Consider the following 60948-nt stretch of genomic DNA (forward strand, 5'->3'; position numbering starts at 1 on the left):
TCTTGCTTCGTCTAATGACCTGCATGGAGTCATAACGAGATCATCATAGAAAGATGAGCCCTTTTCTAACTCCAACTTGATAGCTTCCACTGCTGAAGCTGGGTTTAGATTCGGAATTTCCAGCGACTCCTTACTAAACCTGGTAATAAAATCTCTCAAGGATTCCCCAGGATTCTTGGTAACCCTATAAAGATCACCTGTCATTTTCTCAAAAGTTCTACTGCAAGAAAACTGGTTATTAAACATGTTAACTAAATGAGAAAAAGAAGCGATAGTGTTAGGAGGAATACTCAGTAGCCATTTCATGGCTGCTCCGGTCAAGGAAGACCCAAACCCTTTGCAAACACATGCTTCCTTGATTTCCATAGGGATTGGATTGATCTCCATACGTTCTCTATATTGTGCGACGTGTTCCTCAGGATCCGTTGATCCATCATATAGTTTCATATGGGGTTTGAAACCGTTTTGGGATCTGTATGTCGCTAATTGATGGCACAAACCGGGATATCCTGTGACTATCAGTGGGAACTTCAGCTATGGGACGAATTATGTCGGGGACATTCGATATCATGTCCTTAAGCTTCTGCAATTCTCGTGCTATACTCGAACTTATGCCTGCATCCTGCAAAATTCCTTGATTAGCATTAAATGGAATCGTATTGAAAGAGTTACCCTGATTAACATTCTGTGGAACGGTCTAGGCGTTGTAGCTCGTATTCCCAAACATAGTATTTCCAGTGTTTGTAAACGGAGCAGTTGGAGCATTTGCCTGCATCGGGATAAAGTCTCCTTGGTGCACATCAAATGATCCTGAGGGCTGCTGAGCTTGAGCTAATCCTGAAGATACCGCCTACTGATAGGGACCAGCCTGATGGAACAATCCTGAGGATCCAGACTGTTGGAACGATCCTGAGGATCCAGACTGTTGGAACAATCCGGAGGGTCCTCCCGGCTGTGACAATTCTGAGGATCCTGCATGTTGAAAAGGCCCAGCAGATAACGCATACGGGTATCCTTGAGATCCAGATAAATGCAATCCCGCAGACCCCAAATGCTGGAAAGATGGGGATCCAGAGTTGTACGCCGTGGTCGGCTCTGTATGCGCCAATCTTGAAGATCCTGGAGGAGTGAAATCTAGAGATCCCGGGACTAGTGGTGTGAAGTCTTCCGTCGGCTTCTTGGCTTTCTTGAAATCTTCTAGTTCTCTCACGAGCATCTGGTTGGTCTTGTTCTGGCGATCCATCTGTTCCTTTAGCCGTCTATACAGAGACAGAAGGTCGTTGTTGGACACCATGACGGGATCCTGGGGAGATGGCCTCGAACCTGAGAATACAGGAGTAGCAGGTTTCTTCGGGATACCACCAGCAGGAGGGAGAGGCATAGGCGGCCTCGCTGAGGAATCTGAGGCTGCGGCAGAGGAAGAAACAATCTTTGGTTTGGAAGACATGTTGTGGATATTGAGAGTAGGGTTTAGTTTGAGAGTGAATAATGATCAAAGCACCGTTTGCCCCACGGTAGGCGCCAAATTGTTTCGGTCAAAAATTGGCAAAGCAACTTTTGATCAAATTAGTGCGTTAGGTGGAGTGCTTGATGATAATAAGATTGAACACAACGATATGATTACGAGGGAAAAAACCCTTAATTATAATAATCTTAATTCGGTAAAAAATTAGCAACGTAATCTTTGGTCGAATTGCTTCGGTCAAAGATTAAGAGCGTAATCTTTGGTCGGATTCGTATGTGATTATGATAATCTCCGGCACAAAAAACCCCCGGACGGTAAAAACTATCACCGTCAACTTTATTAATAACGAAGAAAGGTGATTACAAGTGGCGGAGCTGATAAGTGATCGTAAACTAAGTGTTACAGTGTATGCTAGTAGCTAGGTAAGTGAAGGTGTGTGTTCTAATGATATTATCAGCTCGTTTATATAAGAAAAGATTACAACTGTTATCCCAAAATAACCGGAAACCCTAGACTAATTCTTTCATAATCCGTTAGTTGCCCACGTTCGAATTGACGAAGTCCAGATAATATCCGTTGCAATCCACGTTCTTATAATCACATTTACCACGTGTTCTTATCTGCAAAACAAACAAGAATAATATAGGACAATTGAATTAGTCAACGTACCTTCTTCAGAATAGCAGCTTAAGTCGTTATCTTTAAATGAGGCTCAATTCCGAGGATAAAAATCCACACCCAACAGTACCGGTACCGATTGCTATAGATTCGGTACCAATTTGGCACCGTCGGTACCGAATCGGTAACAAGTTTTTATTTTCGGAATCGGTACGGTTCGGTAAGGTACCAGTATTTCCCGAATTTTTACACGAAATACCAGTACCGTACCGGTACCAAATATTTTGAATTTTCGAGAATCGAGATTGGGATTTTCGGGATCTGTATCAGTATCATCCCTAGTTGCTACTCTTTATGTTGTTACATGTTTATAGGTTTAATATTATGTTCATGTTTTCAATTACTTTCACAAAGAACTAATCAACATTGTGTTTAACACTGTGTTGCTATAAGTGTCTTCTATCGAGTCAATCCACTTGATCGATGTTTGCCTCTAGCTATCTTACACCTCACTAACTAACAGCTGCCACCATAAATAGTAGAAAAAGTTATAGAGTAACTACCACATGATAAGTTTGTCAAAAAGGGACGACGATGCATTGAAATGTTGTCTAGAAAAGATGTTTGTCGGGATACAACGTTTCGTTAAAACAAATGGTAATGGTAAATTAAAATGTTAAACTCGACAATAATAAGATTAAATGTGCTCTCATAATAAAATAAAATAAACTTGAAACCTCATCACATTTTCATATACTTGAGGACGAATACCATTAAAAATCAAATACTTGAATTTGACTCAGAGAAAAAGCGATAGTGATAAAATTATATAAATTTGTTTTCATAAAAAGAATAAACTTGCCTCATGACATTCAAATAAAAATAATTTTTTTTATTTTTTATTCAACATTTTTTGCACATTGATCTAAAAAAGGGAGGGGGGGGGGGGGGGGGGGGGGGGTTAAGCAACTTGGGAACCTTTTCTTCGTTTTCCTAGCGTGTCCTTTTTTCTTTACGTGGCTTATACTTTCTTCATTTCGATTGTTATTTTTTAAAACAAATTGTTTAAAACAAAACGTAACAGCATAGTTCAAATTTAACATGAGAGGGATTTGAATTATTAAAGCGAAAAAATTGTTAAAAAGACTTTTTGTGATAAAATTATTATAAGTATCTTGATTTTTTTATGATATTTGTCATATACTTTTTGTCACGTTGTTAAGATCAAATAACTTTTCTAAAATTTGTAAATTATACTGCTAGTTCTGTTTGCAGAGAAAATTTACCTATGGGCGATACATAATTTTACTCACATTATCTCTAAATCACTAAAACTTAACACAAAATAGAAGATACAACTAATTTGTAATGGGTCCTTAGACCATGTATAGTGGGACGCTACTTCACACCATGAAGCCCTCATAACCCAGAACACCGCCCCCGGGGCGCTATTGGAAGGGGGGGCTTTTAAAACGCCAGAAGGGGGAATGGTGAAAGTTGATTGGTTATTGGTTTATTTGTTTTTTACTTTTTTGATAAAATATAATATAAACTTAACGTAATGATTTGAAGGGCTTCATCCACTACACTCATTTTAGCCATAAAGGCCCGTATACATGCTCAGTGGTGGATCCAGGATTTTTTTCCAATGGGTTCACTGTTTTTAAATGCTCTAATTTTATACGACCGGCCATAAAAATTTCGGGTCAATTCGAAGGTTTAGGTCGGTTCAACGGTTCGGGTCGGGTAAGGCCGTAAGGTTCATTACATTTTTTTTGAACGGCGTAAGGTTCATTAGTCATTACATAACATAAATACGATAAATTAACAAAAAAACAAATATCGTCATAGAAAGGATAACATACATAAGAAAGATACGATTGTCTTTTAAAACAAATAAAAAAACTTATAGTTGTTCTCTACGAGTTTTCATCTTTTGGAAACGTTGCATTACATCTTCAAATCTATTCTTGAGGGTTGTTTACTACTTGAAGATGATGATTGAATGTTTGATGATTCACTTGAGAAATATCTTTTAATATTCATAATGCCTACAAATCAAATTTAAACATCATTAATTTTCTAATTCAATTAACAAACTTTAACATAATCATACTTTCTAATTGTTAATTTCAGTAAATAAACAATAATAATTGAAGCAAAACATCAAAGCATACCTTACTGAGTCTGTGAAGATTGGAGTTAAGGAAAGACGGAGACTAGGGATGGAGAGGAAGACAGAGGAGGCGAGGACGTTGTGGCGGAAAGAGAGACGGACGCCGGCGGCCGGTGGTGGTGGGGGATTAGGGTTTGAACTGCAGGTCTGATGTCTGATGTTGTGTGTTAGCGATGGGTAGAAGTAAAAATAAAGATAACCCTAACTTACTTTGCTGGATAAAAAATAAAAAAAAGGAAAAAATCGGGAAATAAAAAAAATTAAGCTGTGGTTGAGACTCGAACCAGGGTCAACTAGAGGGATGGCAGGATTAAAGGGAGGAACATTACCACCAGACCAGAGTTATATATTGCTTATGGTTTCACTCTTAAAATATATATGAGTTCAATCTCACAAACTATACCTATATTCTATATAAATTTTGGAACTCAGTGAGTTCCTGTAAACCCGTATGACACTATATAGATCCGCCCCAGTACATGCTCTATTCATTACGCATGGTCTTATAATAAGTAATCAAAATGATACATTTTTGTCGTACTTTTGGGACCAATCATGCCAATTGACAAAACCATATAAGTAATTTAAATTATATCTTCTCCCATGCTTATGCGGTCCCTTTGTGGTCCAAATCAGCATGGGCTGCCACGTGTCGAAGAGAATTATATACTACCATTTTGCAACGAGAGTGTGACACCTCACTCCTCTTTAGTCTTTATATCTTCACAAGTAAATTATATTGATTCTTCATTCTTCAATTTAAGTCATGAAGATCGTGGTTATATTTATGACTATGTAATTGTGCTCTTGTTTTTATTATAAGTGACAATTTCTTACATAACTTAAAACACAACTTATGATAATAAAAATTCCTAGTTTTTAAATGATTTGGATAACTGTTTAATGAACATGTTATGTTTTTTAAATGACAAAGCGAACCTCAACAAGGAAGATGAGTTATCTACAGAGTCTATTAAAATTTAGAACATCTTAGGCAAATCCTATATCTTTGGATTTGGATATTAAGGCTTGGGAACGTAAAACGGATCCGTGTGTTCCTCGATGACAATCGCTATTACAATTTACTAAATGGATTATAAAAAGATATAATCATTTTATACCCATTCAAAATGAAACTACTTAACTACGGTCAAAGAAATTAAACTTTTACTTATTTTAATTAGCAATTAGTCCACTAATTTAAAGGCAACAAATAATCAAACTGCTTCCTTTAAGAAATCAATTAAAACTTGTAATTAGTTGGTTAAATCGTAGTTTAGAAGCTAAAAAACCTCTTGGCGCTTCTAAAGCCCGATGACTTAGCTTAAGAAGCCTTTGGATTCAATTTCAACATTTGAAGCCCTTAGATTCGACTTTTCATGATCATGGACATAGTTTCTGAAGCGGAAACCTTTAATCTTAGACTTAATCTATAAAGACGTCTTCCCAACTTTGTCTTCGTGACTTAGAGATTTACTTTAGAAGTTTTATTTTTATTAGGTTTTGAAGAGGTAGGTCCCAGCAGAGCCCAGTTGGACCCGCAAGACTCACCTTAAACAGGGACGTCTGCGCAGAGACCAACTGGATCCGCAGGACCAACCATGCTCAGAGACGTGACGTCCTTACGCGCAGTATGCAAGCTGGTCCCGCAGGAAATGCCTCCCATGGTGAAGGACTCCGCCTGTTCCCGCAGCCTCGGATACAAGCCATGAGGGAAGGCCACCCGCGCAGCATGGCTACACGCACTAGGTACTTAGCTCTCGATCATTCAGTGTCACCTGAAGGAATGAGCAAAGCCGGGAGCAATCCCGCACAGAGGCGGGAGGGGGAATACTCCCGCCCAAATAAGCCAGTCTGTATACTGAAGGACCTTTTACTGTACCTGACGAGGTATGGGCGAAAGATCTGATCAGGGATACGACAGCTCACTGATACAGTATGGCGAGCAGCATGCTCCTGTACTGTATCACTATTAAGCCGCTGCCTACTCACCAACTACTGTCATACCACGTGCGTAGCCGGCAGTTGGTGGAAAGGGAATAGTATACAGCAGGCCTGGTCACTATCAGCCGCTGCCTACCCACCAACTACCAGCAGGGCACGTGCGTAGGCTACTGTTGATGAACAGGAACACTGTTGCAGCCGGCCATACCTCCTTGGAAACCTACCTTCGGCTATAAATACCCCAAATGGTATGATCATCTAAACACAACATATCTTACTACATTATCATCATATTATACCTGATATCTGCTCTAGCAATCTCTTAATATACTTTTATATTTAAAGAGCAATCTAGTCTGATTCTCACGCCGGAGGGTGGTCACAAGGAGGAACCCCCCCTTCTCAGTGACGAGCTCACGGTGTCTGTTTTGTAGGTTATCAGAAGAACCATCTTCCAAGGGTCTAACCCCTCGTGGGAAACAGCTATCCAACCCCCAGGTTACCAGTAATCTGTCCGGGGTCCGGTTAGTGTTTCTTCATTGGCGCCATCCGTGCATAAAGCTAGAACTTTATTTTTCTCCAGTTTTTTCAAACTTCTACAAAGATGGTTAGAGAAATTCCGGTAACCATAACCCCTGCTACTAGGGGGAATACCGGCAACACAGTTTTTACGAACACTACCCCGGCTACCGAAGCCGGGGCAAGCGAAGTAAATTTTACGAACACTACCCCACTTACCAAAGCTGGGGCAAGTGCAGTAAATGAGCGCCTACTGGGATCCACTGATACCCAGGTTGAGAAACGAAGACTCCCCCGCCAAACTCTCGATGAAGTCAAGGCATGGGCGGAGGCACGACAAAAGGAATTCCAGGCTGAATTGGACGAACGCTTGCGTTCCGTACAACAGGCCGACGAATTCGAATACTGGGAGGATGACTCGGAGGAATCCGACTCCGACGCGAGCCCTCGCCATAGGGCAAAAGGGAAGCGTAAGGAAACGGAATCCCAACCGAAAAGGCATTTTGGACAAGCCTTCAAACCAAAAAGCACAGGTGGAAGTCCACGAGACTTCTCTAAAACGTTCAGACCAAACGTTGCAAATGCAGGAACGTCCAAATTTGCAAGGGACATTGCTGAAGCAATCGCCCCAAAGTGTGCCAAACAAATGCCCAACATAGGCACATATGACGGTATATCTGATCCAGACGATCATTTGAACAGGTTCATAGCAGGGGCAACCGTCAGCAATTGGACGGAACCCACGTGGTGTTACATGTTCCAAATGACGCTGGTTGGGGCTGCTAGAGCATGGTTCGATCGTCTACCGGTCAACCACATCTACGACTGGGCAGACTTCCAACAGAAGTTTAGCCAACACTTCAGCCAGCAACGGAAGTATACCGAGGAGCAATGGACAATCCTCAAATGCATACGAGAGGAAGACGAATCTCTGCCAAACTTCATCACTCGCTTCAACTCAAAGAAGCTAAGTTTGGGCAATATCAGCGAAGATCTTGTTCGCGCTGCCTTCATCCAGGGCGCACATGACCCAGAGCTCATCCGCACCCTAACGGGTAAAGATGGCATGCCATCCACATGGGATGGCATCATGACAGCAGCAAAACGCTATGCTGAAACAGAGAAGCAACTGGGTAGAGATCTCCCACAGAGCACAAACCTCTACACCCAGAGGACGAGAGATGACAACGTCCTCACCGCCCGACTAAATAAAAAACGAAAGCTAGGCATTTGGCAGTCAAGGGTAAACTTTGACACCTCATCCGGCTTGCAAAATCGGTTGGGCGGAAGGGATAATGTACAGTCGCACCGGAACTCCAGATGGACGCCACTCACCAAAAGCGTCACTGAGATATTCGCCACTGAAGAGCTCCCATGGCCAAAACCTCCAATAATCCGACATCGTCACGATGCAGATCGGAGCAAATACTGTGACTTTCACAAGACAAAGGGCCACAACACTGAAGAATGCATAGATGTAAAAGATATGGTCGAAGCATTTGTCAGAGATGGGACGCTCGCGCACCTCGTGGCGTAATAAAGGCTGAGCAGGCGGGTGCGTATAGAACCCCAGCTGGGGAAAACACGAATCAATTCCAGCTTCAAAATCGAGACTACATGCTGCGTAAAGAACGAGATCCCGAACCAGGTGCGTATCGGCTCGATGGCACTCCCATCCCAACAAGGAAGGGAGCTCATTTACACAGTTTGCATGTAAATCAATTCCAATTTGTAAAGAAAAGGCCAAGAGCCACTTCTAATGGAAATGATTCTCTTTTAAGAATATCGAAGCTGATGATTTTACATTTATACTTTTCTGGACATTAATATGCCGGTTTTCACCGCATAATTACGTGAAGTCATTGCATGGGAAGGCGGTCCTACCCGCACGAACCCAATAACGTGACAAACCTTCACGCAGGTCAGTTGAAGGGGAAAAAGTTCAGCACCCAAAAATGAAAGTGCCGGTCTATCCGCATGAATCATTAAGGAAACTGAATAATAACCTATCAACAACCGCGCGTCGAACGGTTAAAACTATCCAACACTGGTGACGGCATTCACATTACGTGAAGTCGTTGCGTGAGAAGGCGGTCTTAGCCGCACGAACCCAATAACGTGGCAAACCTTCACGCATGTCAGTTGAAGGAGGAGTTCAATTATCCCATTAAATGAAAGTGCCGGTCTATCCGCATGAATCATGAAAGGAAAATGAACACTAACCTATCGACAACCGCGCGTCGAACGGTTCAAAACAAAATTCTTAAAAAGGATAAGGAAAACCTACACGCAGGTCAGATAAGGGTAAAGTTTTGCCATCCTACTAAGTGCAAGTGACGGTTCTACCCGCACAATCACGAAAGAGGAAGCAAAACTTCACACCTATTTTCAACCACGTTCAAAGGTTAACTTATCCTCAAAAGGTAAGAAAAACCTACACGCAGGTCAGATAAGGGTAAAGTTTTGCCATCCTACTAAGTGCAAGTGACGGTTCTACCCGCACAATCACGAAAGAGGAAGCAAAACTTCACACCTATTATCAACCACGTTCAAAGGTTAACTTATCCTCAAAAGGTAAGAAAAACCTACACGCAGGTCAGATAAGGGTAAAGTTTTGCCATCCTACTAAGTGCAAGTGACGGTTCTACCCGCACAATCACGAAAGAGGAAGCAAAACTTCACACCTATTATCAACCACGTTCAAAGGTTAACTTATCCTCAAAAGGTAAGAAAAACCTACACGCAGGTCAGATAAGGGTAAAGTTTTGCCATCCTACTAAGTGCAAGTGACGGTTCTACCCGCACAATCACGAAAGAGGAAGCAAAACTTCACACCTATTATCAACCACGTTCAAAGGTTAACGTATCCTCAAAAGGTAAGAAAAACCTACACGCAGGTCAGATAAGGGTAAAGTTTTGCCATCCTACTAAGTGCAAGTGACGGTTCTACCCGCACAATCACGAAAGAGGAAGCAAAACTTCACACCTATTATCAACCACGTTCAAAGGTTAACTTATCCTCAAAAGGTAAGAAAAACCTACACGCAGGTCAGGTATGGGTAAAGTTTTGCCATCCTACTAAGTGCAAGTGACGGTTCTACCCGCACAATCACGAAAGAGGAAGCAAAACTTCACACCTATTATCAACCACGTTCAAAGGTTAACTTATCCTCAAAAAGTAAGAAAAACCTACACGCAGGTTAGATAAAAGTTAAAGTTTAGCCATCTCACCAAGTGCAAGTGACGGTTCTACCCGCACAATCACGAAGGAAGAAGCGAAACTTTAACCCACTATCAACCACGTTCAAAGGTTCTTATTCTAAACACTTGGAAAATTGCTAATTTAAACTAAGTATGCAAGTCATAAGTTTATAAAGCAAGGAACCCAAAGAAGGAAATAACAATCTTATACGCAAGAAGATTAATATTTCAAGAATATATTACAAGAATGGCCGGGTAACTACCCGCCTAAAAGAAAAAAAAAACTATACAAGTCTTAGCAATGGGAAGGGATCTTCAGGATCAAGCTTCAGGGCCGCTTCCACTTGGACCCGCTCCGTCAGAAGAACGGGGTGGTTCGAGGAACGCTTTGAGGACAGCTAACCCATCATCAGCAGCAGCTACTTCGTCCACCTTCTCCACCACTGGATGCGGGAAGGCGGCGTATTGGTTCAATGCTTGGTCATAAATGGCTTCGGTATCCACATTGAACAAAGGGAAGTTGGAAGGCGGGACGCCTTTCTCAACAAACCCTAGACCAAGCAAGAAGCCGGCCTTTTCCCCATCCTCATGAGAAGCGTTGAGGGCTGCGGTCATAGCATCATCGTAAGAGGTCTCTGAAAAGACCCGACGCACAACCTACAAAGAAAACACAAGTATTAGAACCTTTTCTTAAAAAAAAGTAAGCGGGAAAATACCCCTTACCCCTTGGCAAACAAGTAACCGTTAGACGGATGCGGGTACAGTGTAAAGGCAAAACCCTTCACATACCTAGCACCCGCAGGGAATTGAAGCCAAGTAAACCTTGGCGAACAAGTAACCGTTAGACGGATGCGGGTACAGTGTAAAGGCAAAACCCTTCACATACCTAGCACCCGCAGGGAATTGAAGCCAAATATTCCTCGGCAACCAAGTAACTATAAGACAGGTGCGGGTACAGTGTAAAGGCAAAACCCTTCACATACCTAGCACCTGCAGGGAATTGACGCTAGGAATACCTTGGAAGTAAAGTAACCGTAAGACGAGCGCTGGTACAGTGTTAAGGCAAAACCCTTCACATACCTAGCGCTCCGCTGGGAATTGAAACCAGGAAGGATCTTCTGGGCAATGCTTGCGGAAACGGAAATAACATCCCCGCATAGCGGGAACGTTGAGAACTACGTTGTTTGAAGCTCCAGGATGGAATTGGTGGTTTTAACATAATTGATCACTATGTTCAAAACTACCAAAACCTCATGGAGAATCCACACAACTGGGACTCAATGCTCCTGACTTGCGAGGAGGTTACAGACCTACCCGCATCATACCCAAAGACCAAGCAGGAAACTCGGGCATTTCTGCAAGTGACAAGGACTTCCCATGGAAAACCTTACAAAACCCTTTTCAAAACCCTTTGCTTAAGTCCAAAAGTTCACCTCACTTTATTAAACACGCATGAGAAGAACATTGGACTGGGGGGACTTGAAGAGGTAGGTCCCAGCAGAGCCCAGTTGGACCCGCAAGACTCACCTTAAACAGGGACGTCTGCGCAGAGACCAACTGGATCCGCAGGACCAACCATGCTCAGAGACGTGACGTCCTTACGCGCAGTATGCAAGCTGGTCCCGCAGGAAATGCCTCCCATGGTGAAGGACTCCGCCTGTTCCCGCAGCCTCGGATACAAGCCATGAGGGAAGGCCACCCGCGCAGCATGGCTACACGCACTAGGTACTTAGCTCTCGATCATTCAGTGTCACCTGAAGGAATGAGCAAAGCCGGGAGCAATCCCGCACAGAGGCGGGAGGGGGAATACTCCCGCCCAAATAAGCCAGTCTGTATACTGAAGGACCTTTTACTGTACCTGACGAGGTATGGGCGAAAGATCTGATCAGGGATACGACAGCTCACTGATACAGTATGGCGAGCAGCATGCTCCTGTACTGTATCACTATTAAGCCGCTGCCTACTCACCAACTACTGTCATACCACGTGCGTAGCCGGCAGTTGGTGGAAAGGGAATAGTATACAGCAGGCCTGGTCACTATCAGCCGCTGCCTACCCACCAACTACCAGCATGGCACGTGCGTAGGCTACTGTTGATGAACAGGAACACTGTTGCAGCCGGCCATACCTCCTTGGAAACCTACCTTCGGCTATAAATACCCCAAATGGTATGATCATCTAAACACAACATATCTTACTACATTATCATCATATTATACCTGATATCTGCTCTAGCAATCTCTTAATATACTTTTATATTTAAAGAGCAATCTAGTCTGATTCTCACGCCGGAGGGTGGTCACAAGGAGGAACCCCCCCCTTCTCAGTGACGAGCTCACGGTGTCTGTTTTGTAGGTTATCAGAAGAACCATCTTCCAAGGGTCTAACCCCTCGTGAGAAACAGCTATCCAACCCCCAGGTTACCAGTAATCTGTCCGGGGTCCGGTTAGTGTTTCTTCAGGTTTCATATCAAGTCATTGTTTTGAGTATCGATTTCTCATTAATCTTAGCATCATTTTAGATAAATTTAACTTCGCCGTGAAACTATCAACATGGAGAAGACAAACCCATAAATTATTAATTATATATGTCTCGTATACATATAAATTTGTGTCTAAAGTTAATGAAAACATATTTACATACTAATTTCAAATCGTCTTTCACATGAATGAAGATCAACAAAAAATCATATAAAATCCCCAGTGACAAACTTGATTTAAATCTTGCATAGGATGGGTGGCTGTTAACTTTGAATCTTTCATTGTGAAATTTAGATGCGGCAATCCTTGAAAGTAGGTGAAACACGATACGAAGAAAGCGGATTTTAAGTCAAAAGGCATTATCTGTTTGAAAATCAAGTCATGTTCGGATTGACTCGTTTTAAAAACATGTCTGATTCTAATTGACACATATTGGGTTGAATAATTAACTTGTTTGAGCAGTTAATATATTAAATATACTTGCAATTTCCAATCCAAATCCAAATTTTAATATTCATCTAGTGACGCTACTGTCAAGTTTTTTTTTATCAAAATGGGTGAGGGAGGAAAACTATTTACCAAAATGGATGATTTGAAAAATATTTACCAAAATAGATTTTTCTTCGCAAACTTAAAGTTTTATTATTTGTAACTCATTATTTTAGCTATGTTTTTTTATATGAAAACTTTTAGTATAAATTATTTTAATATAAGTTTATGAAAAAAAATCTATTTTGGTAAATATTTTCAAATCATCAATTTTAGTAAATATTTTTCCCCTTCATCCATTTTGATAAAAAAAAAACTCTGCTACTGTCTAATTCTCAATTATATTCAAATCTTCAATTACTTTATAGTTTAGATTCATACATCATTATGAAATTAATTTCAGTATTATATGATTAGTCATGATAATGTTAGTTCTCTTACACTAGATTATCAACTTGTCATACTTAACCTATGTAACATGTTACCGATAATCCGCTTACAATCAACGCCCCTCTTTATAACTTGTCAACCATGTAAGACTCATTTAAAATAAAGAGTTAAAGAGTCGTGTTCGAGTTTTAATGAATTTATGTGTGTGCATGTTAGGGTTATAATAATAATAATACAACATAAGTCGGGTTCAGTTTTCTTATTTCAACTCGTCACCCGTTAACCTATTAACCCGCCAACCAACACAATTGACATCCTTGGTAAAATGTACGCAGGCTCGAAATTGTTGTTAAACATCAAGTGGTGTTTGGTGTCTACACCAATACAAGTTGACATAAGACTCTTTCCGACATGGCTACCGTCATTGTCGGTTCCTTGTGGTCACACTCGTATGCCCCCTCCCCCTCTTTAACAAAGGCACATTTAGCCGGTCATCTCTTACACCATAGACACCAAGAGTGTACATTGCGCGGGCGCATCTACTCATCAAGAGTTGTTTTTAGTGATTCATTTTTTACTTAAATATAACTGAACTTGAATGAAAATGTGTAATCATTAAAATATACGTTTCTTAGTGTAAAAAGAAAATTTAAAATTTAAGTTCTTTTAGGAGAATATATAAAAGTACATAAAATTTCTTGTTATCATAAAACATGAAATTTATTTATTATTGTAATATTCAAGTTTTTTATTTTTATGTATTTTACACATTATTCAAATAATCAGAAAACCTTTTTTTTAACCAGTTGTGGTCAAGTTCAATTTAAACAACATATATAATAAAAAAATATACTCAAATACTAAATATAAAAAATCAATATATATATATATATTGTCAAATTTATCATGAAAATAAGCATTTTTAATAACCAGTAATCCTATATCCCCACCAATGTAGGGATGAGATTTTTGTCCTGAATACCTAGACCATACGCACACTGTATCCGCATCAATTTAGCTTGTTTTGTACTGGCATCGATACCCCTTTTTATTCATCTCCGATACGGGTATGGTACATGCATGTTCGGTATTTTGTACCCGTTTGCAATATGTAAACGTTTTATTGGGGTTCTCCATATTTAATATCTAAAATAATTCCTCCAACCACGTCATCATTGAATTTATTGTCATTTACGAAGTATTGAACCTATCAATGAACAAAGAAAAGGAAAAAAGAAAGAGAGAATGAAATGATGACTAGCGAAAATTAACGAGTTTTAACTTTCTTTGGTTTGGTTTATATTCATACCGTTTTTTGACATTCAATACGTTTTGTTATTATGTTACATTTTGTACAGATTTAATGTTAATGTTTACTTTGGTTCAATGGTTTATTGTTTTATTTTTGATTTGGCTTTATGTTTTAGTTGTGGTACACTGGTACTAGTAGTAATGCGGCTAGTCGTATCAATATTTTAGCCAATCTAGTACCCGTCATGTACCCATACTGATACCCGGATTGATTAAGCTTATTTGTTATTTCTAACGGTACCGACACCAAAATGGTTAGAGATTTAAGAAAAAAAAACAAAGCGATACAAAATCGGGCACAATACTAAAATGCCCGTACCTACCAATAATTTCGGTATGATTGTCAATAATTATTTTATTAATGTTTGATACTGATACAATTGAGTACATGCACATATACGAATGGTGTATCGTTTCATCTATAGAGCAATATATGTATTTGTATCTTGTTGGTATAAAATATATAGGATAACAATGTTAAATATTGTATTAATTAACTGGTTTTAAATAAAGATTAAAAAAATATCTACAAATTTCGAAAAATGGAAGTTTAGCCTATCAAAGTTGACTTTTAACATTTTAAATTTGTGTGCTTTATTTTGTCTTCGTGTTATAATTCCAAACTTCTATTTTAGCATTTCTACTAACAGGGAACCCCAACCCCCCCCCCCCCCCCCCCTCAAAAGCCCAACATGCATTGACGTGTACTTTTTTTAGTAAAATTGTTTACGATTTGAAAACGCACTTGACATGACATGTAGACATAAAACGGTTTGTGAGTGTCTACGTGCGTCAAATGCTCAAGATTTTCTGCGCTTTATCCCTATAGAAGGTTTAGGCCAACATATTTCTCCTATTGAGTATCGTACTATCCTTAAGTATCGCCTGATGACTCATATATTTATGGTTGATGAAACGTGCCCTGTTTTTAGCAAGGCGTGTTTGGACTCGTATGGAGAACACACGGTACATTGTAGAGAGCTCCCCAGGTTTAAGTACCATCACGGTATGGTTAGAGATGTGTTATTTAACATATTCAAGTGTGCTGGTATCTCTATTAAGAAAGAAGCACATGTGAATTTCTTGACTGAACCGCTAGATGGACGTTCAACTCTTCGTCCGACTGGCATTGTGGTCTTTAGATGGAGTGAAGGGAAACATGCGCATGTGGATCTAACAAGGGGTTCCCCTTTAGTGGGCTTAGGGTGTAGTAGTTTCGTGTCCGGACATACTACTCTAAAAGCTACTTCATGCAAGGTGACTAAACATGACCCATTTTAGTTTTCAATGTGATTTGAAACATTTATAATCAATGAAATGTTGTATACTATAGTTATATCATACTTACTATGCTAACATATTCGTAAATCTTGATGAATCGAAAATCGTTACATCACATCGTTACTTATAATGTGTTACGTACTTAAAACGTTTGGAAACTCGTATAACCTAACTTGATATTTGGAGTCCATAATAAGGTATATATATGTATTTTGACTATACATAATAAGTTATAACCCATAAGTGTGTTTCTTTCATTTTATAAGACAATAAATTGATAAATGAGCATTTATACATGTAACTTGCCTAACTACTATATCAAATTAATTATTATAGAAAATGTTCCTTCTCATATCTTAAAATACAATATAATACAACCCAAAACACCCCCAAAACCGTTCACTCCACCCCCATTCCCCGTCTCCAAGGTGTACAACTTTATACAAAAACAAACCTTCTTAAGTTAGCCCCTCCAAATCTTGTTATTTATATGAGACTATCATCCCCTCCTTTTCTTTTGTACTATTATTATTCTTCTTTGAAATTCAAAGAAGAATTTATCTTCTCCTCTCTCATCTCCATATTCTTCATTTCTTATTGTTACTATTTTGTCAAAAATTAAGTTAATCAAGTGTCACCAGTTGTACTATCTTTAAGGTTTCTTTTATTCATCTTTATCTTCTTCATTTACATGGTTGCAAAGCTATCATATATTCATGTCAAGGATCTCACATAATCTATGCACCGTGGTGTGTGTTGTGGAGGAGACAAAAAACTAAAGGTTGGAAGATGATCTTCAATGGTCACACATTAACAAAGTTCTTGCATTCATTGTAACATTTATGTTTTAATTTGATTTTCTTTTATACAATAACCAAAAGGGTTTGATGATACATATTCTTTATAAGATGTATTCATCAACCATTAGTGACTTATAATTAATTTCCATCAATAACCATTTTAAAATGTAAAAGACGTTACTAATTGTAATGATTCAGAATTGACAGAATTTGTGACATTCGTCAATTTCGGGTCACTTTTGTATTTATTTTATTATGTAAACCGACCCGTTTTGTAAACCGAAGCTTATGATATAATCAAAATGACGGATTTTATGTTACAAAATTGTTTTACACTTGTTGGGTCTTGAAAACATCTTTTTCGGTCATTAAAACACGTAAAAATCACTTAAAACGAACTTCGGGGACCATTTCTGCCACTTTTGAAAAGTTGAAAATCACCAGCAGGCACCCCATCGCGCTGTGGGATGGGGGAAGTAACCTATGGTCGCGTGGCGCGACCTGCATCAAGTCTGCAGCCGTTTTTTGTTGTTTTGTGTTTTCTTTTGATCTATTTTGCATGAAAACTCTTGTGTCTCACACCCATATTTGACCACCAACATTACCCTATATATACACCCCCATTTCCCTTCATTTTCCCCTGCTACAACTCCAAAAACTCTCTCAATCATCAAAGATTCAAGGTTATTTTCTTAAGTGTTCTTGAGTGTTTGACTTCCAAAAGTCAAACTGAGTTTAATCTTTCATTCTAATTAGCTTATGTATTCTTATTAATACTTGATTATGGTGGTACAACATATATATAATATAATACCCCTTGTTACCTTTGGTAGTTACTTCTCCGATTCCGGTCGGTGAGGTTTCGGACCTTGTAAGGCAAGGCTTCATGGAGGACTACGTGTCCTTGATATATATATATATATATATATATATATATATATATATATATATATATATATATATGTAACTTGTTTATACATATTAATCTTGCTTAACTTCTTCTCATTTTAGTTTATTTGTTATATTTACAAGTTCGATTGTTATGAGTTCTAAGAGTCTATGCTTCGGTTTAATCGTAAATAGCTCTAGACTGTAAACCGAACATTTGTTTAAAAACTTTGATGTTAACTTTTTGGTTGTAAAACTTAAGTATGTTCATTTGTAAATTATTATACAAGTTCTTGGTTATTTGGGCATGTGGAAACCATCTATGAAATCGTTGTGAGCTGGAAACCGAACCAATCCGATTTTTACTCGCTTAAGACACACAAGTGTGTTTTTAGCTATCAAGACTTGTATATTTCTTTAAAAATAGTTTACAAACTGATTTTAATTATTTTCTTAAGTACTTGGAAATGCTGGATCCAACTTGATCTCATAACATAGTTTGGACTGATAAAACCGAACACTCGCTTAATGTGCGTTGTTAGTTCTAAAACAATAGAACTACATACTTGGTTAAGTCTTATAAAGTTTTATTAAATTATCTCATAACATTCATTATTTTGGAAAGTTGACTTTGGGTTTGACCAATTATCAAAACCCGAACCAACAACTCGAACACTCGTTAAAAACCCGTTTTAGTATCTTTATTCCAAGGGACTTGCATTCTTGCATTTTTACCCACCTTATTACTTAACATAGGTTGAGTAAATATTAAGGTTAGATACTTTAACCCGGTTTCGAGCAAACTTACATTTTAAAGGGTTATTATTATAAATTCTTAAATAGTTACATTTTAAACCTTGAACTTAAGTTGTTTACACTTCTCAACCATTTATTTTATTTAATGACTTTCAATACAACCTTAAGACTTTCTTTTATTCAGGCTTCGTACGTTAAACTCGTCGTTCCGGCAAATATCCAAATTATCATCTTTCAAGTTTATTACTTGAACGTGAGTTCATACCCCGTTTTCCATCTTTTGTTTTGGGGTGACATTTAATACTTATATAAACTAAATGATTTATACATGAGTCTTAAACCACAAACGTTATTGTATACTTTACTTAAATAATTGCTCGATTTGGTGTTCTATGATTATATGCCTATGTGTTTATCACTTTTGGTTTGTGGAACTATAAAATCCTAGACTATTTGGCATCCCCTTATAGCAAGGTGTCGCTAACGTAATTCTATTAGTGATTTTATCTATTTATCCAAGTTATTGCGTTTATTTATCGTTTCGTATACAAGTTTTGAGGCTTTTCTTACTATATACTTATATGCTCAAACTTATGAACTGCTCACCAACCTTTGTGTTGATAAACTTTATTTTATGAAATGTTACAGGTTTGCATCTAGGTTGATTGTGGAGTTGAAGAAAACTACATCGATACCTTTAGGATATTTAGCAAAAATGAACAATATTTGATTTGCTATATTTTGTTGTATTTTGTTGTGACTATCCTTTAAATATTGTTATGTGACAGTTTCGATGTTGTGAAATGAAATGAGTTTGTTAAATATTGTCGCTTTAAAATAGTGTCATACGCTTATGGACAGTCGTTACACCTCGGCATGTTCCGCCGCCTTTGGTCGGGTTGTGACAGAATTCTTGGCCAACAAAGGTTGAGCCATAAGGCCATATATAGTGGGCGGATTTTTGGGGCGAACTCCGGCGATTTGGGGCACAAACACCCCCCTCCCCAGCGAATTGTGGGGCGATACCGGGGGGGGGGGGGGGTAATTCTCGTCTGTGTTGTGTGTGATATATATATATATATGTATATATATGGGGCTAAAACAAAAACCTACCATTTGCTGACTGGACGAAACATAACGCAAATCACCCAATTTTATAGCCCCTCCACTACACATAGCCTAACTTTATCATAAAATATTTAAATGGTGCAAGACCAAAGTCTATGACTAAACACATTGAGTTGTGGTTCTAATAACGTTTTATTTGCGTTTTAATTCATTTTTATGACTCCATAGCAGTCAAATTAAAAGTAGTGCGCATATCTGTTCATTTTTAAAAGAATGATTGTTTTAGCCAATCTCCGGCCCGAATCTGACCAAACTTTCTAAATAAAAGTTGGTGCTAACACACAGATTTAATTTACTGGATTATTATAATTTTTGGGAATTGTTTCATATATTTTAATAATTTATCTATGTTGTGACAACAAACTGTCCAACTTATGTTTTTATCTTTCTTTTCCTTTTACAAGTACAAGTTATTATATCATCATACCATTATATTATTAGTTAATTATTCATCAAACACAAAATAAAACTAGCCTTATTACTTTTATTTAGGGCTTACACGTAAGGACATTCACACGCTTAACAAATATCTTAATCTTTTAACCCACCAAATTCAATGTGAGTTTATATGCCCCGTTTTCATCTTTATATTTTGGGGTAGCATGTATACCTTTTTACATCCCTTATGTTTTCGACCACATCTATTCAAGCACAATTCAAATTATGTTTATGTGTGATGATTGCATGGTCTATGACTATGCTCTATGTGCTTAATTGTTTATTTTATTTTTGGTGGTTGGTATCTCATCATCTATTCTCATCTAGTATAATCATACATTTACCCAAGTACATTGATTTTCTATCAATGGGAACAGGTCCAAATCTATTTAATTATATACATATTCATAAGAATTATAATGCTCATCATTGACATATGAATGTTGAATTTTATCTATATATATCTCAACTAAACTTATGTATTCTCACCAGTATTCGTGTTGACAAACCATGTTTTTATACATGCTACACGTACAAGTAGTTGATATTGTTCAAGATCTAAGACATTAGTTTTACCTTAGGATATTTACTTTAAAATACAAAACTTATGATGTATTTGTTATGATTATTGAATTTGTGTACTTATTTAATGTTAACAAAATTAAATAATTATTATCGCTTTAATTAGTGTCTTTTGAGCTATTGTCCATCAATACATTACGCTCCGGCGTATTTCGCCGCCTTTGGTCGGAGTGTGACATTGGTAGGCCTAAAGTGTAGAGGTTTCACAACCGGACAGACTGCTCTAAAAGGTGCTTCATGCAAGGTGACTAAACATGAAAAAACTTATCTTGTCAACCATCATGTATTTATACCCGCTTACATTTGAAACTTTTGGTTTCCTCGCACCTGAAGTTGTGGGGCTACTTAACCGAATCCATCGGGTCATGCATAGTAATGTTATAGCTCCAAGATCTATCGATGTAGTGCTTAAAATATTGGGATTTGCTATTCAAAAACGGCTTGTGGCGCAACTTATCCGTTTGCCCTCTGTCTTAATGTAAAAGTTTCATATTTAGATGAATTTTATAAGAAACATTATTAATGTGAAAAAAAATTGTTGTCGTTTATCACAATGTCACTACAAATTTTTAAACAAGTAATATTATTTTTAACTTTTATATAAATGTTTAATTTAATTTATCACTTTTTTCTAATGGTAGGAAGCATAGTTGTCAAAAGTGCTTAAAGCGGGCGCTATAGCGTTTAACGTGGTGAGGCGACAATAAACCACTACAAGGTACTTAACGGCCATATATTGACCAAACAACGACTTCTGATGGAGAATTTCGGCACCGGCGCTGCGATTTCTGCCGGAAACCTATGGGAAACCAGGAGGATGAAAGAACATTTGCGGGAACAAAAAGTGCGGCTGCGTTATATTACTTTGTACCCATTTTAGTTTTAAATAACTAGGTATTTTAGTATTTAACCCTTCTATCTTTCACTTGTTTACATTTACCCCTTAAAAGTTATACATTTTTACATAAAAGGAGTAAAATTAGTTTGTTTATCTTAACATTTTACCCCCTCTACCTTTACTAGTTTACATTTAGTCTTTATACTAATAAATTTTATGCATAAAATTTATAAAATTAACACATTATATATATATAAAAATTATAAAATTAACCTAATCGCTAAACACGAAATTGTGAGCGCTATTTACCACTATTCAGTACGTAGCATATAGGTGGCCCGTCGCTGTTTACCGCTATTTGCTATTGAGGCTTGTGTTCTCCGGTGGAGATCTAATTTCAATCCTCACTTACGTCACACTTTTGGTGGATTATGACAATGAATGATTTGAGCTATTCTTTGCGAGGTTGTTAGTTCGAAAACCAAGTCAATCCGGGTTTCCGTCCCACCTTGTGTTACACTAGAGAGTTCTGCTCTTGAGGCGGCATAACGACTATCAAGTGGCAGTCAGCGGTAGGTTTCACGTGTGGGCCCGATTAAGACAATATAGTCTGGTCAATGTGGGGAAATATGGCTCTCCAATTTGGGGAGTGCGGTGATCTAAACAAAAATAAATTCGCCGTTCTAAAAACATAAATGTTTAAATCACTTATATTACCTGACAGATTAACACGACGGAACAAAACAAAATTTTAGTTTTTCATTTTGTGGGTATGCAAATGATTTCACGATTGTAGCATAATCAAAATAAAAACCATCAGCAAGATAATACACGCAATTTTATTCAACATCACTAATTCACTGGCTATAATTGTAGACCCGAGTGTAACTCCATCTATAACTTCGTCGATAATAGGTGGTTATTCTACAACGTAAATCCCATTTTTTTAATCCTTCAATACCAAAGAACACATGCCATATCAAGAGATCATATGATGTCGACGCCTAAAGCATTAATGTTGGGTGTGGATGGTCACCTCGTTGATGTTGACCTAGCCAAGTTATTTGGAAGTTTAACCACTCTCAATGTGTACAATCGATGCTAACAAGCATCCATATAAAGCTATGTACAACTTCACATACCACGTATATCTGTTGGATGACACCAACACATCGGTTTTATCAAATATCTCTTCCTGTAGATATCAGTCACACATATAAGACCATCCGCTATGCCGCGCGGATGGGGTTTTTTTTGGGAGCGGTGGGTGGAAAACACCATAGAGGGGTGGGCGGCGAGGATCCGGTCGTTTGAACGGTCGGCGCGGTTGAAGCCCACCTCTCAAACATACATACATATGCATATATATATATATAGGGGCGCCTTTGGGGCATTCAACCATAGCGAGGCATTATTGGTTGGGGCTTTGATGCCTCCCGGTGCTTACATGGCGTTGACGTGTCACGGTGGAGGGGCTTTGAAGCCCCTCACCATAGAGAATGGTCTAAGTTTAATAATAATAATGAAAATACAAAATAATCATAGTAATAATCTGCGACACATTCAAAATAGACGTTGAAATTGAACTTTGTTATACATTCAATCTTCATAATCATAATCTTGTACAAGTTATTTGTGATAATTGACACGCTTCATGATTACAAAAAAATGGTGGCTTGTTACGATGGTGTAACCCAATGTGAATTTTAGGCATTTTGACATATAAGACTGTGAACACCCCCCCCCCCCCCCTGAATTTTTTGGGTGGACGGGGCGGGGGGTGGGGGTGTTTGTCGCCGGTGCTTGGTTTGAAAATAATAATATTTTAATAATATAGCCGTTGACAATAGTAAAAAAATTACCCAACACACTATATATATCCCCACTATCTCAAACAAAAAATACCAACTCTTTCAAACAAAAACACCTCTTTCAATATTCCAATTCCCCACACATATACAAAAATGAATCTGATAAACAATCCAAACACTCCATGGCTCGATTTTAGGCAATACGTTGTTCCATTCAACCAACAAACGAACTCCCCCAACATACAAAATCAACCACTCCTAAATTATCTCTTTCTGTTTCCCAACCACCCCCTCAAGGAAATATAAACTTCCAATTTGCTCCCAACCGCCCGTATTGTTTTTCCGACGCACACATTGGCATGTACGCCAATTTGTTGAACCTCCTCCAAAACCAAACACCGGTGCTCGGGTCAAGCCAGACGGATCTGGTGGAGGAGACCGTGCCGGAGACTCAACCGGAACGGGATGCCGGTTCAAGCCGAAAGCCCCATAAACATAAAAAGAAGGCCCTGGGGAGCCGACAGCGAAAAGAAAATACATACCGTGGACTGAGGAGGCGGAAGAATTTAGCGCACACGTTTGGGTGGCCGTTTCAGAGGATCCTGATGCCAGTAAATTATTATTATTATTATTATTATTATTATTATTATTATTTTATTAAGTATTTCTTTAAAAATAATACTAATTGTATAAATAATTTTAATTGTAGACAACTTTCAAAGAAGTAGAATATTTTAAACCCAAATATTTGAAAATTGGGTCAACTTTTGAGCGCGAGACCATATTACATGGGTAAAGAAGAAGTTCAAGCCCATTGAAGGGTTGTAAACACCGGTTGCCAAAAATTCGGTGGGATCCACAACCGATTGAGCAATAGAAAATGGGGTAGAAGCAAAAACAATGCCGACATCCAACGAAAAACGTTAACAAGATATCGACGTTCTGGGAGTGTGGCATTTAAGTTTTTAAGTTATTGGGAGCATATTCAGAAACACCAAATATGGCTCAAATTACCCACCGGTCTGGTCGCTCGGTGATCCAACGCATCATCCCGATCGTCAAAAAGGTCGAAGACCTCGGTTTCCACAAATCCGAGCACACCCGTCTCTTGCTCCAATGCTCGTAACTTTGACCTTGTTGACGAAGACGAGGTTAATTTATGGGACGGTGTCGTACAAGAGTTGCCCCGACCCCGAGAGATGAAATAAAAACAAGGGGGAAATGTGGAGGGTTCGTTGTCGAAACGACCCAAGGAGGGGACCCATAAAGAGGTGGAGTGACTACAATATATGTTCGGCCATTTTGAGACCGAGAGTCTAGACCGTTACGCTACCATTTGTGCTAATACCGAAGCCAGTGGTCGGTTGCTCGCTTCATATGCATTGCATCAAATGGAACGAGACAACCAATTCCTTCGCTCAATCGGTGAAACCGAAGCGGCCGTAGAATTGGAAGAGAAACAAACACAAAAAATACGGGAAGTATACGACCTATGACATTAGTTTTTAGTTTTAGTGTTTTTTTTCTATTTTTTGTTATGTATTTTTCTGTTTTAATATATTTTTTTTAATTTTAATGTATTTTTATTTGTTTAATGAATTTAATGAAGTTTTATTTGTTTATTTTAATTATAAAAATATAAAAAATGGCGTGGCAATGTGATAGGGTAATATCGGGTTACAAATCACTACACTCTAAAATAAATATCGCCATCTTTACTAACGTGCCACCACGTAACAAATTCACTTCCAAGTGTAGCCCTCTGCTACGCATAGCCTAAGTTTAAGCCCCCACCCCGCCTCCCCCCACCCACCACACACACATACACACACACACGAATTACCATGTCATCTTTCTAGGATGAATTTGCCGACATTTATGAATTATTCAGTGGTTTAAATCCCCTTATATAATAAAAGACAATCTCTTATGCCACTTGTCCCCTTCTCCTAAAACATGCTGATGTGTCACTAATACATTCAATTTGCTGATGTGTCACATTTTAAGCAAGGGTCTCAAAAAACCGGTTCATCAATTCATCATCCGGTTCATCAATCCATTCGTTTTTTCAGAAACCCTAAAATATATCACAAACATATCGCCTCTTCTTTTCTCTTCTCTGCCTCTTCTTATTTCTTCTCCATAAACCCTAACTCAAATCGTTGTTCATCGACGCTACTGCTGTATTTCTCTCCATCAAATTAACCTTAGCTTCTTGATTAACCTACGATTCATTTGCTTGACGAATGTCCGCTAATTTCAAGGTACGACTCTTTCATCAAACTTTAGATCTGCTTAATTTGTTAAGTTTTTTTTAAAATTTAATTAGTATCATAATTATTTTGATTTGATTCTGTTATGACTTCCTTGTGTTTCACTTTTTTTTATAGATTTGACAAACAATCAAAACTGAATTCTCATAGAATGATTTCATCATACCTAACTAAGTTGTACTCGACAAACACCTAATTTCATGGTATGTATATTTTGTCAAACTTCAGATATGGTTCAATTGTTAAGTTTTCTTGAAATTAATTAGTATCATTACTTTGATTATGTTATGACTTTCTTTTCTTTCACTTTTTGTATAGGTTTCACAAAAAAAAATGCGATGCTCATCTAATGAATCAATCAAACCCTAACTGAGTTGTGTTACGTTGGAGGCCATTATTTAAACGCGATCACCATCGAACGTTTGATATTGAAGTACCCTTATCATTCAAATATGTAAGTTAAAATTAAATTTTTATTTTTGAGATCTGAATAATTTTCACCAACAGTTAACTTGTAGTTGATGTTTATTAAAACCACATCCTTGATGCATAAACATATATGATAAAACTTTTTGATCTTTTATGGTTAATTGCAAAAATAATTACCAAGTATATTATGACATTTTCATTTATAAAGCTAAAACTTTGATGGTTTTCTGGCCTAAAATAAAATTCATACCAATGTTGCTTACCTTTTATTATTTAGTAAATATTATTAAACTTAAAGCAAATATCAAAACTGATTCATACCCATGATCAAAAACTTAAAGGTTTACACGAGATCTCAAGTCGAAAGCGAACTCGAAGTCACGAAGAAAGATTATTTACAAGCTGCAATCGCGATCTCAACTTCAAACAAAATGGTTGCGGTTCTAAAACTATTGGATTGGTATGCTTGATTTTGCTAAAGATATAGAGTCATCACTAAATTGGGTATGCATTTAATTACCACATAATATTTCTTAATTTTTGTTGAAAAACATTAACTGTGAAGAGTTACTCATCAGTTTAGTCGTTAATTTATTCTTAACTTGTGTGCTTATTTTTTCAAACTTTCATTCTTGATCTTCACATATTATGAAAAAATAAAGCCCATGATTTCAATTTGCAATTATAAAACATAAATTGTTTTTTTTTGTCCGGTTTTTAAAGGTTTTGTTCAGTTTTCCAGTTTTGGGTACATGAAATATCGAAATCGAACCGATAACTCGGTTGTTTAAACGATTTGGTTTAAGTCAATTTTAACAATGACTTTGGTTTGGTTTAAGTTTTTTTTTCAGTCTTTTAATTAATTTAATAAACATAAATCAATAACAAAAACTGGGTTTTTTTCAGTTTGTAAAGGTTTGGTTCGGTTTTCCAGTTTTCGGTACATGAAAATCCGAAACTGAACCGAAAACTCAGTTGTTTGAAAAACCATAAACTATCTGTTAGGGTTTGACTGAACCGAAAACTCGGTTGTTTGAACCGATAACTCGGCTGCTTAAATGATTTGGTTTAAGTCAATTTTCACAATGACTTTGGTTTGGTTTAAGTTTTTTTTTTCAGTCTTTTAATTAATTTAATAAACAAAAATCAATAACAAAAACTTGGTTTTTTTTTTCTGTTTGTAAAGGTTTGGTTCGGTTTTCCAGTTTTCGGTACATGAAAATCCGAAACTGAACCGAAAACTCGGTTGTTTGAAAAACCATAAACTATCTGTTAGGGTTTGACTGAACCGAAAACTCGGTTGTTTGAGCTGATAACTCGGCTGTTTAAACGATTTGGTTTATGTCAATTTTCACAATGACTTTGGTTTGGTTTAAGTTTTTTTTTCAGTCTTTTAACTAATTTAATAAACATAAATCAATAACAAAAACTTGGTTTTTTTCCGTTTGTAAAGGTTTGTTTCGGTTTTTCAGTTTTTGGTACATGAAAATCCGAAACTGAACCAAAAACTCGGTTGTTTGAAAACCATAAACTATTTGTTATTCAATAACAATAAAAAAAAAGATTTATGTTTTTATATATTTTAATATCAGGAACTCTAGTTTTCATCCCGAGACGTTTTGAGTTGACCCATAACGCAATGTTATGTATTTTCATGCCCATATGGCTTCTCCTCATGCTTGGGATGTTGATCGTTGGTTCCCTTGCTCAAGTAATTGTCTTTATATGTTTATACAAATTTTGGTTTTGGGTTACTAAAATGTTCGGTTTTCAATTTTCACAACGAATTTGGCTTGGTTTAAGTTTTTTTCAGTTTCAGTTATTTCGCGTTTTCAGTCTTTTAATAAATTTATAAAATAAAACTCAATGTCAAAAAAATGTTGTTTTTTTGTTTTTAAAGGTTTGGTTCAGTTCAATTTAAAAGTATGACTTTTTTACACACATATCCATGTTTTCAAGACCTTACACAAAAAAAGTATAAAACTTTACCCTAAACACTTCAAACTTTATATATATATACCGGTTTCTTAAATAGCTTTACAATTTATATACGTTTCTCAATCAATCTGCTTTTTTGTTTTGTTACACAATATATAATTAAGAAATTTATATTTAAATTATTATTTGTTTAGACGTCTATTTATATGCTTTCTTTGTTGTAATAGTTTATAAACAACTTTGAATCTTTATTCCATCTCCAGATTTATAAAATAAGTGTTTTTTTAAAAAAAATATATCAATTTTGCTTTCTTTCTTAAAGTTTCTTTTAGACACAAATTTGAAATTCAACATTAACATTCATATCTTTTGTGTTTACATAAATGATAACTCTGAATCTGAGTTTGAATTCACCATACATATAAAACCTCAAATGAGACAACATAAATTATAGTTTTTGAGGTTCTAACTTCAATAAATTTTAATTTTTGGTCAACTATTACATGTCTACTATTCAAACCTTTTATAGACTTTACACTAAATAACTAAAAAAGTTAATACCCTAAAAACTTCACACATTCTTCATGTATGTAGTCATCCTTCAAATAACTTCAATTCATTTTTCAAAATCTGCTTTTCTGTTTTGTTACAATCAATGAGGTTTTAACTTTATATAGGGGGATCTGCTTTTCTCTTTTGTATATCCTGAACTTCAAATATAATTTCCTAATGTTGTGAAAATTCATGAAAGCAGGCGTGTTAGAGGATGATGATGAATGCAACTTTCAATACGACTGCAATGAAGTATCTAGGTTGGTTTCAAAAGTTCTTCATTGAAGGAAATTAGACAACTGATGTATAAATGAATGTGGAAAAGAAAAGTTTGTTTTGCTTATTGTCAAGACAAGTTTGAATGGTTTGTTTTTACGGTTTGATGTATTCAGTTGAAACATCTTTTGACTTTGTTGTGTTGAATGTTTATAATATGGTTTTAACACTTATATGTTAATGTGTTTATTGTTTTAGCTTTTGATTAGAAAATCACTATTTCTTAATGTAGCTCTTATCAATGTTATTTTTGCTTTTCTTAATGAATCTGATTCCAACTTTGATAAATCTTCTTATTAGTGACTTCATTTGTGATTTACTTTTTTATCCTAACATAAATCCTTAATAAAGTATAATATCAAATTTAATGTATTATATTTTATTTTTATTTTTATTTTTTTTACCCGTGTATCACACGGGCATTTAACCTAGTAAGGTATATTAGCCAAACCAGAATCACGTTTCATATAGTCACGTGAAAGATTTATGATATTTTATCAATTTCGATATGAATATAACTAACTATATTATCTATTATCTAATAATAATAAAAGAAAAAAAAACAGTGGACCACCTCAAAACAAATATGATTAGTTTTTTGTGGTTACTTTTATTCCATTCCCCTCCAAATTTTCCAACAATGTCACTTTCTTCTTCCCCTGCAACTGTACCCTCCATTTAACCTATAAAAACCTACTCAATTTCATATTATTCAATCTTCAATGGCGTTTCATCCTAACCATCTCTCACAAGAGATGGCCCTACAACAACATTTCACCGATACCGACAACATTTCCGTCTTTCATACAATATTACCTGACCACAACCACAACCTCGTCATCGGTGGGCAACCCTTCCCCTCTGCCCGCGCTGCCGGAAAAGACCACTGGCTTAACAGCGCCATCCTCCGGCAGCAGGGCCAGTTCGGGGGTGGGCCCACCGATGACAGTAATAGTAATAATAGTAATAATAATAATAACAATTTTCTCAACTTGCAAACGAAAAATAATTCGGAGTCTGCTGTGACAACATCTTCTCACCATCATCATCACACTGGGAATAATAATAATAGTAGTAACAACAACCAGTGGCTATCGAGATCGATGTTGCAGAGGAACGTTAGTGATGTTAGAGGAGACGACATCGTCTCGCAAGTTTCCAGTGATTCGATTATCGCTGCGGCTGCCATGTCGTCACATGATTCGCCGGATTTGAATAATCAGTCAAGAAACATCGTCGCTAGTGGCCAGGTTACATACCCTCAAAAATTTCATTTAATTTTCAACGGATTTAGTTCTTACGCGTACCGACACGGTTTGACATTTAATCTCACACCGTTTCAAACAGCCGTCTAGTCACGGTTATCCACATGTTGTGTAAACGGCTTTTCTAATCATTAATTTTTAAAGTTGTCCGTCTATGGTTAGAATAGTTGTTCGGATATTGTTTAAACAGCCGTTCTGTTCAATAATTTTTGAGATATTTTTTTATCAATACTGGCCTAGCTTTTAATTTTTGGCTTATGCTATATCGTGACACAAATAAGCTTCTTGAAATAAGCTAAAAAATCATCATCAAACAAGCTTCTTCAAATTAGAAATTAGCTATTTAAGCTAATAAGCGTTAAAAAATTAGACCAAACATCAAATTAAGCTTATTTTGTAAAAAGCTAAAAAAGCTTTAAGCTTTGTTAGAAAAAAGCTAGGCCAAACTACTAAGTTTTGATATTGTTCAAACGACCACCCTACTCAATAATTTTCAATTTTTTTTCAAAATTGCCATCCAAGTGTTTTTCTAACCGTGTAAAACGAGAGTAGGTGGTCTAGGTTTTATTTTTTTCTTTTTTTTTGTTATCATTGTTTGGAACTTATACTTAGGGGGTGTTCGGGATTGCTTATTTAGGTAACTTATAACTTATTAACTTTTGGAAAAGTAAGAAATGTTGTATTGTGTGTTATTATGAGAAGATAAGTAAATAAGTTACCATATGTAAAGAAATTATAAGAGCATTCCCAACCCATTCCCTAAACTATTGTGAGGAGAGTTTGTAAATTATAGGGTGAGGTTTGAGTGGTTGTGAGTGTAAATTATATGGTGGAGAGAGAAAATGTAGTGATTTTTTGTAAATTTGGGGAAACTTTGTTTGTCCATATTTATTTTTTAATATTTGTAGAGGAGAGAGAAAACTGTAATGATAAAGGTATAAAGTAATATTATTTAATTGAACAGAAAAGAGAAATATAGTGTTTTGTAGTGTAATTATAAAGATGAGTATGGAGATCCGGATGAGAATGCTCTAAAGATATAAAATAAGGTATCCAAAACACGTCTTTTTTTTAAGACAGGGTATTGTATGTTATTATGAGAAGATAAGTTAATAAGCCGTACCATAATTTTTTATTTTTATTTTGCTCTGTTTTACCGTGGATGCGATTATCGATAATAATTTGTCAACAAACCTAGGGATTTGCAAATCAGAATTACAGTAATTATAAAACCAGTTTGACCTACATCTAGGTACAGTTTTTGACCTGTTACCAGTCATAGGTTTTAGCGTTTAATAACACTTTGAGCAACGTGCCCTACATAGGTTTAGACTTTGATTCTTGTGCTATGTTTACAGGTGGACAATAATAATAATAATAATAATAATAATAATAATAATAATAATGGCGGTGAGCTAGGGGACACTGAGGTAGCCGGTGAAGCCGTAAACTGGCAAAATGCTCGGTACAAAGCGGAGGTGTTGTCACACCCGCTTTACGAGCAGATGTTGTCGGCTCATGTGTCGTGTTTGCGAATTGCGACTCCGGTGGATCAGCTGCCGAGGATTGATGCGCAGCTGGTACAGGCGCAGAATGTGGTAGCGAAGTATTCGGGTCTGGCTGGTCAGGGTAATATTGGTGATGATAAGGAGCTTGATCAGTTCATGGTATGAACATAATATTGCGACTTAATTTAGTGACGTGCGCTGTTCCTTGGGTCGGTTTTGGGCTAAAACTAAAGCAAAAACCGAAATTTAATTTTTTGAGTTTTCAAAAACCGTCCAGTTTCGGTTTTGGCATTTGAGTTTGAAATTTTGGATTGACAAAAAAATTGCCCAAAAATAATGCATTTAGGTCTGAATTCTTTTTGTTAGTTATTAATTTATTTAACTATTATACATTTGGATTAAAATATTTAAGTTAAACTATATGTTAAATTATTATAAATTACTTAAAATTCAAAATAAAAATTGAAAATCTAGAAGTTCGGTTCGGTTTTAATTACATGCAAAACCGAAACTGGACCGAAAGTTTGATCTTTTTTTACTTAAACATGAAGCCAAACAATCGGTTCTTGTTTCAATTTGGTTATATCAGATTGGTGTTTTCGGTTTTGGATTGGTTTTTCCGGTTTCAAGCATACCCCTGTTATTAATATTATTATGATTATTCAAAGAGTTTAGACCTTTTATTTGATTATTTTTGTCCTAATGCAGACTCATTATGTTCTGTTGCTATGTTCTTTCAAAGAACAATTGCAACAACACGTTCGTGTACACGCGATGGAAGCAGTAATGGCATGTTGGGAAATTGAACAGTCATTACAAAGCTTAACAGGTTTTGTAACTTTGTACAAATTTTAATTTAATTTGTTTTTATGTTGGTGTAAAGTATGGAGGTTTTGAGTTTTTTTGGTGCTGGTTGTTGGAACAGGGGTGTCGCCTGGTGAAGGAACGGGTGCAACAATGTCGGATGACGAAGAAGACCAAGTGGACAGTGATGCGAATTTGTTTGATGGGAGTTTTGATGGACATGACAACATGGGATTCGGGCCTCTTGTCCCGACTGAGAGCGAGAGGTCTTTGATGGAGCGGGTGAGGCAAGAGCTAAAACATGAGTTGAAACAGGTCGGTTTATTAATTGTTATAACCATATTTAACACGTTAATTATTTATATAATTTTAAAATGGTTGAGCAAAATGTTTATTATTGGTTTTGTTGTGGTGTTTGGTATCAGGGTTACAAGGAGAAGATTGTGGACATTAGGGAGGAGATATTGCGTAAAAGAAGAGCTGGAAAACTGCCTGGAGATACGACATCGGTTTTGAAATCATGGTGGCAATCACATGCCAAATGGCCATACCCTACCGTGAGTTTTACTTCATCTACATCTTTTAAATATTGCCACCCAAAATCTATGTAATGAGCAAATCTAAGAGTCTTTTTATAAATATAAATTATATTTTAATGAATATTGGCTTTATTTAACCCAATTAACACGTTTACAACTTGATCCTTATCCGCCACCTGTTTGACACATTTATAAATGAGTTAAGTGGGTCGTGTTTAGTTACATGATTTTAAGTATGTGTGGGCTAGGGTTGATGTTTTTGACACAAATAAGAATGGGGAAATTTCTCAAAATAAATATATGAACAATCAGTTTTTCCAAAATAAACGTTTACTTTTCAAATTTCCCAAAGCAAACATGTTCTCTAGCGTTAAAATGTTGGGTAGGTGAAGATCTTTGTGCGAAAACTCATTCCACGTGGACAACGCAGAGACTCGATACATGTAATCTTAGTGGTGATTGTACAAATCTTTGTGTAGGATGCACAAAGTTATACAATCTTAGTGCATCCTGCCAACGACCGTTGATTTCTTTGTGTGGGACGCACTAAGATTTATACAGCCACCGCACTAAGATTTGTATGGTCCGTGTTAAGGTTACACATGCCGGGTCTCTAGTGTCCACATGGAGGAGTTTTTTACCAAAATGGGGATGGTGGAATTTTTTTTTTACCTAAATGGATGATTTGAAAACTATTTACCAAAATAGATATTTTTTAAAGCTTTATCTTTCTCACTCATAACTTATTGAATGAAAACAATTTCTATATTCTATATAAAATACTTTAAATATTTTAAAACATCTTCTTTTAACTTATTTAACCATATTTTTAATTATATATTTATAAAATAAAATGTATTTTAAAGCACAATTTAATTAGGATATTTAAAAAAACACAATCTGAAAATAACAATCGATTTTCTAATTGTATATGATAATATGTACTCACATTTTTTGTCTTCACTAATTAAAAACTATTTTTCTTATATCTTGAAATTTATTTTTTATTTAAAATCATACGTACGTATATTTTGAATCTGTTTAATATTGTTATGTTTTCCAATAAGATAAAGGATGTTTTATTTAAATGATTATATATTTTAATATTCTTAGTTTTACATTTATAATATGTACATTATTTTTTTATGGGTATGTGGTTTCGGGAAGTGAAAAATTAATATATGTTTTTTGGCAGTTGACCATTCTTATGTTTATTTTGGGAAATTTTCCATAAAAATATTGGTCATGTTCGGGTTGAACAGTTTAACTCCCAACCCGTCAATCCAACGCGATTGAAACCCCTTCCTTGACTTTTGCAAAGGTTGGGCTATACACGTTTATGAACTTTACATACATATCAGATTGGTCAACTCATAAAGCATTAAAACTCAGAACTACATGCTTTTACTTTTTAAAAGATGGTTTGCTACCCTTCTTATATATCTTGGGTGACAAGCTAAAGTTAATGAATTACTTTGATTCACAGGAAGAAGATAAGGCAAGACTAGTACAAGAAACAGGCCTGCAATTAAAGCAGATAAACAACTGGTTTATTAATCAACGAAAACGAAATTGGCACAGCAATCCATCTTCTTCTACCGTCTTGAAAACCAAACGCAAAAGGTATTACATTTTCTAGAATTATAGCATGTTTTTATCATAATGTCACGATTCACGAATTACCTGCCAACCCTAATTACAAAAAGAAGCAATGCAGGTGACAAAAGCAGTGACCATAACATGTGAATCAAGAAATTAGAAACGGAACAAAGACCTTATGGGCGGTCACAAGAAAAGTGGAACGGGGCAACAAGATGAAAATGGGACAGGTATACGCTAAGAAGTTAAGACTTTTGAAAGGCATCTATATAGGCCAAATCTGAACTTAGGATACCCGTGTGTTATGGTGTGTATCTTTCAGTTTTGTTAATTAATACGATACGGGTTTATTGGACACATAGAATAAGAAAATATGCATGCATGCTATATGTTCAATAGTGTACACATGGATACAGTAGTTTTGTATCTTTTTCATGCTACTTTTACCTTTTAGTTTTGGATATTGTGATTTGGATTTAAATGCGTAAATGTTACCATGTTGGTATTGGGCTTGGGCTTGGGCTTGGGCTTGGGCTTGGGCTTGGGCTTGGGCTTGGGCTTGGTATCTTTTCAAAGTTTTTATCTATCAGTAATAAATTCAACTTTTTATTTGACATAAATTACAACTTTTAATTGACATATATTGGTAGGTAGGTTTTTTCCCCAACTTTTGATCACTCCTCTATATGCTCTATAATAGTCCGAGTAACCCAACATGCAAGAAAACAAAAGGCAAAACGGGCGTTTAAGCATAAAGTTCAGTGTGCGGGTAAATGATAAAAGTAACTTGTAACTTATAAGCATGTAAATGTGTATCTCATAATATATCAAATTGTAAGTTATACCTTTCGTATAAACTTGCAATAAGAAATATTGAAATAGCAACGAAGAAGAAACACAAAATGAACCCGTCTTTTCAGCAAGTAGATGTCAGCAGAAAAAGTAGAAAGATTACAATAAAAGTAAAGAATTATTTTTTTTCAACCAAATACACATTAGTGTTGATCTCTTCCATTACCCTTGATGTGAGTGCTGATTTACTCTTAAAAATCTTGTTATTTTGTGCCTTCCATATTAACCATAATGTGGGGAGAAATATGCTTTGAATTACCTTATTGTTATTTTCTTTACAATTGAGAATAATATGGGGAATGTTTGGCATAATGGCATGTCATGTACCCAACAATCAATCCAAAGTCCGGTATCAATACCGTTCCTAACCGAGGCTAACTCAAGTGGTTCATCTTTAGATATTGGGCATCAAAAGAATGTAAACCTGGGAAAGAAAAGTTACCTTAGAATTAGCAGCCTCGATTAATAAAAAATAAAAATAGAAGCAACGTTTTCTTTGTTATTATGTTCTTGGAGATCCTCATCCCAAATCCTAGCATTTTCTAACCTTTTCTTTCTTTAAAATGTGTGTGATTCGAATACTTGTCAATTGAACATCAAACTATAAATTGACTGATGTATTATAAGTGCCAAGAGGCAAGAAAGATGGGAATGAAAACCAATCATAACGAGTTTGAAAGCTGCCAAGATAAGAAAGAAAAATATGAACTTAGGACTCAACTTCATTTATGAATATCATCAATCCAGACTAATGTAGTCTGAATTATTTTTGCTGAAAATATTAAGGAATAAGTATGCAACCAGTCTTCCTGTTATAGGTGAGTCCGTCCCGGAATTGTGTTTGGCTTCAGGCAATGATTATATTATCGGTTGAAAGATTTAAAATTTGATGAAAAATATTCAAACTCTAAAGTATATATGAAAATAAGTGGAGATCACAATGATAGAAACCTACATCAGTAAATATTAGTTCTCCTCTCTCTAAACTAATTGTTTAAAATATAAACAATGATAAAAGTAAACGCATAAGCGGGGATAGCTCAGTTGGGAGAGCGTCAGACTGAAGATCTGAAGGTCACGTGTTCGATCCACGTTCACCGCATACATTTTTTACTATTTTAGTGGATATTCTTTTATCGCATTTTCTTTTTTCTTTTCTTTGAAAAATATGAAATTAAAGATGTAGTAACATTTAATTTATCACGCTAAAAAGGGTCGTATATAATATGAGTCTTACGATAACTCTTAACGTCTAGTATAAAAAACAATAAATATGAATGAGTTATCATTATATATTCTTTAGAAGTATGAACGCTATACCCATTCAATCCTGACCTTAGATTACACCATACAATGGACTTACCGCACCTTGTCTAATGACCTTTCGTTACATGCCTTTGATACTAACATTGCCGCAAGTAATGCTTGGCTCAATATCAAAGCGATTTTTCTGAAAAACAAAGGTACCAAGGCTGCTGCAATCAACCTCACCCTTGTCGTCTACCCATCCACGGATGAATACTATCACAAAATCAAGGACCTTGCAGAGCAACTAGGTGATGCATGTTGATAACCTGACAAGTCACTCCCGTATCATTCCCTTGCAAATTTGATATAATCGCTTCATTTATCAATCAAAGCTCTTTCATACGGGGTACGTTTCGAAGCATGCTAGCTTCAACTTGAATGCATTGTCACCTATAGGTTGATCATAAAACACCAGCTCGATGCCAACATTCTTGTATTGCATAATCGTTGCCGCATTTGAACTTTGTTGTTGATCATATATATGAACATATATGGGATTAGTAGAGTATGTAGTGACATGTATGTGGTATATGGTTATAATTTCTTCATACTCATTTTTCTATCTCTTGTAATGAAATTACGGACTCTCTTGATTGTCATTCTCGTCAAATTTCGAAAAACAAATGTTTACCATTTTATGACTATGCTTCAGTTCCTTTTGCATCTCTTGGTATAACACATTGTATTCTTTGAACATCTCACATCTCCAATAAATCCAGGTATAAATATTATAGGTTCTCATAGTCATAGATAATTTTACTCATCACATATGAGATAACCCACTTAAATATAATTTGAGACCTTCACCATGTTTACATAATTTTGCCAATATTTTTCAACCCAATTCAATCATAAAATCAAATAATTTCATACTGATTTAGGTGGCGAGATTGATAATAACAAATTTAAAACCTTTGTCAGTTTCCATGGAACTCTTTTTTTTCATGTCCCCAAACGTACCAACAAAACAAACGAGCTGAACATAAGATTCCACGTCTAAATGACATAATGTGCACCATGCCCACCCATATATGCTCTCCAAATCGCCACCTATCTTCACAAAATTTTACATATGAAACGGCTCAACTTCTCCACTCCCATGTATGCTCTCTTCTTACGCCAACCTAGCTATGTGTGTTGGTTGTGAGTTATCTTTTATTGTACGCTGAAGGCATAGTTATCATCGCATCTATGATCTAACACCGAGTTATTGCAAGTTGCAACATGTTACGTGAATTTTCCATGTCAGACTTGGGAACATTACATCATTTTTTGGTTATTACTAAAACCCGTAAAAAGAACATTCTTTTCTTGTTGCAAACTTAGTACACTTTTGACATTTTAGATCAAGCTTCCCTGACCTCTTGTAAGGCTAGCACTACCTTGGTGGACACATCCTCGAAGCTCAGTGCCAACACTAGGGAGAGGATCTTATACAGATGGAACCTTATACCATAGCCATGTTTGCCTCTTCATGCATACTCCAAGTGACCCACATTTTTTTTAGTTCATGAAACGGATCCTACCTTATCTCAAGGGTACTAGTGATTACGGCTTACGACTGATCAGTACACCTAGCTACAATCTCATCACGTACTTTGATGCCGACTTGGATGGATGTCCGACTCTAGAGGTTCCACTTCAAGATACTGTGTTTTCCTTGGAGATAACTTCATGGTCCAAACGTCCGCATACTATCTCCAGGTCGAGTGCCAAAGCCAGGTACACATTACCAATGCGGTCGCAGAAAGCCTAAAACAAGTTGGTTATGCAAATTGCATGTCCCACTTTGAATGGCCAGTTGATAATGTTTAAACATGTAAGATTAGCATGCTCTTTGTTTGGGAAAATGTTCGCCTTAAATCATATATGAATTCTACATGTCCCCTCATCATCTTTATAGTGTGTAGACATTTTAACCAAAGGTCTACCATGCCATCTTCACCGGGCTTTTCATTCTAGTTTGAGTGTTCATCCTACTACCGCTGGAATTGCGGGGTAATATTAGCTTATAGGGACATGGTTTTTGTAACAGGATTAACATCATAAATCTCAAGATTCATAATGTTCCTGTCTATGACCTTTTGCATCTTAATATCTTTATTCATAGATCTCAAGATTCACTTTATGATCTTTTTATCGGATATATTTAGAGTTCTACATTTACTTGAAATTTTGGTTCTTCAAACGTTGATCAAAAGGTTCTAGATTTGGTCGGTCATGCCAGAAACCGCTCTCTCGTGACCACCATTCGTGTTGTGAATGTCACTGAATGGTGTGGGCCATCTCTTACAATGTCTATTTCACTATGTTATTAGTTCATCACACTTCAACTCTTGTATTAAATATTGTCATGAATATAACCATTGATAAATACAACTATAAGTCTATAACTTAATTTTCTTCATTTGTACTGATTATATTGTTTTTCCTCTTTCACACACTTGTTGTATCTACCTAGAGTCTTCTTTTTCCTAGCTTTAAACATGAAATTATTAGCTAGAAGTATTCAACTATTGTGATAAATATCATTTATTAAACACAATTCAACTCCAACTTTAAATATTGTTATGAATATGATCATTTATGAATGTAATTAATATTATATATCAAGCACCCTTTTCTTTTCATATCATAACCACAATTGTATGAAGATTACTTTTCTTAATATAACTTTGTAGAAAATACTAAGTATTTTATTTAGAATAAGACAGAAGCTAAAAGATAGAGATGACATATCATATTATCATATGAACCTACATTAATAATCGAAGTATAGCAAGTGAAAGTATAAATAACTACTCTAGCACACACCATGCATGTATTACAAGTTACAACCACTTGCACCTTTTGTTCTTGATCTTCTCTCTACTCCCCTCTTCCTGAAAACCATAATATATTCACAAATGTAAAAGCATTAAATCAATTCAAAAAGATTCAATTTTACATCATGGGTTGTGGCAATTACTTTGTCTTTCTAATAATAACATTTTCAGTAGCTCTGATCACATACAACATCATCACTTCCGTCAATGCTTCATTCACGCAAGAACTCCCGGAAGGGGTTCTTGGTTTTGACCCGGTTATCAAGATGCCCGACGATAGACAATCAGCGTTGACTAACAAGAAGAGGTTGTTTCATACGGCAGTTACTGCAGCTGATTCGGTTTATAATACATGGCAGACAAGAGTTATGTACTATTGGTTCAAGAAGATGAAGAAACAATGTGGAGCTGATTGTGAAATGGGTGGATTCACGCGGATCTTGCATTCGGGTAAACCAGATAAGTTTATGGATGAGATTCCTACTTTTGTTGCTCAGCCTCTTCCAGAGGGTACAGATAAGGTATGATTCTCGGAATCGTCATATTGGTGTCCTTAGTACGTAGTGGTCACTAGAATGTTTTTCATGTGTGATCATCTCTTAAGTATTAATTTTTTTGGATTGGTCACTTGGTCGGGTCGAGTCTCATGGTGAAAATAAATTAAATTTATCGGTTCAACTACTATTTTGAGAAATCATTCTATCACATTTATACCTCCTAAACTTACTAGTTTAAATTCAAATCAACCAATAATTTTATAAAACTAACGGGTATAGAGTTTTGGCAAAATTGTCGGGTTTATATTACAAATTTAAATACGCATTTCCAAACTATTTATAAAATTCCAAAACCAAATTTTCAATTTTGGTTTGTTTCGAGTCTAAAATCAACAATGCACACCCCAACAACTAGCCATCTTGACAGAATCATCGATTGTGGTTTTATTTTGAAAAGTCAGCTTCTGGTGAGGTGGTTAATAAAAAATGTGCCTTAAGGTTTTTTATTAGGTAATTATTTTCTTAAGTATTAATTATTTTCATGTATTTTTTAGGGTTACATAGTCCTAAATAGACCTTGGGCATTTGTGCAATGGCTTCAACAAGCAGACATTAAAGAAGAGTATGTCCAAACACTAAAATAGACTCATTTCTACATTCACATATATATACACGAATCCTTAACGCATGCCTTGTTTTTATATTGTATGCAGCTATATATTCATGTCCGAGCCCGATCACATTATTGTAAAACCAATACCAAATTTGTCCCGAGACGGCCTTGGAGCTGCATTCCCATTCTTTTACATCGAACCTAAAGAAAACAAGCAACTTCTAAGAAAGTTTTTCCCGGAAAATAAGGGACCAATTACCAATATTGACCCTATTGGAAATTCGCCCGTTATTATTGGAAAGGTGCATATATAATTATATAGTTATGTACTTGACTACACATATGGCCCATGTGCTTTTGGCAAAATAGCATCATTGGAGTCGAAACGTTTAAAATCAACAAGTTGGATTTGAGGTTTCAATTTTGAAACAAGTTTGGGGTCTAAGGTTTACGAAGGTAACAAAAACGTTAAAAGGTTATTTGTCCATTTTCCCTAAACTTTATAAAAAAGTTGACCAAAGTTAGCATTATAACCTCAAACCTGTTACAAATTGGAACCTCAAACTCCAAACTTGTTACTTTTAGTTTTATAAAGGGGTATGATTTTTTTATATATATTTTTTATTTTTGGATTTAGAAATCTCTTAAAAAAATAGCTCCCACATGGATGAACATGTCGTTGGCAATGAAAACAGACCCGGAAGCTGATAAGGCTTTCGGTTGGGTCCTTGAAATGTAAGATATTCGACTTTTGAAGAATAAATGTTAACTATTATTATTATTGTTTTTTTTAAATTAATTAAGATATATCGGATTTGCATATGTAGGTATGCTTATGCTGTTGCATCTGCTTTGCATGACGTTGGTAACATTTTATACAAGGATTTCATGCTTCAGGTTTGATTATATTTTATTTTGGTTTTAGGAGTAATAACTTTACTAAATAATAATAATATTTGTTGTTATATTTCATAGCCTCCATGGGACACAGAAATTGACGATAAATTCATAATTCACTACACGTATGGATGTGATTATGATATGCAGGTACGTACCTATTAAGCAAGTCTTCATTTTGCAAAAATATATATAAATATAAAATAATAATATTATAAAGAATATGTTGAACTATTACAGGGAAATTTTATGCCTGGAAAAATAGGCGAGTGGAGATTTGACAAAAGATCGTATGGTGACATCTACCCTCCAAGAAACCTTTCACTTCCTCCACCTGGTGTTCCTGAAAGTGTGGTAAGCTTTAGTTTCATCACTTGCACCATTATTTGACTTTGACTTTTGAAGAGGTATGCACCCGCCTTAACATCGAGCGGGACGGGTCAACCCACAAGATATAGACAAGAGGCTTGAAATCAAGATGTCATGAAGGCACAAAGCAAAAACCTATGCGCATGGCGCATATCGCATATGCTCACGCATCACATATGCTCACGCATATCACATATGCTCACGCATCACATATGCTCACGCGTATCACATGCTCACGCACCATATATGCTCACGCATATCACATCTGCGCGTGGCGCATATCACATATGCTCACGCATCATATATGCTCACGCATATCACATCTGCGCGTGGCGCATCTCACTTATGCTCACGCATATTACATATGCTTGCGCATGAAACATCTGCGCATGAAACATCTGCGCGTGAGAATAAAGAGAAGACCTCGCGCATCCTCAGGATAGGCGCATATCACACATGCACATAATCAACCTCGTCCTTATCCAAATCAGGATAAGGACAACCCTGATTGTGCTCATCAGACAACCTTCCAGAAGGTATCCTTTAAGGAATAAAGAATATGCTGATGTTGACAGCTGCCAATGAAAGGTGGACAACTCAGCAAAACCCATGTGCTACCACGTGATTGCACATGGGTCAGGTGAAATACCTTGGTCAGAGAATAATCAATGAAAAAGCACCAGGTGTCCTAAGGACACGTGGCGCGAAGCAATAGGAGGAGGCCAAAAAGGCCTTAATGGGATCTAAGCCCAATCATTGGAAACCCTAACACTATAAATACCACACCACCTCCACAAGGGGAGGTAAGCAAGAAAATACACTCTAAATCCTTACTCAATCTCAGATTATTATTATCTTCTCCTACAATCTCTTATTCTCACACCGGAGGGTTACCCCAAAGAGGACCCCTCTGTCCCTTTCTGAGGGGTAAGTTCACGGTGCTGCTCGTTTTGTAGGTGGAAGAATTAATACTCCGGAGAACCATCGGTGATATAGCATATTCATACACGAGGAAAGTTGATCGTCTACCAGTGAGCCAATCTACGTTTCTTCATTGGCGCCATCACCTGTTACAACCGCAACAAAACCACTATCTCATCAGTTCTCTCTGAAAATCTTCACCATGGTTTCTGGTGTTCGAAACAGCGATCAAGTTCTGGAGGATATTGAGCTTGAGGATGTTAATGAGGGACAGCAGTTTCTGAGGGCGCCGCCTGATATTGCGCGCACCACCAGTAACCATCCCTTCATCACAACACCTCATAGCCAGACTGAAACTCCTCCAGACGATCTCACGTTCCAAAATCTGACTGGTGCAAAACAAAAAGGACCAATGGGTCCAGAAGTTGAAACCAATGACCCTAAAAAATGGCTCATAAACGAACAACGACGTTTAATGGACAAATACAATGAGCTTGTCAAACACAAAAAGTTAGCCAACTTAACACAAAGGCTCGCATTTGATAAGCAAACCATTCAGGGAACAACAAAAAGGGCGCGCGCGCCGGAAGATGGTCACTCTGTTCACACCGAACACGCTGATTTTAGTGATGAAGAAGTGCACAGCATGAGGAAGACGCGAGATACTCATGCAGGAGGCTCACAGCTCCGCGCGCACATGAACATAGCGCCTGGAGCCAAAGCCGATATGGATCTGTACACACCGTACAACCCACCAGCGAGAGGGCAAGTGGACGTAACCACACCCTATAGGCCAGCCATCTTGGTGAAGCATTCAAAATTCACTGAGCGCATCGCGAAGGCTCCCATTCAACACAAAACCAAGATGCCAAGTGGTTTGGGCAAGTACGATGGCACAACAGATCCAGACGATTTCTTACAAGGTTTTTACAACACTGGAAACCTAGAAAGCTGGACGATGCCAACATGGTGTCACATGTTTGCTCGCTGCCTCACAGGCGCAGCGCGTGTCTGGTTCGAAAGCTTGCCGACTGGACAAATCGATGGGTTCGAAGAGCTATTGGAGAAGTTCCAGGCTCACTTCATACAGCAGCGCAGACACACGCGCGACCCCGATGACATCATGCACTGCGTGCGCAGGAATGATGAAACAATTGAAGACTACATAACTCGTTTCAATCAGGAATCTCTTGCAATCGGAGGTATCACTGAACAGCTCTTGCGCGTGGCCTTTATACAAGGTGCGCGCAGTGATCAACTCCGCAGAGCTCTCGTGAGCAGAGATGGCATGCCAACCACTTGGGCTAAGCTTATGGAAGCATCGCGAGTCTTCGCGCGAAATGAAAAACAAATTGCCCAAGATAGAGCAAGAGATTGAGGACATCAAACAGAAGCACCACGCAACAATGAAAGGAGGGGCAAACAAAACTCCGTATGGTCCAGGATGCAACAAACCAGTTTTTCTCCCGCAGAAAAGCAGGCGCAACCAAGTTCACCCCAGCCCCAAAAAGACATTCGTAATCGCGGAGAGGGTGACAAGAGGGAAGACGGCAGAGAGCCTAACAGACCTCTACCAAGAATATGGAATCCCCTCACTAAAACGCCTTCACAAGTGTTAAGCACAGAGAATGTCCAGTTTAAAAGCCCCAAGCCATTACTCCATAAGGGACCACCAAACAGTGGCAAGTATTGTGAGTTTCACAAGTCCACAGGGCACAACACCGATGCATGCCACCATTTGAAGGATGCGATTGAAAGAGATGTGAAATCAGGCAAGTTGGCTCACCTGGTGAAAAACCCAAGACCAGAGAATGAACAACCAGATGGAGCCTCAGCCAGTAAAAAATTCAAAAGAATCTGTGTAGCCGAGGGAGGAAGGCAAGGGCAAAGATCGAGAAACAGAAGCGCGCAAGTCCAAGGAGATTGGCGCGAGCAACAAGTAATCTTCCCAAGAATCAGAGGAGACCCGTCTATCAGCAGTCCTCTAGTCATCACCACACACATTGCTCATTATGAGGTGTCAAAAGTCCTAGTGGACACCGGCAGTGAATCAGACATCATGTATGAGCAATGTTTCAGGAAGTTGGATCCAGCAGACCAAGCAAGGCTCGAAATTGTGAATGCACCAATCTCGGGTGTCTCAAATGAAATTATTCACCCCCTAGGTCAGATACAATTTGAACTAACTATGGGGGATGAGAAACACAAGCGAGCTGAAATTGTCAACTTCTTGGTATTGCCCACCACTTCATGCCATAATATGATCTTGGGGAGAGGAACGATTGCCCAATTCAACGCCATACCGTCACCAGCGCACGGCGATTTGGGGTTCCCAACACCAACAGGTGTAACATTTGTATACCGAGATCATTTGTGCGCAGTGACAAGTATACCGCGGGAAGGGAGAATGAAACTTCCAATGGCAAACAACGCGTCAGAGGAATGGATTCTCAACCCAAAATTCCCAGAGCAAACAATCACAATTGGAGCTACGATATCAGACGACACAAGGTTGAGAATGAAAAGATTGCTCACAACGTATATGTCGGTCTTCGCGTGGCAACATTCTGATATGACTGGGGTTCCGCGAGACCTGGCGCAACATTCTCTCAACACGTTCAAGTCTGTAGAGCCAATTGCTCAAAAGAAGAGAGTCATGGGGGATGAGAAGGCAAAGGCCATGAATGAGCAAGTAGAAGATCTACTGCGCGCAAATATCATCCGCCCAATACGATACCAAACATGGGTAGCCAATCCTGTGATGGTAAAGAAGAGCAACGGGTCATGGAGGATGTGCATTGATTTCAAGGACCTCAACAAAGCATGTCCAAAAGATTGTTACCCCCTCTCAAACATTGACGCGAAGGTGGACTCTGTGGCGCCATTTAAGCTCAAATGTTTCCTGGACGCCTGTAAGGGCTATCACCAAATTCAAATGGCACCACAAGATGAGGACAAGACTGCCTTCAGAACTGACAAGGGTGTTTTCTGTTACACAAAAATGCCCTTTGGTTTGAAGAATGCAGGAGCCACTTACCAAAGACTCATGGATGCGGTTTTCAACGAGCAAATTGAAAGAAACTTAGAAGTCTACATGGATGATTTGGTGATTAAAAGCAGGGAGGAAAAACAAATGCTCAAAGACATCGAAGAAACCCTTTGGCGCCTAAAGGAAGTAAACATGAAGCTCAACCCGAGCAAATGCACATTCGGCGTAGAAGAAGGGAAATTTCTCGGTGTAATGGTCACCAAGGATGGTTTCAAGGTGAACCCAGAGAAGGTGGAGGCTATCCTTGACATGCCCTCACCATCCACCATGAAGGAAGTTCAAAAGTTGAATGGTAGATTGGTATCAATTAACAGGTTCCTAGCGAACCATGCAAGCAAATCTACCCCATTCGTCAACACATTGAGAAATTGCTTAAAGAAAAGCCAATTCAAGTGGACGCCCGAGGCCGAGCAAGCTTTCAGTGAGATAAAAAAATGTCTGATAAATCTGCCCGCGCTCACAGCTCCACTTCCTGGTGAAACTTTAACGCTGTACCTGTCAGCAGGAGAGTGCGCCATTGGCGCAGTGTTGTTGGTGGATCGCAAGGGAATCCAAACACCAATCTATTATGTAAGTCGGGTGCTGACAGATCCTGAGACGCGCTACACCATCATAGAAAAGTTAGTTTTATCACTAACACATGCGTCGCGCAAGTTTCATAGATATTTCAATGGTCATCCCATTGAAGTCCTGACTGATTACAACATCCAGCAAGTCTTGCGACGTCCCGCGCTCTCAGGAAGGCTGACAAAATGGGCGCTGGAATTAGGAGAGCACACGATCGCCTATAAGCCCCGTCCAGCAATAAAGGGACAAGTCTTAGCTGATTTCATCGCAGAAATCCCTGAAGGAAAAATTGAAGAGGCTCAACGCGAGGTAGACCCTCCGCAAGCCAATAATGAAGAAAATGTTTGGAGATTATTCACTGATTGAGCTTCAAACAATGAAGGGTCCGGCGCAGGCCTCAAACTGGTGGATCCAGAAAGTCATGAGTATACTTACGCAATCAGGTTGGATTTCAAGAGCACCAACAATGAAGCTGAGTATGAAGCCTTGCTGGCTGGTCTGCGCATCGCGCACAAGTTCGGAGTTAAAAAGCTAAAGGCTCATGTCGATTCATACTTGGTAGCAGCACAGGTCAATGGCCTTTATGATGCCAAGGAGAACACTATGCCTCTGTATTTAGAGCAGGCAAAGAAACTCACCGAGCAATTTGACTTCTTCAGAATCATACATATTCCGCGCAGTGAAAACAAGTCTGCCGACGCGCTGAGTAAGATGGCATCAACCAGCTTCGATCACTTTGGCAAAGATGTCAGGGTGGAAGTAATGAGCAACCCGTCGGTGGGAGCGAAGTCTGTCCTTGTAATTCATACAACACCTTCATCATGGATAACTCCAATAATGGAATTCTTGAAGGAAGGAAAGGTACCGGATGATCGCGCATAGGCGAGGAAGATAAGACACAAGTCGCAAAACTATGAACTGCTTGATGGTACGTTATATCGGCGCTCTTATCTTGGACCGCTCATGAAATGCCTGGATGCCGAGGAAGCAAGCTATGTGTCAGAGAGATACACGAAGGAATCTGTGGAATACATGCTGGCCCGCGCATGGTGGTTGCCAAAGCAATGAACGCAGGTTACTATTGGCCAGGCATGTACTTGGACGCGTTAAAAGAGATCCAAAAATGCAAAGCGTGTCAGAGCTATGCGCCAAACACCATGCGGCCAAAGAACAACTTGATTCCGGTGACCTCCGCATGGCCTTTCCACAAATGGGCAATCGATATTGTGGGTCCCTTACCACAAGCGCAAGGGCGAGTAAAGTTTTTGGTAGTAGCAGTAGACTATTTCACAAAATGGGTTGAAGCCAAACCACTAGCAAAAATCACAGCCGAGGCAATGAAGCAATTTATTTGGAGCCACATCATATGCCGTTTTGGCCTGCCAATGGAAATTGTGAGCGACAATGGCAAACAATTCACTGACAGGAAGATATCCAGTTGGCTCAAGGAATTGCGCATCAACCAAGTCTTCACTTCAGTATACCACCCTCAAGGGAATGGCCAAGTGGAGCGCGCGAACCAAAGCTTGCTGAATGGGCTGAAGAAAAGGTTGGAGGGAGAATCCCATTCATGGGTCAAGGAGCTACCTAATGTCCTGTGGGCGCACAGGACATTAAGCAAAACCAGCAATGGCGAATCCCCGTTCAGCCTAACCTATGGAACGGAGGCTATGATTCCAGCAGAAATTGGATGCCCATCCCATAGAGTGCTCATGATGAGTAAGATGGATAACGAGCGCGAAAGGAGGTTGGATCTCAACTTACTTGAAGGGCGCAGAGAGGCGGCTATCATCAGTGAAGCCAAATACAAGAAAAAACTAGAAAAATATTACAATCAGCGCGTAAAAGAATGCCACTTCAAGAAGAATGATTTCGTCATTCGGAACAATGAAGCTAGTCGCGCGATACCCCCGGGAAAGATGTCCCCCAACTGGGAGGGACCTTATCAAGTCTAGGAAGAATTGGGAAAAGGTGCATACGCTTTAAAAGATTTGAATGGAAAGAAGATCCCGCGCACATGGAACGCAGCGCAGCTTAGAAAATGTTTCATGTAAAAATTGTCAAGTTTGTAATCAAGGCTTTTTAAGCCATTATGAATAATGATACGCGCTGTCTTTTCTTAATATGTGTTCTATTACCTTTTGCATACATGTTTCACACTTCCCTTTATTAATTTTGAGCAATATGACAACATTGTATTGACATCAAAACTAAAAATAAAACGAAGTAAAACATACATGCGCGAGCTTCAAGCTCAAACGCGTTAACGAGTTTTAACTCTAAAACGTCAGGGCTTTAGCCCAATAATATGAGCCTTAGCTCAGGGCCTTAGCCCAATAATACGAGCCTTAGCTCAAATTACTCACAACATCCATCCTACATGCTGAGCAGCTAGACCATAAAAATACCTAAGCACAGCTAAGGCAAAGCACATGCCAAAACATAGTTGTTAAGGTCTCAGGTCGAGGTCGCGCATGGGATTGTAATGGATACCAGAGTAACACATACTGACACGTAAAGGCTAAAAAACTCATTCATAACTCCTTATAATAAATGCGCGATAATGTCGCGCAAAAGAGGAATAATGAAATGCCAATGCACGTGTCAGCATATTCAGAATATTGCAAAATAACTTGGAATATGACAAGGATTAAGTAAAATAATTTCCTTACAACCTTGTTCAAATTTCAACGTGCAAGCATATCTTATATTCAACAAGCAAACACATGCAATATAAAGAGATGAATTGGGAATGCGCAAGATGCGAATATGGGGAAAACAAAATTTCATTCCAAAACATAGAAGTTTACAAATTTACAAAATGATGAGATAAAAACTACAAACAAAAAAAAAAACATGAAGGGCTTCTCAAGTCTCTATATCAACATCAGCCTCTTCATTGTCCTCATCATTACCCCCTCCCTCAGCATCTGGTACAGCCCGCTCCTCGTCGTCTCCAAACTTACCATAATCAAGCTGTTCGTCTTGAATGGAGTCGTCTTCTATCACTATAGTGTCAGGAGTAGGTCCTTTGGCCACGCCAGAGCCGCTAGCAGAGGCAGCATTGCCCGCGCCATCATCGCTGCCACCAGCCCCTTCACACTCGTCAAGTAATTTCTTTAGCGCGCCGAGATCGGGCTGGTCAGCAAGCGAGGCTATCTGCAAGTCATAAGGAAAAGTATGAGTACAAAAGACTAGGAAAATAAGTCAAGGTAAACTCATTAAGGTTAAAATACCTGCTCAAGGATGGGAATTGGAGTATTCAAATACTTCTCCCCCACCTCGGCCATGTCAGCGCAGACAACGTCGAGCTGATAAGGGTAGTCGGATGGGTTCTTCTTCAGCATGCTATATTCACAGCCATCCTTAAACCCTTCAGCTCGACCCACCAAGCGCGACGCAGCGTTGCAATCCATCACAAGGGTCTGAAACTCATCTGAGTATTTCATCGCATAAGCGCAACGAGTCATACCCTGTGAAACTAGCCATTGGCGATCCTGCGCGAGGGAAGAAACAGACGTCTCAAGAGCAGGAATCTGAGAGTTTAACAACTCAACAGTTTCCTTGGTCTGTTTTAGCTCTTATCTGTCGGACGCTGCTGCCGCCAAGGCCTCATTCCTTTCCGCTCGCGCAGCATCGAGCTCTTCTTGGCCAGACGCTGCTGCCGCCAGGGCTTCATCCTTCTCTGCCCGCGCGGCCTCAAGCTCTTTCTTCAGGCGCGCAACCTCACTCTCTAATAAAGATTTGTCAGTGATAGCCTGCACAAGAGTTTAATCACGCGCCTCTGCCTCTAACTCCAAATCACGCGCTCGCCGCGCGTACCTGGCTGCATCCGCCTCTGCCGCCTGCAGCTTCTCCCGCGCAGCCTGCAGCTCATGCCCGCGCTTCACAAAGGCAGCGTTGGCACGTGCTCGGTTCTCGCTGAGTTCTGCTTGGAGTTTCTCAGCTCTCTCTCGAGCGTCAGAAAGATTCCAAGCAGAAACCTTAGCCTCTTGCTTGGCCTCCACAAGAGCATCACGCACTTTTATATAATCATTGCGAAGCTCTTGGGAGGCAGCAAAGAACGCAGACCCAGCAAGAAGATGGTCGTTGAGCAAGTCCACGCGGGCGCGGTCCTCCTGAACCTCCTTTCAGCCGGAGGCACAGAGTGAGCCCAGAAGTCTTCACACACACCCATGGACTGAAATGGCGCGAAGCAATAGGAGGAGGCCAAAAATGCCCTAATGGGATCTGAGCCCAATCATTGGAAACCCTAACACTATAAATACCACACCACCTCCACAAGGGGAGGTAAGCAAGAAAATACACTCTAAATCCTTACTCAATCTCAGATTATTATTATCTTCTCCTACAATCTCTTATTCTCACACCGGAGGGTTACCCCAAAGAGGACACCTCTGTCCCTTTCTGAGGGGTAAGTTCATGGTGCTGCTCGTTTTCTAGGTGGAAGAATTCATACTCCGGAGAACCATCGGTGATATAGCATATTCATACCCGAGGAAAGTTGATCGTCTACCAGTGAGCCGATCTACGTTTCTTCATTGACTTTCAAGGTCAAACTAATTTACAAAACTTAGCAGGTGACACTTGTGAAAATGGTGAATGAAGCCTCAGAGAACATCCCAAACTGGGGACCTTAAACCCTGTTCAAAATTATGGAAGAAAATATTTGTATTTCATATGTCTCGATACAACGTGTACTGGTTATAGAATACAAAATTCGATTGTTAAGTTATTTGAAATGTACGTGAGTTTTAGAGGGTGGTTCCAAATGCAAATCATTGCAATCTCTTGTCTCATAAACGTATTGATAATCAGAAACACAAAACTAAGACACAATACAAGACAAACTTTTATATTATTATATATTTAATCAATAGACTAACTCAAAACTCGATTACAATAATCCATCATGCTATAACCTTAATCATGGTTATGTGATGGTGATCCACTTGGCCAATAAGTAATACCAAATATAATGAAACCCAAAACCAACACCGCCAGCTAGGCATGTTAATGCCCGACACATGGTCATGCCCCAAGTAAAGGGGCGCCAAAGTGAAAGGCAACGAGTTGTATGATGTTGGAGGTGGGGCCCTTTTTCAATAACTTATCTAATGGACCATTTTCTTTAACCTATTTTATGCACTATGTATAACACGACACTATTTTAACGTACATACACCATACTATTCTATCTCCATCTTCAAATCTCAAATTTCTAGCTTTCACCATGAACCCGAGCATGAATGCGTTGAATTTGAGGCACCCATTGTGTGCTAACCGTCAACCGATCCATCCAACTAACCCCTATTTTTACAGCCAATAAACAAAAAACAAACGATTGGTGTATCAACCAATAATGCCAACGACACAAACCCCACATCCATCACCGACATCCAATTCTCATCCCAAATGTCACAAGTCATCCGCAAAACCCAAACATTACCTGAGATGTTTACTCAAACACAACCAACCACCACCAAACGAAAACACGAAAAAAAAACAAAAAAACAAGTCATCAATGTCGGACCAAAAGAACATCGAGAGGTATGGGACAAGTGAGGAGTTTGTGTTGGCACGTGTGTGGCTTAACGTCTCGGAACACACCATTACCGGTTATTATTTTTCTTACAAATGTAAATTATTAAATTTGGCGCGACTTATGTTACTTTTTATTTTTTTAAAAGGTGATAGTCAATTAAGATAGGATTTTTTTTGGGTGTGTATTTGTGCTATTTTTTTTTCAAGTAATGGGTCGGGGTGAATACCGCAAGCCTAACAACCTAATCGGCAAATGGGTGGCAATGCGAACGAAAATCACCAATTTCAACAACACTTACACACGGCCATGATACCACTTGTTAGGATTAAACGCATATACAAACCGAACAAAAACACCAAAGCAATAAACGAACACGAAGATTTAACGTGGTTCGGTCTAAACTGACCTACGTCCACGAGTGGCAACTAGTAATTCTTTATTGAGTGACAATGATTACAAGTATATAAGAATGATATATATTAAGATTAATCTAGGGTTTGCATCTTATTCAACAAGAAATCCAAACCGGGCCGGGCTTCGGTCTAGCCACCCTACACCCGTCTACCCTTTGGACTTCAAATAATAAACCGGGACACACAAGACCTATGAACCTAACAAGAATCTTAGTCACATTTGAAGCATTAGCTAGGCGCACCGGTTTGCATGGTGATCATTCGAGACACCGATCTTTAGACCATACAACTCTATCTAAAATAAGTTTGGGACACAATGAGTTCGGGTTGAAATGATTCGTTTTAGAACATGAAATGATATGATAAATCCAGCAAGTAAATATTGTTGTTCATTCACAATAAATTCTATGTGAAAATATTTTTACAACCTTCGTGTTTTTTTTTTCTGGTTTTTGAAAGAGTGCAAAAAGCTTAAAACATTAGCCTAAATAACTAATTCAATCCGTGTAATACACGATTTCTAACACTTATATACGTATTATTGATTAATAATGGCATTAGAAAACTACCAAAGTCATTGCATGACTAGGAGTTACTCAGTGCTCACGTGTGTGATGTTCTTGCCTTCTTGGTGACTACATCGGAGTTCTTCTTCGAGAACCAAACCCCAAATGGATGTGCTAATATCAAAGTAGCTCGTTAGAAGGGGGCTCGCGGTTAAAGCTTCTAGTACGGAGTACCACGTACCCTCCGATATTAGGTCACATTCATTATGGATTTCCATGCACATATCCAAGTAAAAAAAGTGTGGGACTAATTATTTATATAAACGTGAAGAAAATATGTTCACAAAGCTGAAAAGATAGAGAGATCATGGAAAATTGTTGAGGAGATAACTTTATATTTATTTATTTATTTATTGTTTTTTTACTATTTTATTTTCAAGTCTTGTTTCTTTAATAAAATCAAGTTAAACATTTACAAACTCATCTCTTAAGATTATTGGGCTTAAACCCTAATTAAAAGTACATTCTTAAATAAACGCATGGCAAGTTGTATTTTTAGTTGAATCAGTCAATATGCATAAGGTACAAATTAACATCTTAAATGTATAAAGTAATTATTGTTAAATAAAACTTTCGGTTGCTTTATGTGTTTTGGATTGTTTTGAGTTAAAACTAATTGTATAGGGAAGAAACTTAGGTTGTACCAAGAATCATCAATTAAGCAAGTACTCACCAAAAACATGTTGGAACGCAATCTTTTCTTTGCGTTTTGCAACATACGCAACATTCACGTGCCTAATTTACTTCCCAGACCATACTTCTTTGCAAAACTGTTACACCGATCTTGAATTCCAAACGATACAACAACCCGATGACAGAATTCTTGAATTCTAAATGATACAACGAATATTTGAATTCTACACAATACCCGATCACATAATTCTTGAAAACTAAACGATTCAACAACTGTTCACATAAATTTTGAATTCTAAATGATACAACCACGAAATATTGACTTCAAAATGATTCAACAACCATCGATCACATAAATTTTGAATTCAGAACGACAAACAAACCGATTACATATCGTTATGTACTAAACAATACAAAGATTCTTAACATGAAAAGATTAATAATTTTCCTTAATTTTTACTCATGTAGGATTTATAACGTAACACGACAAATGAAAGCAACCTATACCCAAATATGAAAACCAACATCACCCCCAAATTTCTCCATTTTTGCACCTCGTTTATATTCTGCCTCTTCAAGAACTCTTCACCATACACCAAACAACCATCTTCAAACCTTTCAAGACACCTCAATCTCCCTTTTGACCCGCCAAACTCGTTTAACAAAAAACACTCGAACGGGTACCGAAACAGGCTCAAGTAATGCATAAAACTCCAATACTTCGGTATATCATTGTTTGATATGAAGTAGCCCGAAAAAAGAAAAAACGAACCCATTAACGCGGCCACCAACGACATCCCAACCATGAAATTTGGCACAAGTGCACTGAAACATGCCACGAATGAATTTGACGTGAGTAAAACCAACCAAACGACTAGTGAAAAATAAGCGAACCCGTCTAGATCTTTGCGTAAACCAACTAGCCAATAAGTTGGGACCGCGTATAGAACAGCAACGGTTAACAAAAACGGAATGAACACGAACGTGTTGGCTAGCGTGTACGATGATATCCGATACGCACCAATCGACGTCTCACGCATAATAATCCGACGTTCTTTTATGAATATCGGTAACGCTTCCGATGATGAGTAGAGTAAAAAGGTTAGATTGAATGCAAAAAAACCTATTTGAGTTTGCATTTGAAACCGGTTAATACTCCTGAATATTGTACCTAATAAAACACCAACAATCATCATTTGAACCATTTTCGCCACGAATAACTGTCTGCACCGGAAAATATTATAGGAAAATCTTTCGCTTAGTATCAAAACTTCGGTTAACATCGAGTTTGCATACATCAAACAAACGTCCTCGTTTACATGACCCGATTGCTTTATAGGTTCTTCAAGACCAAAACCGGACTCAGGTCCAAGTTTAACATCCGGGATTAGGGTTTGGATCACATCAATAGAAAACTCGAGCACGTTGACTTGTCTAGGAACCGTATGATGAGCTAGAATTAGTCGTTCATGTAGACGGTCGAGGGAGCCATGGTGGACCACGGCTCCCTCGGCTAGCAACACAACTTGATCAACAAGGTCCAGTATTCTAAAACCGGGTTGGTGTATGGTTAACACAATGGTTTTACCACTATTATTAGCCATGGCTTTGAGCATGGTCATGACCTGCAAAGCCGAGGCTGAGTCGAGCCCCGAAGTCGGCTCGTCCATTAGCAACACCGCTGGGTCATGAACCAGCTCAACCCCAATCGACACGCGTCGTTTCTCTCCACCTGATATCCCACGGTGGGTCCCACCATCTATTCTTTCACCCGACACGTGGCGTAACCCTAGCTCCACCATCAACTCACTCACTCTACTTTGCGCCGACTCGCCATGGAGCCGCAAACGTGCGCTATATATTAGGGTTTCTTCAATCGTAAGAAGCGGAAATAATAAATCTTCTTGGGTGACAAACCCCGACACTCGCCGGAAAACAGTGGGGTTCAAAGGTCGGTCATTCGCCACCACCTCGCCGGAGACTCTGCATGGAGGGATAACTCCGGCAAGTATCTCCAACAACGTTGTTTTTCCGGCACCACTTGGACCAGCAACAGCTGTTATCTCTCCGGGCTTCACTTCACAACTTACATTCCTTAAAATCTGTTTCTTTAACGTTGGATTAACCTTTTTTTGACAAATCCGAGAAAGTGTACATAACGGAGGAGATATTGCGTACGAAAGATTCTTGGTTTTGATTGTATATTGGGTTTTCCGGGCGCCAAAATCCGATGAACTTGCCGAAATAGTCATTGATGAGTTTTAATGTGATTTGGGGATTACATACTCTTTTTTTTGCATGGATATATATAGAGTTGGTGGAGAAATGAAATGATGAGAATAAGTTGATGATTTTATGTGATTGTGATTATTATTTTTTTTACTATAAATGAAAAAGGAACATGATAACAGATAACATGATATTTGTTGCCAGTTGAGAGTGTTGGGGGAAAACATGGTTTCTGTTAGGAACAATAGAAAGTGGGTTGTAACTTTCGTTTGATAGGTTGTACATTTTTCCTACATTGTGTTTTTGTCATGCTTTTGGTGAATACGTACGTTAAAAATGATTTTGACAGCGTGGAAATGAAGATGCAGTTTGCTGTAATGGTTAGATAATGTGTCGTCGAGATGATTACTTAATCAAAATTGATATCACGTAACGATCACCTTACACAGACAGACAGGTATTCACTAACTAAATCATTAAACCAGTGTAATGTTTAACTAAGTTGGTAATAATTATTTATACTTAATTTTAAAATGTAGTTGTTTTACTAAGTTTATAATTATTTAATCTTTTTTACTAAAATAAGAGTAGAATAGTTTGATTGGTTCAAACTGTATTTAACCCACTTATTTTTTCCTTGTCGTTGTTACCAGACTAGCGCCTAAAGGGGCATTCACAGTTGCGGATTCAAAAACTTTTGCCAGTAGGTTCACTGTTTTTTTAGGTTGGTTCGAAAATTTGGTGCAGTTTGACGGTTCCCGTCGGTTAAGGTTCATCGCATAATTAAAATAAATAAAATAAAAAATACATCGACATGTTTTTAAATTGTGCGACGCTATCCGATGTGTTATATCTAAATTTTCATGCGAGTTCGAGGGTATACGAATGCGATTAGCTCTTTATTATAAAAATTCAAAAATTCAAACACTACTACAGAAACATCTACTAACACCGGTCAAAAAGAAAACTTACAATTGTGTGAAAGCCAACCATTGTTTAAAATGTTAAACACCGTTATAAAATGAAAAATTTTCCAAACCCGTTATAAATATGAAGGAAACAAGCGTTGTTTATTAAACAAAAGTTTATACATCGGTTTTTTAATGCGTATTTAAAACGGGGAGGAGTTCAACTGTTGGAAATATAATGTGAAGAACCGTTTTAAATAAAGAATTCTCTAAACCCGTTTTAAATTAGAAAGCAATAAGCGTTGCTAATGAACAAAAATTTTATACACCAGTTTTTAAGAAGTATTTTAAAGAGGTTAATAGTTCCAGCATAATAAAACGATCTATTTACAAATAAACCGTTACAAATATCCGTACATTGTAGCAAAAATTATAAAATTAAACGGTTAAATATACTAAACATCTTTCATTTCATAGTTAATAAAGTATACAACGAAACATAAATAATGCTAGAGAAAAACAACAAAATCACCAAAAATCCCAAAAACAGAACAAGTTTATCCTAGAAATCGATCTTCATAGTTGTGGCTTTTGGGACAGTCTTGTTAACTTCGTTCATAGCCATTAAATTTTTCATCTTGTTGGATTTGGGTTCTGTAGTAAACAATATTTGTGGGGTCACCAGTGTTGTTAAGTTGTACTATTGACCTATCAAGTTATTCCTTGTATGTTTCGAGGCTAGAACATGCGCTATCATCGGCGAATTTAATAAGAGTTTGCATTGCTAATGTGATCTACGCATCATCGTCAATAGCTCTGATGCTCATCATGTTCTTAATTTTTGCATCAGAACCTTGACAAACCATTTTATATAATATTATGGTTTTGTAGGTAGATACGTGATATATATTTTATATATAGACGTGTTTTTAATTCATGTTAGGCAATCGCTTAGCCTATTACTTGTAATTCTTTTGAGTTTTCAAAATTAATTACAAAAAACTTTGATTTGAAAATTTAGTAGAGACTATAATTGCTTGAATGGATTCTTGACAGTTAACTATTTGCACGAACTAAATGTTAGAAAATGTATTTGATGTGGATTAAAATATATATTATTAAATAAATTTTTTCCATCCTTTTATGTTGTTTTAAGCAAGTTTTTAAAGAATATTGCTCTCGAGTGGTTCATATTTATATTTTAAAGAGTATGGAAACATAACAAGCTAAAATGAATAAATCATAGCTATTTTTCGTTCTCTTTAGAGTATTTATATATCTGTTATAATATATATATTAGTGCAACATATATAATTTAATAATATTAACAACTAGTTCGTTTGTTTTTGTAGTACACAAATGACGCCATAAAAACCATCATTATTTGAATTAATAATATGGACTCTGAAGCCCAATAATAAAAAATATGAAAGAAGTCCATAAGATTAAAGCTATATAATGTAGACATGCAAAAAAAAAAACCGGTAGAACCGACCCGGAACCGGTTCCAGTTCCTACCCGATGGACCAAATACCCGGTTTGGGTATTTTTGTACCCGAAAATCATACCCGGTTCCCCTATTTGTATTTCCCAATCGGTTCCTACCCGGTTCCTAATTGTACCCGGTCTGGTTCTTACCCGAAAAAACCGGTTCCGGCGGGTTTTATTTAAAAGGTCAAACTAGCCGTTGGAACTGGTTCCAACGGTAATATAGCCATTGGAACCGGTTTTTGAGAAACAAAAGAGCCATTGTAACCGGTTCCAACGGTAATATAGCCGTTGGAACCGGTTTTTGAGACACAAAAGAGCCGTTGTAACCGGTTCCAACGGCTGGTAATATAGCCGTTGGAACCGGTTCTTGTAGCCCAAAACCTATATATAAGTTGTTTTCCATTACTTGTTTCACCACCAAACTCAAAAACAAACTAAAATACTTCTTCTTTAGCAAACCCGACCATCCAACTAAATATCACTACTAGAAAAAAGGGCTTCCATGACATGTGCACAATGACACGCGTCAATTTATGACGCACAATTATGTATGTCATTAAAAAAACGTCATAATTTTTGTAAAATAGAAGATTTATGACACTCGTTTTTGTATGTCATTAAACAATGTCATAAATAAAAATAAATATTGCGTGTCATACAAACAAGTAATCGTTCACTCAAAATTAAAAACTCTATGCTTATCAAACCAAGACCAATTTTGACCTATATTCAAATACATCTGTCAACCTTACCAACCACCGTTTCTCTCAAATTACCACCACCGGTCACCACGAACATCACCAGGAACGCCGACCATCACCATGAACGCCATCACCATCATGACCTTTTGCCAGCACCACCAGTCAAGAACGCATCACCACCACGTCATTCCGTCACCACCACCAGACGCCAGACGCCTGATCTGTTATATGATCAATTCGTGCTTAATTTCGGTTGTGTGATTGAATTTCAGCAGTTTCGTTTAGGTAATGATTATTGATTCTTGTCAAAACACTGTCTGAAGCAGGTCAATTTTGTGTTTACTATCTAGCCCTAGAAAATTAGAAATTTAGGGAAGGTGATTTATTTGATTATTTTAATGCGTTATAATGAGATTAGGAATCAAGTGTTATATTTTGGAAATTACTTTTAATGTTTGTGTGACTGTTTGTGATGGTTGCCTACCAACTGCTCGATGAAATTCCTGAATGAAGGTAACAGTTGTTCTTTGTAGTATAAAGATAATTAACTTAAGTTTAGTTGAATATTCATAAATAACAGGTTAAATGTAATAGATAAATAGCTATTTTTTTTATATCTCCACATAATTGTTCGTCTATCCAGTTTTGTTCTAGCACATTGATATATCCACGCTTTTATTTTGGTAAAATGTCTGTAAGGTTTCTAACATTGCTTAGATCAACTAAGTTATTGATTACTAGTAATGAATGCCCTGATTTTGATAATATTTTTAGTTAGGTCTTGAATTAATTATTGACATTGATTACAAGCCGTGCTTTGCTACATTTTCTGTATAGCTAGGTTTGTTTGGTTTAGTGTTTAGGTTAATTACTTGCAATCTATGATGACTCAAATAAACTACTTGCAAATCGGCTAACCAAAAGAAACAACAATGACATCGTATTAACACGTACTGTCTTTGTAGCTTCAATTTAAACTACTTGTATATGTTTCAGCTGAATCAGTTGTTTTATGATGTTCAATTTCCCAAAATTGGTCGGCCTGGATGCCATGAAAACTAATGACCTAAAGGTATGTTTTTACTTTCACTTTATCAAACTTCACACCTATAGAAATGATTCTTTGTTTTATATTCAAAGTACAGTTTTTTTAATGTGTTAATGTTAATTTGCTTTACTTGGAATTTTTGTTTATTCGTGTTATTTTAATTTCAGATGTAGCTTTGTTTCCTAATGCATATCTTCCAATGAAGGGTATTTGCTTGCACCACCATGGGAGTATTTGAAAGGTAATGCAATTGATAGTTGAACACATTTGGATTACTGCCTCAATTGCATCAGGTTTATTTTTTAAATAAGTTTTTTGTTTTATTATTTTGTGAATTTCTGGCCTATATGAATCAATCCTGTATATGTCTATTATGCTTCAGTAATTAGAGAACTTTGTATTTACAAGTACTTATTCCAATTTAACGTGACGTATATTGATTGCAGCAAATATTAAAGTAGTTGATCATGTGATAGAAACTGATGGAAAAGGGGTCAAGATATAGATGTGCCTGACGATTCGTTACTGTAAGTTTGTTTTATGATAAGTAAACAAAAGTATGTGTTATTGTTTTAACTGATTTATGATGAATGATTATTATGATCTGCTGTTCTTATGAAGGAATGATGAAGCTCGTCAACAACTTTCAAAAAAAGTTGAATTCTACCTTCCATGATAAATCCATACATGATGGATATTGTTCTTTTGAACAACGACAGCCCATTGAGCTAGCTGAAACATATAGGACCTAATTGAAGATTGCTATGTAAGTTTTTAACTGTCTCTCTTTTTTTATATAGCTACTCTTTATTTATATATATTAAACAAGAATGATAATATGACTTTCTGGAAGCACCATAGTTATCAAGAATGATAATATGACTTTATATATATGCTCTTTATATTTAGCATTCTACATGATTTGCATAGTAAAGCAAAAGGGGTGATATGGAAACAAGTTACAAGTTATGGTTGTATTTGGTCATAAGACTTGGTAATTATCAAACTGTATTATGTGTTTTTTTGTATATGGCATTAAGAGTTTTACGAAATGTATACGAGTTTACTTTGATTTAAATTCTTTAACCAATTTTCTGAATGTCAACCAAGTTGTGTTTCCGCCTCAACGCACGGTGGTGAAATACTAGTTATGACTTAATAATTATATTGTTTGTAATTTTGTAGTGTCCGACTTAGCGGGGAAGTACTGAGTGTGGT

The 60948-nt window shown here is 37.5% G+C and overlaps 2 protein-coding genes, 1 non-coding gene and 1 pseudogene across 5 annotated transcripts; 3 read left to right on the forward strand and 1 right to left on the reverse strand.

Annotated features, from left to right (window-relative positions):
- The first annotated feature begins 29209 nt into the window (after nucleotides 1–29209).
- LOC143626990 (homeobox protein knotted-1-like 2) lies at nucleotides 29210–34633 on the forward strand. Of its 3 annotated transcripts, none has more exons than XM_077096897.1 (7): nucleotides 29210–29833; nucleotides 31207–31515; nucleotides 32065–32185; nucleotides 32282–32475; nucleotides 32586–32717; nucleotides 34186–34322; nucleotides 34406–34633. In XM_077096897.1, the coding sequence occupies exons 1-7, from the start codon at nucleotides 29306–29308 to the stop codon at nucleotides 34443–34445; spliced, it is 1461 nt and encodes a 486-aa protein (XP_076953012.1). In that variant the 5' UTR covers nucleotides 29210–29305; the 3' UTR covers nucleotides 34446–34633. The 3 variants fall into 3 exon arrangements, with proteins under 3 accessions (XP_076953012.1, XP_076953013.1, XP_076953014.1); XM_077096898.1 differs by having other exon boundaries at nucleotides 34409–34632; XM_077096899.1 differs by having other exon boundaries at nucleotides 34417–34616.
- A 1546-nt stretch (nucleotides 34634–36179) lies between these two features.
- Nucleotides 36180–36252, forward strand: TRNAF-GAA (transfer RNA phenylalanine (anticodon GAA)). Its single transcript has one exon. It is a non-coding gene; the product is annotated as a tRNA-Phe (tRNA).
- A 3030-nt stretch (nucleotides 36253–39282) lies between these two features.
- LOC143626995 (hydroxyproline O-arabinosyltransferase 1-like) lies at nucleotides 39283–52478 on the forward strand. Its single transcript, XM_077096902.1, has 8 exons — nucleotides 39283–39804; nucleotides 40335–40402; nucleotides 40494–40695; nucleotides 41031–41128; nucleotides 41221–41290; nucleotides 41369–41440; nucleotides 41531–41644; nucleotides 50777–52478. Exons 1-8 carry the CDS (start codon nucleotides 39409–39411, stop codon nucleotides 50834–50836), a joined length of 1080 nt encoding a protein of 359 aa, XP_076953017.1. The 5' UTR covers nucleotides 39283–39408; the 3' UTR covers nucleotides 50837–52478.
- Nucleotides 52479–53304: 826 nt separating this feature from the next.
- Nucleotides 53305–55973, reverse strand: LOC143626943 (ABC transporter G family member 10 pseudogene; annotated as a pseudogene).
- Nucleotides 55974–60948: the final 4975 nt, after the last annotated feature.

This window comes from Bidens hawaiensis, unplaced genomic scaffold, assembly GCF_021521415.1.
Source record: "Bidens hawaiensis isolate Kalapana, Puna unplaced genomic scaffold, B.hawaiensis_p1.1 tig00004551_1, whole genome shotgun sequence".
NCBI lineage: Eukaryota > Viridiplantae > Streptophyta > Magnoliopsida > Asterales > Asteraceae > Bidens > Bidens hawaiensis.

Excerpts from the sequence above, each read along its gene's own strand:
- LOC143626995 (XM_077096902.1), top strand. The coding sequence starts at position 39,409 with ATGGGTTGTGGCAATTACTTTGTCTTTCTAATAATAACATTTTCAGTA. Across the intron at positions 41,291-41,368 it reads ACAAGGATTTCATGCTTCAG|CCTCCATGGGACACAGAAAT; the intron begins GTTTGATTATAT and ends TATATTTCATAG. Across the intron at positions 41,441-41,530 it reads GATGTGATTATGATATGCAG|GGAAATTTTATGCCTGGAAA; the intron begins GTACGTACCTAT and ends GAACTATTACAG.
- LOC143626990 (XM_077096897.1), top strand. The coding sequence starts at position 29,306 with ATGGCGTTTCATCCTAACCATCTCTCACAAGAGATGGCCCTACAACAA. Across the intron at positions 32,186-32,281 it reads GTCATTACAAAGCTTAACAG|GGGTGTCGCCTGGTGAAGGA; the intron begins GTTTTGTAACTT and ends TTGTTGGAACAG. Across the intron at positions 32,718-34,185 it reads CCAAATGGCCATACCCTACC|GAAGAAGATAAGGCAAGACT; the intron begins GTGAGTTTTACT and ends TTTGATTCACAG.